This window comes from Cucurbita pepo, chromosome 10 (assembly GCF_057944985.1).
Source record: "Cucurbita pepo subsp. pepo isolate OVF chromosome 10, ASM5794498v1, whole genome shotgun sequence".
Taxonomy (NCBI): Eukaryota; Viridiplantae; Streptophyta; class Magnoliopsida; order Cucurbitales; family Cucurbitaceae; genus Cucurbita; species Cucurbita pepo.
Window position 1 is genome coordinate 18060365 of NC_141807.1, and position 72089 is coordinate 18132453.

General features: G+C 37.2%; 4 protein-coding genes across 4 annotated transcripts; 2 read left to right on the top strand and 2 right to left on the bottom strand.

Annotated features, from left to right (window-relative positions):
* Positions 1 to 1720: 1720 nt before the first annotated feature.
* LOC147790934 (protein neprosin-like) lies at positions 1721 to 4141 on the bottom strand. Its single transcript, XM_087127833.1, has 7 exons — positions 3937 to 4141; positions 3784 to 3870; positions 3509 to 3712; positions 2642 to 2806; positions 2517 to 2570; positions 2293 to 2439; positions 1721 to 2209 (listed from the first exon to the last, which is right to left on the bottom strand). Exons 1-7 carry the CDS (start codon positions 4138 to 4140, stop codon positions 1832 to 1834), a joined length of 1239 nt encoding a protein of 412 aa, XP_086983959.1. The 5' UTR covers position 4141; the 3' UTR covers positions 1721 to 1831.
* Positions 4142 to 18019: 13878 nt separating this feature from the next.
* Positions 18020 to 30330, top strand: LOC111778736 (MDIS1-interacting receptor like kinase 2-like). Its single transcript, XM_087127875.1, has 7 exons — positions 18020 to 18089; positions 27752 to 28123; positions 28179 to 28395; positions 28645 to 28697; positions 28866 to 29744; positions 29832 to 30183; positions 30297 to 30330. Exons 1-7 carry the CDS (start codon positions 18020 to 18022, stop codon positions 30328 to 30330), a joined length of 1977 nt encoding a protein of 658 aa, XP_086984001.1.
* Positions 30331 to 36050: 5720 nt separating this feature from the next.
* On the bottom strand, positions 36051 to 36695 carry LOC111778735 (uncharacterized). Its single transcript, XM_023658708.2, has one exon. The coding sequence runs from the start codon at positions 36693 to 36695 to the stop codon at positions 36051 to 36053; it is 645 nt and encodes a 214-aa protein (XP_023514476.2).
* Positions 36696 to 50149: 13454 nt separating this feature from the next.
* On the top strand, positions 50150 to 61676 carry LOC147790935 (uncharacterized). Its single transcript, XM_087127876.1, is given in 4 exon segments — positions 50150 to 54730; positions 60370 to 60928; positions 60931 to 61206; positions 61294 to 61676. Coding segments are annotated over 4 exon segments (5799 nt in total).
* The last annotated feature ends 10413 nt before the right edge of the window (positions 61677 to 72089 follow it).

Genomic DNA, 72089 nt, shown 5'->3' on the forward strand with positions numbered 1-72089 from the left:
AAATCAATTTGAAATGAGCATAATTTGGGAATTAGTCCCTAGACCGCTCTAGTATTTTCATTATTGGAACCATTTTTAGAAATAAAATTGATGAAAATGAGAATATCATTAGAAATAAAGCTAGGGTTTGTAGCTCAAGGTTAATGTCACGAAGAAGTTATAGACTATGAAGAAACTTTTGCACCGGTTACTAGATTAGAAGCTATTAGAATGTTACTTGCTTTTAATTCTTACGAAAATTTTATATTGTTTCAAATGGATTTGAGAAGTGCATTCTTAAATGGTTATATTACGGAGGAAGTTTACGTAGAACAACCTCCCGGATTTGAAATTTTTGATTTTCCACCTGATGTATGTAAGTTTTAAAAGACTCTTGATGGCTTAAAACAAGCTCCGACTTGGTATGATAGACTTACTAATATTCTAATTGGGAATGATTAAAAATTGGTAAACTGGACATAGTCTTTCTATTAAAATTAAAGAAAATGATATGCTATTAGTGCAAATACACGTAGATGATATTATATTTGGCTCTACTAATCCTTCTTTATATGGAGAAAGTTTGAGATGAGTACGACGGGGATCTTAGTTTCTTTCTTGGACTTCAAATCAAACAACTCAAAATGGTATCTTCATAAATCAAGAGAAATACATTAAGGATTTACTAAAAAGGTTCAAGTTCAATGAAGGTAAGATTCAAAAACTCCAATGAGCACATCCACTGAGCTTGACAAGGATGAAAAAGGTAAATGGGTGGACATTAAATCTTATAGAGGTATGATTGAATCTTTCCTTTACTTGACCGCTAGTAGACCGATATTATGTTTAGTGTATGTTTTTGTGCTAGGTTTCAATCTTATCCCAAGGAATCTCATTTACCTGCAATTAAAATAATATTTAAATATTTGCTTGAGACTATTAATTTAGGATGGTAGTATCCGAGTTGAATTTAAATTGGTAAGATATTCTGATACAGATTTCACTACAAGTTTACCTGATCGTAAAATTACCCGTGGAAATTGCCAAGCAAAATATATTACAGTTGCTAGTGGTTGTTCTCAAATTCTTTGGATGAAACAAACTCTTTGTGATTTTGGATTCAAATCTGATAGTGTGCCAATATTTTGTGATAACACCGTGCTATTAAAATTTAAAGTCTTCAGGTTATGGAGCCTGCTACTTATTTATAGCCTAGTCAACGGTTATACATAGTAAAACTATATCCGGTACACCAATATATGGTAATAGCTATATATATATATATAATAGATGGTTAAATGTGGTAAAACACATATAATAAACTGAAGCATGTATATATCCTAGCTTTGAAAATGTACTCTTCTCCGTCTTTGAAAATGTAGTCTTCTTTATTGTACATACTAAAAAATTTAAATCCATTAGCCAGAGTTCTCCTCCCATTCTCTCTCTCCTATTTCTTTTTGTTCATCTAGATGGGTGTGTGGGTTGTTTGTGATCCTAACAATTTTCTCTTTTATTCTGTATTTAAATGGGATTTTATCTCGAACTTGTTAGCTATTAAGGTCTTCACACTCTCTCCCATCTTCAGCTTATTTTCACTCTCTCCCCCATCAACCTATTTTCACACTTTTATTGTGCTCATTTGGAAGACGTCTCCACAAGTTAAATGTTGAGTTTTAATAAATACGAGAGCCATAGTCCAATCTGTATTTCTTTCATAAAAAATTTACAATACAATGGTCTCACTTCTTCTCACATTTTAGTGATCTAAATTTGAAAGGACCAAAAATAAAAATAAAAATAAAAATAAAAATAAAAACCCCAAATTGACCCCTCAAGAAAATTAAATTAATTAAGGGCACTTCACATTTCTTCCCGGCCCTCCGTAGTAAAAATAATTTCCCCAAACTCTATTAATCCGAGGTTGAATATTATAGCAATTTGGATGATCTGCCACAACCTTCAAATTGGACAATGGAATCAAACTATTATCCCAATTCATAACCTTCAGATTTCGAAAATAAGAAGCTTTTTGGAATCCTTCGCCTGCGAAATGCCCGCTCCCCATTTCTGTCGCCGTGTGAAATCCCCACGCCCTCGAATTCACCACCTCTCCGCCAAACTGTATCGTCGTTGCGTGGCTTTGAAGGTGAGTGAACAAAAACGCCGGCCAGTACCCGACCATCTCACCCGACCCGAATTCCAACCACCAATTCCCATTCTTCGGATCCTTTGAACAACCACAGACAACAACCCCCAATTAAAATTGGACTCACAATCTTCAAGAAAAGGCATGAAATTGAAATGGGTTACCTTCCGAACCAGTAAACTAATATCGAATTGGGCGCCATTGTAGGAGGAAGTTGGAGCAATTGCAGCTCCAATGGCGATTCTACGGTTGGTTTGAACGAAGCCTGGACAGAGTAAATTGTAGCAGCCTGTTGCTTGATATGCGTCGGCCTGTTCATCCAAAAAGTTACGGTCATTTCATTTTCAATCTGATTTTGTTGCTAATTTTTATGTTTTAATATTCTTACTGTCCAATAAGTGAACAATCTTGGATTGTTGTCTCCATACAGCTCTGGGTCAACCTGTAGAGAAAAGTTAGGCATATAATTGAAATTTGTATGGACTAGAAGATTGATTCGGTTTAAAAAGTTGCCTGCCACCCAGCTTCAATGGTATTGAGATCACGTGGGAATGAACCGGAGACGAGCCACATTTGTGAGAGGCTGAACTCATTCCGATAGCTGACCCGCGGCTTCCATACGTTCATGCTTGCCTGGGCTCCGTAGTACTGTCCTCCACTTACCAACCCCACTGCATACTGGCACCAACAAAATTTACATTCATTTCAATCTTGGTTTCTCCAAAATCTTAACATTCATAAGGGATGACACAGATTTTGGAGAAAAAAGACGTGAGATCCCACATCTGCTAGGAAGGAGAACATCGGTTAGGGAGAAGAACGAAACACCTTTACGGGTAGAACGAAACACCTTTTACAAGATTGTGGAAACCTCTTACAAGCTGAGACTTTTTTAAAATCTTGAGAGAAGCCCGAAAGGTTAAAGCCCAAAGAGGATAATATCGGCTAGCAGTGGGCTTGGGCTGTTTGGTATCAGAGCCAGACACCGGGCGATGTGCCAGCAAGGAGATTGAGAGCCAAAGTGGGTGGACAAAGGCGGTAGGACGCGGGGCCCCGAAGGGGCTAGATTGGGAGGCCCCACTTTGATTGGAGAAGGAAATGATTGCAAGAGTGTGGATTGTGAGATCCCTCATTCGTTGGGATGAAAACGAAACACTCTTTATCAAGGTGTTTAAGCCTCTCACTAATAGACTTGCACCCGAAAGGGAAAAGCCAAAAGAGAACAGGCCCCGAGAGGGTGGATTGTGAGATCCCCACATTGGTTGAGAGAAGAACGAAACACCCTTTTTATAAGAGTGTTAAACTTCTTCCCGGAAAAGGAAAAGCCGAAAGAGAACGATATCGACTAGCTAGCTGAGTTGAATTTGGTTAAAGACTAACCTCATGGCCTTTGCCGAGAGAGTCTCTTCTTACTTTTCTTCCAAATCTCTGAACTGAACTCGCTCTCAACATATCCTTTTCCGTCGTTCTTCTAATCGGAACTGTCCCCTCTGGGCAGAATTCTCCAGACATGCTCCATAATTGGAACATTTCTGTCTCCACCCCACCGGAATGGCTCTGGTTAGACGGTCTCTCCGGCAGATCCTGAAACAACATTTCCACAATTAAAAACAAAACCCATTTCGAAAATTTAGCCACTGATCCCTTGAACTTACCAATGGCTTCTTTCCTTTGAGCAATGGATGATCAAAAGCTAGCTGCAGATGAGTTTCAACACAATCTATAAAGTCACCATCCGGACTCTGCAACCAAATAAAAGCATAACCGTCAAGCTCCAACACAGAGGAGATTAAACAAGAGTTACAGACCTGAATGGTTTTGACAGGGAACTTGTTGATTTGGTTAAGATCAGCTTGAATAAGCTTCAATTTCTTCAACTGATTCTCCGACCAGAACACCGCTGTATGGTTATTGGGATGGATGTTTTTGTCGGGACGACAAATGGATGAAACGACAAGAAGGGAAAAAACAAGAAAAGGAAGAAGAGGAGGGTAGAAAGTTTTAGAATCCATATTTAATAAAAAAAAAAAAAAAAAAAAAAAACATGGGTTGTTGTCTTTTGTGTTTGTATTTCTTCTTTCTTCATATAATATATATATATATATTATGGGATAAAGAACAGAACAATGGGAATTAACTCTTTCATTCTTTTTGTGGCTTAAAGTCTGGTCCTCTCATCTTGGAGCTGTTTCAACAAAAAAACAAAAAGAAAAAAACAAAAAATGATTTTAGCAATTTTAAGTTTGTAATTCAAAATTAAATTTAAAATTGGAATTGAATAGGTTATGGTTCATTCTTTTTGTAGTTTTTGTCTGCTGCCAATATATTTATGAAATTGTTTAGTTGAATTATTATTGAAGTCTGGAAATACTTTAATTACATTAAAAATTATTCTTGTTACCTATACAAAGACAATGTCTTTAGTATGAATGCAAACATGAAATGGATCCCTAAATTTGTGAAAATAATAGTTTAGGACAAAAACATGTATGGTATCAAAAAGCCAATTTTGAATATTTTTTTTAGGTTTGTTTGAAAGCCTCCAGTGGGGTTTTAAGTTTGTTGTTTTATAATTTATGAATCACTTCGGTGTTGTTATGTTTCATAATTTATTGAGGCGGGAGAATATGCTCTTGAGTAAATTTCAAGTATGAAATTTATGATGATATATTAAAATTCATTGATATTATTATTTGGACATATGTATTACTTTAGTTTTTATGAATTTCGTACCATCTTTATTGAAATCATCATAAAAAATGGGAGCTTTTTGGCCTTTGGCCCCTAATCTAATTAATTGATGTTTTGATGATAACAAACCTACTTAATTGGCCTATAATCTAATTAATTATGTTTTGATGATAACAAACCTTTACTTAATTATTAACAACTTATCAATATTTTGAATGGTATATAGTGTAAGGTTAAAAATAACGATTTCAACCCCTTTTTCAATTACTCAAATCAAAGACAAAACGAAAGAGTTGCAGTCGAAACAAGATATCTGGCGTGATGATGTGACAATAAAATTAACATCATGGACCAATCAAAGTATGTTAGAAGAGTATCAAATGACGGAATTTCTAATTACTTTTAAGAAATAAAAATAAAATTATTTATACATCCTATACATTTGAATTATAAAAATAAAGAGAATTCAAATTCAAATTGATTTTTATTATTTTTATATTACATTATATTATTATATTTTAAAAAAATAAAAAATAAAAAAAATAATTTTGTAATATCTACTCCATTCCTCTTCCAACAATAAATATAAAAATATTTTAATAGTTCATCTTTCTTTTTCTTTTTTAATGGTATATATTAATTCATATTTTTGCCTTTTTTTTTTTTTTTTTTTTTTTTGTAAACTCATCCTCTTCTCGGTCTTTTAACACAGAACTTCCATAGTTTCTTTATTAAAGTCTTCAGGTGGCTCTCTCCAACCAATTTTATTTCTTTTGATTTTATTGTTGAGTGATCAAATTATAAATCTATTATTGTTTTTAGAGAGTTGTGGTGTGTTATTACAAAATTCAAATACTTGTACTGGTTTGATCCTGAGCAGTGGAAATGATTGAGTTTACTCGTACTATTTTGATCCTGAACAGTGGAAATTGTTGAGTTTGCTCTCTTAAAAAGTGTTGTGTAGCGCTCTTATTCGAGGAAAGAGTCAAGAAAGGTGTATTCAAATTCTCAAAAGGCGCTTAGGGAGTGGAGTAGGTCGAGTTTGACTAACCCACTAAAAAACTAGGGTGTTATATTTTCTACTCTTTCCTATCTTATCTTGAAATTTATATGTTCTAAGTAATTATCATCTTCTTTTTTTTTTTTTTTTTTTTATCCCAATTGAATTTTTTTTTTATATCCATTATTTGTATAAAAGGTGGGGCGAGTGGTTATTTGGAAGGGACAGGAGATGAATATGAGAAATATAATTTGTCTCGACCTCGTTTACCTATTAAAGATTTTTCATTCCTTCTTTTATTCTTTGTTTAAATGAGATTTCATCTCGACCCTTTTCAACTATTAAGGTCTTTTCACTCTCTTCTCACTCTCATTCTGCCCCGTTCTAACTATCAAGATGTGATTTTATCTCGACATAATTTAGTTATTAGGTCTTTTCACATTCTCATTCCGCCTTGTTACACCTATAGAGTCTTTTCATTTCTGTTAGGTTATGGAGTCTCCTACTTATTTATAGCCTAGTCAACGGTTATACATATTAAAGCTATATCCGGTAAAGCTATATATATAGATGGTAAATAGCTATATATAGTAGATGTTAAATCAGGTAAAGTAGAATAAACTGAAACATATATACATCCCCTTAGTTGTAACTTTGAAAATGTACTTTCTATTCTGTCTATTCTCTCTCATACATACTTCATCAATACAAATCCTTTAGCCAGAGTTCTCCTTGCATTCTCTCTCTCCTATTTCTTTGTGTTCATCTAGATCGAGTGTGTGAGTTGTTGTGCGATCCTAACAACTGGATTCAGGTGCATCGTTCCATTCGTGTCCAAGTAAGGAATTGTTTCGAAATTTCAAATCAGGAAATTTCGGGAAGGTGTAAACTTGCCGACAACAAAACCTTGGAGATTGAAGGGAAGGGAGTTGTCCCATACAAACTCCAGCAGGAATCAGTGGACATTATAAGATGTCAGACACATTCCAGGTCTCAAGAAGAACCTGATCTTTATTGGTCAGTTGGATAGCATAGGTTATGCAGTAGAGTTTGGAAAGAGTTCGTGGAAGATTGTGAAGGGTGCCAAGGTTGTTGCACGTGACACAAAATATGGAACCTTATACACTACTGCAGAGTGCATAAACATGGTTGCTGCTGCTGAGAGTACTTCCAATTGAAGTTTATGGCACAATAGACTGGGACACATGATTGTCAAATGAAGGAAGACGCTGACTGCGAAAGGAGCTTAAGATGGCTTAGAATATGTTGATATGAGTCTTTGTGAGAGCTGTGTTATGGGCAAACAGAAACGAGTTAGTTTCATAAAGGCTGCTAGAGAACCGAAGAAAGTGCGATTGAAAATGGTCCATACAGACGTTTGGGAACCATCTCTAGTTTTATCACTTGGTGGATCAAGGTTCAATGTCACCTTTATCAATGACTTCAGCAAGAAGGTATGAGTTTACTTTCTGAAACACAAGTCAGATGTGTTTGCCACCTTCAAGAAGTGGAAAGCTGAAGTTGAAAATCAGACTGGCTTGAAGATCAAATGCCTGAGGTCTGACAGTGGAGGAGAATACAACCAATCAGAGTTTAAAACATTCTTTGCAGCTGAAGGAGTTAGATTAATAAGAACAATTCCTAGTAAGGCAAAACAAAATGGTATTCCAGAAATGATGAACAGAACATTGAATGAGCGAGCAAGAAGCATGAGGATTCATTCTGGACTACTAAAGACATTTTGGGCTGATGCTGTGAACACAACAGCATATTTGATTAATAGAGGGCAGTTCGTACCCTTGAAGTTCAAATTGCCAGAAGAACTATGGACAGGAAAAGAACTCAAGTACTCTCACTTGAGAACTTTTGATTGTACTGCGTATGTTCACGTTGATCCAAAGAAGAGAGACAAGCTTGATGCTAAGGCTGTGAAATGCTACTTCATAGGCTATGGCTCTGACATGTTCGGGTACAGGTTTTGGGATGGCAAGAATAGGAAATTTCTAAGACATTGCGATGTGACCTTTGATGAAAATGTCCTGTACAAGGACAAAGAGAAGATAAACTCTATGACTACGAAGCAAGTGGGAGTTGAGCTTGAGTTGCAGGAAAACTCACCCAGTGATGTTATAGCAGAAGCTCAAGAAACTCTTGATTCTGTTGCTGAAGAGCAAGTGACACCTGAGCAGGTGTTGAGGAGATCATTTAGAACTATTAGAGCACCATATAGATACTCACCCTCATTACATTATTTGTTGCTGATTGACGAAGGAGAACCAGAGTCCTTTGATGAGGCCCTACAAGTGGAAGATTCAACCAAGTGGGAGCAAGCCATGAATGATGAGATGAGCTCACTTGAAAAGAATAATACGTGGGTGCTGACTGAGTTATCTGCTGTTGAACAAATGGGTGTTCAAAATCAAGGCTGAACCAGATGGCAAAAGGAGGTTAGGGCTCGGTTAGAAGTTAAAGGATATTCACAAAGAAAAGGCATTGATTATGCTGAGATCTTTTCTCCTGTTGTGAAATTAACTACTATCTGAATTCTGCTGGGTATTGTTGCATCGGAGAATTTTCACCTTGAGCAAATGGATGTAACAACGACGTTTTTACATGGAGATTTAGATGAGAAAATCTATATGCAACAACCAGAAGGATTTGCAGCTCCAGGCAAGGAGCACATGGTGTGTAAGCTCATAAGAGCTTGTATGGACTGATACAAGCACCGAGACAATTGTACAAGAAGTTTGACTCCTTCATGTGCAAGAGTGGTTTCCAAAGGAGTGAAAAGGATCTGTATTGTTACCTCAAGAAATACACTGATTCTTATGTGTTTCTACTCCTGTATGTGGATGATATACTGATTGTTGGATCAAGTATGAGAGAGATAAACCACTTGAAGGCAAGCTTGCCTTCATTTTCCTGGGAGGTCCACCACATGGACGTGAAATCCGCGTTCCTGAACAGAGAGCTGAAGGAGACCGTCTATGTCCGAAAACCATCGGGCTTCCTGGACAAAGACAACCCTGAAAAGGTATTGCACCTGCACAAGGCACTCTATGGGCTTCGGCAAGCACCACGAGCCTGGAACGCGAAGCTCGATAGTCAACTGTCACTAAAGTTCAAGCGCTGTGCCTCTGAGCATGGTGTCACAACCTTACTATGAAGAGAGTAGGTTGTGACCCTCACGCCATGACAAGCAAAGGGGCGTCCCTCAAGAGACGCCCATCCGGCCATATGCGGGCCAACGTAGAAGAATGCCATGATGCGATCGAGGAGGACGATGCATCATCCAACACACCACCACGCAAAGTGGGTATTGAAGACATGTTGAGACACAAGCATAATAGAGACATCAGCATAGACATGAAGGACAAGATAGGCTTGTTGAAGGGCCGGGTAGGGCCCCGGGCCTTAACCTCAAAAGTCGAGGTTCCGGAAAGAATTTGGTCATGCGGTTCGGGAGTTAAGTCCGTCCATATGAAATATGAATGCTCGCCAAGTTTGGTGTCGATCGGACATCGGACGGACAATGCACGACACCGTATGACACCTCACGAAAATCATGTCTACTCCTGGTAGAATGGAAATGGCTCAAAATGTACTATAGGGGGTACCATGGTGTTAGCTCTCCACCACCCCTGGGCCCTGTGGCCTAAGTGAGCTACCCTGTGGCACATACGTGTGTCACAGTGTGGGCGAGCGTGCCGAGACGAGTGTCTCGGGCGACTTCCTTTGAAATGGATTTTTGAAGGACAGTACCGGACGGCACGGGTGTGCCGGTATTGCGCCCTAGCCCGCGTGTTGGAGGTTGCTACATACACCCGCTATCCGGTACGGTATCCGTAAATGACTCGGCATGGGCACGGGAGGGCCTATGCCTCGATAGAACCCGGATGGATGGATGTTCGGGAAGCCCCGATGAGATGAACGACACGCGGGCCCATTCTCGATGGCACGACTAAATGAGTTATGATGGCCGACGACATACCGAGACCCGGGATGGCGTCAAGACATATGGACCCCGTCGATGGGGATCGAGATGGCAAGATGAGATGCGACGTTGTATTGAGAGACCTTGGCCCGAGTAGAGGCAAGGTCGAGCCGAATGAGTTGGCCTAGCGTAGAGGCAAGTCGGATGTGTCGCAGACGATTGAACATACACGCACGGGCGGCGTGTGTGGTTGGACAAGCTTGGATTCCGCACAAGCGATGTTCGATTGGCGAAGACAAACCTCGCCTAAGGTCCGACGAAGCCACAAAGCCGGGGCGAAAAATATATATGGGGCTTAATTCCCCTTAAGGCTGGTCGTGAGCGTGTATAGATCACGACGCCGCACGGTCAAGAAAGTAGGACCGTGACAATTGGTATCAGAGCCACACTTTGTGCGTCTAGTCGGGCAAGACAGTCAAGAGAAATGAACCCAAGAGTTGATCGAAGACCTTGCAAGTGTGTCAAGAGTGCCGAAGTGGGCAGGACAGTTGCCGGTCAGAATTATAATCAGTTGGGGGTTGAAGCCAAGACTACCTGAAATTTATTAGTGTCGTGTGTCGACACCTCAATATGGGTAGATCTACCCGTCAAGCAAGACCAAGCTCACCTGACGAGAGCTTGCAGTTCCGAAGGGAGACAGGGCAGCTGAAATAGAAAGCACCATGACGGTGCATTCCAAAAGAACCATTCACATTAGAGGAATAGTGTCAGTGGTTACAAGCAGAGAAGCCGAGAGTCAAGAAAAAGACAAGCGTCGGCCGAGTGCAAAAACCGTATACAATGTAAGTCCTTATGGGGGGACGACCTTGCTGCAAAGAGGCAGCCGAGTTCGAGCGGGGGAGAGCAACATCAATAAGTCTCTCACCCCGTAAAGGTGTTCGGACATACGAGCACACGTGTATTCCTTGAGTCACCACCTTATGCCTAGGGTGGATGACTCCACCAACAGATGTCAAGACCAGTATCCGCTCGAGAAGTGAGCAACAAGCTGGAAGTTCACGCACAACAGTAGTCACACGATGTGACAAAATACAAAGAGTTGGCCGAAAGTTAGCGCCAACAACTGAAGAGACTGTCATAGAGTTGACTTTGCTCAATAGGAGAAGTGGTCGCAACCAAAGAGTGTTGCGGCCGGGCTTGCGAGCCCCACCCCAAGGGGTGAATCAATTCACAGGAGAAGTGGTCGCGACCAAAGAGCGTTGCGATTGGGCTTGCGAGCCCCATCCTGAGGGGTGCACTAGTTCACAGGAGAAGTGGTCGCGATCAAAGAGTGTCACGACTGGGCTTGCGAGCCCCACCCCGAGGGGTGCACTAGTTTATGTGATCCGAAGAGGATACACACACTGGGGCCAAGTTGGCCAAAATAGGGCAAAAGTGCCCTTTGAAGTCCATACTTGTCTGGTGAGTGTCTGCAAAGAGAGTCAGCCTCACCCACAACTATGGCAAACGCTGAAGAGTCACGTCTACGTTGCGAGTCTCGGTGGCCGAGTCCAAGATGGGCGAACAACAGAAATAGGTCCGAATGGGGATAGCCGTAGATAAAGGAACAAGCCTAAGTGAGGACAAGTTCACCCAACAACTGACCAAGTCAAGAGTCAGAACGTGGTGCCACCTGACGAAAGAGAAGTCAGAAGCATCCACTCGAACTTGTCCCAAGTTGGCATAAGACGTCAGCAGGGAGAGCATTATGACAAAAAGATCGTCAGGTGCTCAACAATAGAAGATTTTTCTGAAGCACAACCAAATCCAGCGAGTCAAGTCGCCAACAGACAAAGAGTCGGATCGTCATCGGGACGATGCCGAGATTGAGTGGGGGAGAATTTCACAATAGGTGGGGCGAACGCGCCCGAGAAAGTCATCGAGGACGATGACTAGATTAAGTAGGGGAGAATGTCACAATCTGCAATATGATTGTGACCCGAGTAAGTCATCGAGGACGATGACTAAGTTAAGTGGGGGAGAATGTCACAACCTTACTATGAAGAGAGTAGGTTGTGACCCTCACGCCATGACAAGCAAAGGGGCGTCCCTCAAGAGACGCCCATCCGGCCATATGCGGGCCAACGTAGAAGAATGCCATGATGCGATCGAGGAGGACGATGCATCATCCAACACACCACCACGCAAAGTGGGTATTGAAGACATGTTGAGACACAAGCATAACAGAGACATCAGCATAGACATGAAGGACAAGATAGGCTTGTTGAAGGGCCGGGTAGGGCCCCGGGCCTTAACCTCAAAAGTCGAGGTTCCGGAAAGAATTTGGTCATGCGGTTCGGGAGTTAAGTCCGTCCATATGAAATATGAATGCTCGCCAAGTTTGGTGTCGATCGGACATCGGACGGACAATGCACGACACCGTATGACACCTCACGAAAATCATGTCTACTCCTGGTAGAATGGAAATGGCTCAAAATGTACTATAGGGGGTACCATGGTGTTAGCTCTCCACCACCCCTGGGCCCTGTGGCCTAAGTGAGCTACCCTGTGGCACATACGTGTGTCACAGTGTGGGCGAGCGTGCCGAGACGAGTGTCTCGGGCGACTTCCTTTGAAATGGATTTTTGAAGGACAGTACCGGACGGCACGGGTGTGCCGGTATTGCGCCCTAGCCCGCGTGTTGGAGGTTGCTACATACACCCGCTATCCGGTACGGTATCCGTAAATGACTCGGCATGGGCACGGGAGGGCCTATGCCTCGATAGAACCCGGATGGATGGATGTTCGGGAAGCCCCGATGAGATGAACGACACGCGGGCCCATTCTCGATGGCACGACTAAATGAGTTATGATGGCCGACGACATACCGAGACCCGGGATGGCGTCAAGACATATGGACCCCGTCGATGGGGATCGAGATGGCAAGATGAGATGCGACGTTGTATTGAGAGACCTTGGCCCGAGTAGAGGCAAGGTCGAGCCGAATGAGTTGGCCTAGCGTAGAGGCAAGTCGGATGTGTCGCAGACGATTGAACATACACGCACGGGCGGCGTGTGTGGTTGGACAAGCTTGGATTCCGCACAAGCGATGTTTGATTGGCGAAGACAAACCTCGCCTAAGGTCCGACGAAGCCACAAAGCCGGGGCGAAAAATATATATGGGGCTTAATTCCCCTTAAGGCTGGTCGTGAGCGTGTATAGATCCCGACGCCGCACGGTCAAGAAAGTAGGACCGTGACACATGGCATGTACACGCACGGCCACGACGAGCAACGAATGATAATGGGAGTGTACGTCAACGACCTCATAATCACTAGAGGCGACATAGAAGCCTTAAAAGATTTAAGAGGGAGATGTTAAAGAACTTCAAGATGAGCAATCTCAGCGTTCTCAGCTAATACTGTTAGGATCGCACAACAACGCACACACTCGATCTAGATGAACACAAAGAAAAGGATAGAGAAAATTGCAGGGAGAACTCTGGCTAAAAGGATTTTTTTATTGATGATTTCAGGTATGTACAACAAGAGAGAGTACAGAGAATAGAAAGTACGTTTTCAAAGCTCTACCGGACCAGATATATATATAGTATAGTTTACTATATATAGCTTTACCAAATTTAGACATCTACTATATATAGCTATTTACCATATATAGTTTTACCGGATATAGCTTTACCATATATAGCTTTACTATATATAGCTTTACCAAATATAGCTTTACCGGATATAACCGTTGACCAAGCTAAATAAGTATCAGGCTCCATAGCCTAACAATTCTCCCACTTGGAGACTGATCTAGTCAACCAAGAATTTCACTCTCAAACGACCATGAGCATCTTCACTGCACCATACCAATTGACGTTTTGCACAACCTCACTATTCCAACATCAACACATTTTGTCAACATGTTTGCTGGATTCTTTACACCCTCTATCTTCTCAAAACACATCACCATCTTCAACCAACCTCCGAGTGAAATGGTATCGCCTTCTGTGTTTTGAATGATAGATTGGGTTCCTCGCCAACAGCATGAATCTCAGGAGTTTCTTGAGTATCTGCTACATCACTATGTGAATCTTTTAGCAACTCAACCTCAACTCCCACTTGCTTCGCCTCTGATTTCTCAGCAAGAGTCTCAGGAGTTTCTTGAGTATCCGCTACAACATCACTCTGTGAATCTTTGAGCAACTCAACATCAACTCCCACTTGCTTCACCTCTGGTTTCTCAGCAAGAGTCTCAGGAGTTTCATGAGTATCCGCTATAACATCACTCTGTGAATCTTTGAGAAACTCAACATCAACTCCCACTTGCTTCACCTCTGGTTTCTCAGCAAGAGTCTCAGGAGTTTCATGAGTATCTACTACAACATCACTATGTGAATCTTTGAGCAACTCAACATCAACTCCCACTTGCTTCACCTCTAGTGTTTCAGCAAGAGTCTTCCGGCCCATGCAACCTCCTCTGGAGTTTCAGCGACGCTTCCAGCTCACGCAACCTCCTCTAGAGTTTCAGCGACGCTTCCGGCCGACACAACCCCCTCTGGAGCTTCAGCGACGCTTCCGGCCGACGCAACCCCCTCTGGAGTTTCAGCAACGCTTTCGGTCGACGCAACCCCCTCTGGAGCTTCAGCGACGCTTCCGGACGACGCAACCCCTTCTCCGGGGTTTCAGCAATGCTAACGATCGAGGGAGCTCCCTCCGGTACTTTTCTTCAATTCTCTAACAGTCTTTGTGAAGCTAACTCGTTTCTGTTTGCTCGTAACGCAGTTCTCATAAGAACTCGTAACAATCTCTGCATCAAATACACCTTGTTCATAGCCAACGATTTTTCGTACATATTCGACAGCGTCTTCAACAGACCTGACGTTGTCTTCTCCTTGATAATGTTGAACGCCACGTTTCTGGATAGCGTCAACCGGATCAGCCCCAAGGCTTGTCGATCCTTGAGCTTCCACTGTTCCGTGGTCATGGTATCCGGCTTCACCCCCAACAGAGGTTCGTGAAGATCTTTCTGGTATAGATAATCTTCAATCTCCATCTTCTAGAAACCAAAATCGGATCCATCGAACTTCTCAATTCCAATCTTTGAACTTTCGATCTTCACAGATCATGGTGAATTTCGCCTAGCTCTGACTTCCGCCTGGCTCTGATACCAGTTGTTAGGATCGCACAACAACGCACACGCTCGATCTAGATGAACATAAAGAAAAGGATAGAGAAAATTGCAAGGAGAACTCTGGCTAAAAGGATTTTTTTATTGATGATTTCAGGTATGTACAACAAGAGAGAGTACAGAGAATAGAAAGTACATTTTCAAAGCTCTACCGGACCAGATATATATATAGCTTTACCAGATTTAGCCATCTACTATATATAGCTATTTACCATATATAGCTTTACCGGATATAGCTTTACCATATATAGCTTTACCGGATATAGCTTTACCATATATAGCTTTACTATATATAGCTTTACCAAATATAGCTTTACCGGATATAACCGTTGACCAAGCCATAAATAAGTATCAGGCTCCATAGCCTAACAAATACCTCGCATCGAAGTGCAATAGAGTACTACCGGCATCACCATCTGCCAAAGTGCGTATGCGAAGAAGTTGCTGAACACAACTAGACTTGCGGACAGTAACCCTACAAGGAAACCAGTGGAGGCTCGACTGCAGCTAAAGAAGGCTGGCACTATGACGGCAGTCGATACCACCAATTACCACAGCATTGTCAGGATGTAGAAAATAAATTTGCTCTGATACCAATTTGTTGAAATTAAAAGCCGCTCCGATACAAACTTGTAGAAAATAGATGCTCACTCTAAAACTAACTCGTTTAGATAACTCTCATGAAACTGTGAAGGGGTGTCGAGAGGGGAGAGACAAGGAGACAAAGAAATTCTCAAGAGCCTTTTTCTATTTCACAGAACTTTTAACTCTTTTTCTTTTTCTCTTTCGCTCCTTTTTTCTCTCTCTCATCTAAGTTTACGCTTCTTCCTTATTTTTTTCTCTCTCTCATTTAAGTTTATTTTCAACAAAACTCCCCTAGAATGATTGCACCTACGCCGTTTTCGTTTTCTCGATCTCAGTCGTAGTTTCTTCAATTTTCTTTTCTTTTCCTCGAGTGGCAAAATAGGGTTGTCCTTCTCTGATGAGACTTCATTTGGATCTTCTCGAGAACAGCCCATCTGAGATTCCAACTCTTCATTTCTCCAGTTCTCAGCCACGCTAGACTCAAATGTCATAGCTTCGTTCACTTTACTCAATTCCCTTCGTAAGTCCATAGCAACCTTTACAGCTAGCATTCTTGTTTTCTCCAGTTTAGTTTTATCAAGAGTGAGTTTCTCAATTGTGTATCGTAAGTTCACTGTCTCCTATTGGACTTGATTCAGGTTCACGTCGAGTGAGTTTCTCTGTTGAGTCAGTATCTCTATATCTTTATTCTCCCTCACTAGCTCGTCCACTAGACCCTCAATCTCCATTAACAGGTCATTCTCTTTCTTCACACCTTCTTCAACTTTCTTTGCAAGTTCAGAGATTACCTGCCCATTCTCTTCCTTCTCCTATTTGAGATAGACGAAACTCTCATTCAGCTCAACAATTTCCTTCTCTAACCTTTCAACTTTTGTTTCCAGCTCTTTCTTTTCTTCTTCAATTTTCATCCTTTTTCTTCTTTCTTCCTTGAATTTCCTCTCCGGCCATTGGAGCTCTCTCTCTTTGAGCTCAAGCTCTCCACTTGTTGCGTCATCCAAGGCCAGGTTGATGGTTTCTTCCACCTTTTCTTCGGCTTGACAATCTCTCGCATAGTGACCCATTATACCACAATTGTAACATCTGTCGGAATTACAATCATTCGCGTAATGACCATATTTTTGACATTTATAGCACTGAATGTTTGATCGGCCACCTCTTCCTCGACTGCATTCTCTTCCACGCCAATTTGCTTGGCTCGATAGTCTCTTCTCATTATAGATTTCTTCGTAACTGTTACTTTGACCACCTCGACCATTCTCGCGACTTCCACGACCTCTACCTCAAAAATTTTGTTAGTACTTTTCCATCTTTTATCAATGCCTTCGTCTGAAGCGCTTGATTGAGTGGCTCCTCCTTCTTTTTCTTATGTTGCTCATGTGCCTCGAGAGAACTGGCGATCTCATCGACTCAAACTTCGTCAGGTCCTTCGACTCTTCTATGGCACATACAACATTCTCGATGTTGTCTGTTAACGACCTCAAAATTTGCTCTACAATCCGCGTCTCGGGTAACATTTCTCCATTTCGATTTAGCCGATTCACCACGGTCTGTACACGTGTAATGTAGTAAAATACATTTTCTGACTCCTTCATCTTCATGCTCTCCAACTCGCCACGCAGAGTCTGGAGACGCACCTGCTTGACTCGGTCGGTTCCTTTGAACACCTTTTCTAGAGTGTTCCATGCTTCTTTTGAAGTAGTTGTCCTTCCAATCTTCTCAAAGCCTGACTCATCAACAGCCCAGAACAACATGTATAATGCTGCCTTATCCTTTGATCATACTTCCTTTAGTGCCTTGTTTTGCGCTGCCGTATAACCCGTGGTATCCTTTGGTTCTTCGAAACCTTCTTCGACCACCTCCCATGCGTCTTGCGAACCAAGAAGAGCTTTCATTTGGATGCTCCAATTCTCGTAGTTCGTCTTCATCAATCGTGGTAGTGGCATTTATCCCATCATGTTGCCATCGGCTCTGATACCCATTTGTAGAAAATAAATATGCTCTGATACAAATTTGTTGAAATTAAAAGCCACTTTGATACCAACTTGTAGAAAATAGACGTTCACTCTGAAACTAACTCGTTTAGATAACTCTCACGAAACTATAAAGGGGGGTCGAGAGGGGAGAGACAAGGAGACAGAAATTCTCAAAAGCCTTTTTCTATTACACATAACTTTAACTCTTTCTTCTTTTCTTGTTTTGCTCCTTTTTGCTCTCTCTTGTTCTCTACTTGTTCTCTACTGTTACATTGATAAGTAAAAAGGCATATTTATAAGTTTTCCTAACACTAAAAATGATCATAACTATCCCACGTTTTCTTCTCTCGTTTTCTCACCCATAAGCTCTCCTTTCCCAGAATAGATTTGGCTTTTGACTGAATTTAAAACCAAAAAATAATAACGGCTTTTTCTCTCTCTCATTTAAGTGTACGCTTCTTTCTTTCTTTTTTTTTTTCTTTGTAAACACACGCCTTGACCTTGCTTATTCCATTGAATACGTGAGTAGATTCATGGAAGCACCTAAAGAGGAGCATCTTGTGGTTGTCAAGCGCATCCTGCGCTATGTTGCTGGAACCAGAGGCTAGGATGTGAGATACTGCGCAGGGAGAGAAAAGGAGAAGCTTGAGCTGGTCGGCTACAGTGATAGTGACATGGTCGATGACGTGTTGATCGTAAGAGCACCAGCGGGATGATTTACTTCCTCTCAAGCGGTGCGATCTGCTAGCAATCAACAAAACAAAAAGTAGTTTCTTTGTCTTCAACGGCGGCAACACAGGGGGTTTGGCTTGCACGACTAATGGAAGAACTCATCGGAAGAGAAGGCAATCCACCAATGCTATACGTGGACAACAAAGCTACGATCTCCCTGATCAAAAATCAAGTTTCGCACGACAGGAGCAAGCACATAGAAATCAGATTCCACCACATCGAGAATGTGCAAATTGGGGACTCATCAAGATCGATTTCATCCGAACAGAGGAACAGCTTGGAGACATTTTCACCAAGTCCCTGACGCGGGTTAAATTTGAAGAACTACGCTCAAAGATTGGAGTTCAAATAATAAGGTAGATATACACCGCTTTTAAGAGGAGATTGTTAGATAAAAGCTATGATTTTCCCTATTTAGATTATTCACACATTTTCTTAAACTTAGTTAGTTATTTTTTGGTTTTTCAATATCTTAATTAACACTCCCCATATAATGGAAGAGCTCATTTTTTGCTGGCCATTTTTGGCAACTTTGGGCGCAAGATTTGTGCCATTACTGGTAATTTTAGGATAGGTTAGCTATTTAAATATGTCAACTGAATGAAAATATCTATCCATCGTGTCTTCAGCGCAAATATTCTCTCTCCCTTTGTTTTCCGTTATTTCTTCTTCGAAGAGTTTTCCTTCGGTCGTTTTTACTCCGTTGACAATTTCCTCTCGATTGCCAGAAGTCAACACCACCCAGATTCTCTTCTCCCTTCCAAGAAAGGCTCCTTGCGTCATGAGCTTGACCGGAATAGAGCCCGATAGTTTTCAGTGAGTTTTCTAACGTTTCATTCTTCCTCCTCTCTCTAGGTTCTCTCTACCTATTTCTCTCTCATTTTTATTTTCTTTTTCATAACTTTTGCTACGGTTCCATTTGTGCCTTTGATGGCTGGAGGGACAAAATTACCTATTTTCCCCTCTGTTGACTTTAACCCCTTTATTTATTTATTTTTTAATTTTTCTTCGGGTGCTACACTATATCATCGTTTGAAATTATTTAAAATGAATGTTTCTACACTTAATAGTCATGTCGTGGATCTGTTAGTAACTTTATTAAAGTAGAATAACAGGGTCATTACTAAAAGTGTCCCAAACAATGATTGTTTCCTCTTCCTTTTTGTTAGTGTGTCCCTCCTACCTCACGGCTACATCAATTTCAAGATTTTTAACTTAGTTTTGTGATTTTTCTATTTTCTCTATTCTAAAAACTCATACATTTATAATGAATTCCGGAGGGGTTTAGAAGGGTCTTGAGTTTTGAGGTGTTTCCTTAGGCGTTTCTTAAGTTCTATTTGATTTATGTTCCAAACTTGCTCCAGTTAACTTTAACTTTTGAACATGCCTTCTTGTCCTTAGGAATAGGCCTTATAAGAAGTAGCAAATCATTTGGAGCACGTATAGACCTTGAATTATCATAAGTAGTTCTAGGGGCATTTTGATCATTTTACCACTAATTCTTGGTTTTACTACTTAATGAGTTTCAATGGCTTTCAAACATCGCATCATCATTGAACATCATAACATAAGATCTACTACAAAATTTTATAGCATTCGGAGGTCATCTAGGTCATGAACCAAAGGTAAATTACCTTAAGGGTATTATGGTCATTTTACACCATTCTTGGTTTACCTACTTATCATTATCCAATGACCACTAAATTTAATATATAACCTCAACATGCTATAATATGCTCACTAATAAAATTTGATAGGCAGTAGAGTTCATTCAGTGGGTTAATTATATGTTCCTTAAACTCCGAGCAATTTGATCGGTTTAGGACCTTAACTCACGGTTCTTTGAGTTTTTCTTTCATACAACTTTAAATCATACTTGTTTTAGAGTTCATATGGAAATTCAAGCAATTTCTACAAGTGTTTCTTAAAAAAAGTCCAAGGTGGCTACTTACATCATTGTCGATGTTCGAGACCTCCGTTCTTGAGCTTCCGGTATCCAAATTTCTTCAAATTTTCCTCCACAAACTCCTTATTGCGTCTAGTTTCTTGAACCATAAACATTTTCATAAGAACCGATCTGGGAGGGGGTTAAAATTAAGAAAAACTAAAAGAAAGTCGCATTTTGGGTTGCCATGGCCGGTTTAGTGAACCAGCCATGTCATCGTCTTCTTCCTCTCGACAGGAAGAAGACGGGGGCATTTATATGCGCCACCATCAGAAAACGTGGTTCTCCAACTTTGATCATGCCGTTTCTTTGCTCCACAGTTGAAGCACACATTAGTTCCTGCCAAGCATTCTCGCTTATGTATCCTTTCGCACTTAGGGGATAAGGGTCTATCTTCATCCTATACTTGGCGGTTGCTGCTTTGCATATGAGGTCTTTTGTTTCTTTGGAGCATCTTTGTGAAGCCCTATCTTGCGTCCTATTTGCTCTAATTTCTTGTTCTTTTGGTTGTGCATGTCTAGCAAAGTGGCTGTCTTTAGTGTAGTTGCATAGTCACTTGAGGCATGAACCGTTACTAATCATATTATATCCTCTCTTAGGCCCCTTATAAAATTGAGAGTCCTTTTCTTCTCTGTGTCTACTAACTCCGAGACAAACCTGGATAATATAGTGAACTTCAAGTCATATTCTTCTACAGTCCTCTCCCCTGGATTAAGGCTTAACAAGGCTTCTTGGTGTTTGTACATGGCCGTTGTGGAAAAGAATGCATCCTTAAAACAACTTTAAGGGATAATTTCATCTTCAACACTTACCATCTTGGAAGCTGACTTCCACAAAAAAATGCGCCTCTTCTTTAAGCATGTATGTGGTGTAATGGACCTTGAACTCTTCAGAGCAGTTTAAATTTAGGAGGGCAGTCTCTAAGGCTTTGAGCCATGCCTTCCCTTTTTACTTGATCAACCTAGTCCCCATCAAATGTAGGTGGGTCAAACTTTCTAAAGTCTTTGATATAGCGGGATTCTTATGTAGTCCCTTGGAAACTTCTAGGGGTTCCACTCCTTGGGTTGCCGTAAGAGCCTATACTATCTGACCAGCCTGTATTTTTAGGGTTGATTTCATGAAAAACCGTAGTGTTTCAAAGGTGAACGTGAAGGTGGAATGTCCTAGAGGCGTAGTCTGACTTAGGTTAGGCTCTTGTTGTGTTTCTATTTCTACGTTCTGGGCTTGAGTCATTCCTACTTCACGGGCTCCTTCTGTGGAATTCTTTGAAGCAATCCTTCGACTTCCTCACCTAGTTGGGGTCCTCTTCTTGGGTGGCATGATCTTAGTACTGAAAGAACACTCAAGGTTACTTACTTATCCTTGGGATCTTCTCGTTATCTTAAAGTCTAATCTTAAATAGTAACCCTATGATCATGCACCTAATAACTTAAAGTTCTATGCATACTTAAAGTTAAGAGTATTAAGGCATACTTACCTAGCCTTGGTTGGGCGTCCTCTTGAGCTGGGCCATAGAGAAACCTTGGGCTCTGATACCACTCTATAAGGACCGGGATGACTCGATGACTCCAAAAAGACTTGTAATTTTTTTAAAAAATAAAACAAACCAAATTTAAAATATAACATACATTATATTTATATTATAACAAAATAAAGTTTATACAAAGTATTCAAAACACAACACAACAGTTAAAACATAAAATACGGTACGACACAAAACATTTTAAAACAAAAAGGGTGAAGGATGATGGGCGAGGTTTGTCTATGGCACCTACTCCAAAGTCCGCTCCCGACCTCAACCAGCTCCTTATTACCTGAAAAAAAAATGGAAAATAAGGAATGAGTACAAAGACTCAGTAAGTAGCCTACTTGTAGACGGTTAATTGTGTCCTTGATATGCTAAGGTACCACACTCTTTCTTGTCTTGTTCTGGTTCTTGTTGTAAGTACTTAGGCTCTCTAGTTCTTGTTCGTGACTTATGGTGTCTTATCATGGTCTATCTCGAGGACCTTGGTCCTTAGATTCTGAAGCCTTGGTTCTGATCTAAGAGCCTTAATACTATGATTCTTGGTTCTTGTCCTTAGAACTGGGATCTTGATCCATGTTCTAGTTCTTAACCATTCTCGTGTTCTTGGTGCTTTCTTGGAACTTTTTATGTTCTTGGACCGTTCTTCAAGACACTCCCTTTAAGATTTATGGTACTAGTCATAAACATGACAACCTGTGTTCGTGGTTTCATGCGTTCCAAGAGACACAAACGACGTAGTTTGAAAACCTACATCCAAGGCTTCATACGATCCAAGCGATGTAGTCTGAAAACCTATGCTTAAGGCTTCATGCGTTCTTAGCGGGATAGTCTGAAAACCAAAATCTGAAGCTTCTTATGTTTCAACCGATGTAGTCTAATCTCGCATCTAGGGCGTGCCCTGTGATTCAGCCTGAATACCTAAGCTCATGGCTTTATGTGTTCCAAGCAGCGTAGTCTACGTTGTGAACATGTTGTACCATGAGAGGTCTTAGGAGGTTTTTGATTCTTGACTAAGGAAACTTACTCTCCTCTTGTTACGTTGTGGCCCTATATTACTCCCCATGATAGACCATAAAGGCCACATGATCGATACATACATGAACATGGCATAGACTATAAAGATCACGTGATTGGTGCATGCATGAACTTGGCATCCTGCAAATCTTTTGATACCCATAACATGGTGTAGGGCATCTCATTTAGGTGAGGGAAACATGTTGCCAAACATGATATCCTGGTAAGAAAACATGGTGTAGGGCATCCTACCTAGAAGAGGAAAACAAGGGCCTTTAAAAGCACCGCGTGGTGGGAGGTCATGGGTCACAATTGGACATGCTTAGAGTATTACCTAGCATTCTTGAGTGGACATGCTTAAGAGTATTACTAGCATTCTTGAGTTTTTGGGTCTGGAGACTTTGATCCCTCATCCTTGAGTGGTACCTAGCATTCTTCTTGCATTGGTAGTTGTAGAGCTTGTTTGGTATTGTTCTTGGTTCTCAATCTTGCAAGTTTCTACGATTCATAATTCCTTGAAGAATAAGTTGTAACATGTCTTCGTAATCATATGAACCCATCATAAAAACTAGCCTGAGTTATTCTAGAAAGTCATAGATTCATAATGAATTTCTTAATGGTTCTAGAAGAGTCTTGAATCTTGAGGTGTTTCCTTAGGCGCTTCTTAACTTCTATTTGGTTTAGGATCCAAACTTGCTCCAGTCAACTTGATCTCTTGAACATACCTTCTGGTACTAGGGGAATTTTGGTACTTTTACCCTAATTCTTTGTTTTACTACTTAATGAGTTTCAATGGCTTTCAAATCTCACAACATCACTTAACATTATAACATAAGTTATACTACAAAATTTCATAGCATTTCGAGGTCATCTAGACTATGAACCGAAGGTAAATTACCTTAAGGGTATTGTGGTCATTTTACACCATTTCTTGGTTTATCTACTCATCCTTATCCAATGACCACCAAATTTCATATATAACCTCAGCATGCTATAATATACTTACCATTAAATTTTCATAGGAAATGGAGTTCATTTAGTGGTTTAATTTAATGTTCCTTAAACTCTCAGCAATTTGATCGGTTTAGGGTTTTAACTCGTAGTTCTTTGAGTTTTTCTTTCATATAAACTTAATTCATACTTGGTTTAGGGTTTAATGAAAATTCAAGTGATTATATTTTAAATGATAGATCCCACCATGTTGCATGTGACTACATTTCACGACCCCAATAGTGGGTCACTTATTTAGTATTTCTTAAAATACTCATGTCATGTCATGTGCTAATTTTAGATTTTAGGTAAAGACAAGGCACCCTTAAATGGATTTCAGCCACATGGTGACAAAGGCATGGAACGAGTGTTAGGATAGATGCATTTATGCTTATATTGTAGCTCCTAGATTATATTAAGGCATTGTGTTATTCTTCTCTTTATCTATTTAAATTTTTGTTTAGTATTAAAGATTTTATTTTCAAACTACTTTAAGCTCATGACATCATTTATGAACTACTTTAAATGAAGTATTCCCACTTTAGAGTCATATCATGCCTGTCGTAGTGACTCTATTTCAGTTGAAACATAAGGTCGTTGCATCAATGTTATGCCAAATTTGACTATCGTGCAATGCACTCTCACTCATCTATATTCTTCCGACATTCGATCTTCATGCCTTATACCTCAATAAAAGCATCGAGATTTGGCAGATGGTAAACTCAATCTTCCTTTGATTTTTATTTTGGTTTCGATTTGTTTGAGCTCAATTTTAATTCCATGGAGTTCATTTTTCCACATAGTCGTAGGAATTTTGTGGTTGTCCCATCATTACCTAGCAAGGAGAAGAATTTTCGTGACGGAGAGAGAAGGAGAACCAATGGTGAATTGCATAACACGTTTAGAAATCGTATAATGAACCGCTAGGAAAAACACACATTGAACGTTGGATGTGCGTTGAGTGTGGCCAGTCGTCAAACTACTTCAAAAAGACTGGGTGGTTCAATTCACTTAAACCAATTAGTCCAGTTCAATTAGATCCGCTTAGCTTAAAGTTTCCTCGTGGTTATTTTATTAGGTTAGCTTATCCTTATTTTAAGCAAAAATTATATTGGATGGAGTTAAGTTTGGGTGTTTTGCTAGAAATTTTGAAGTAATTGATAATCTAAGAAGGTTTGGAGCATTGCAACCTATTTTCTCAAAGATTTGAGGTCGGAAACTTTTCTATTGGATATCTATGTTGTGTATTTATGTATTTGTTTTGTAAATACGACAAGATCTTAATTAAGAATGACTTTATTTATTTCATAAATGAATCTCTTTATTTTTATTAGTAGGACGGCTTGAATTTTCAACATAAAGTAAGAATTATTTTGAAAAGAAATGAAAAATAAGTAAATAATCGATCATCTATGCAATAAGAACATATTCAAACCAACAATATTCAGACACGCTGGGACGTGATTGAGTATAATTTTAAAATGGTTTGATTTTATTTTTTAAAACACAATTTTTTATCAACAAAATTAATTTTAAATTATTTAATATATATCTTATAGTAATAACTATTGATTGTTGAGTAGGTTTTCTTTTTTAAAAGAAACAAACTTATTCTTTTACCATTTACATGACAAAGGATAATAATGTGATATAAATACAATAAAAAAAATTCACTTTTAAAAACAAAACAAAAGTATTTAAATTTACAAATCTAAATTAAATTTTGAATATATTGGGCGAGGTAAAAAAACATTTACAATATTAGAACAATTAAAACACGAGTATGGTTCTTATGTCAACAACTCATTTAAAAAAAAAAAAACAAAAAAAACAAGAGTACAAACATTAAATAGGTTACTTGTAAGTTCTTAATCTTGCTTTTGTAGTAGGTTAAGGTGACATACTCACTCTTTTTTATCATGTTCTTGCTCTTGACTTTAGAACTTAGGTTTTTAGGTTCTTGAGTCTTTAGTTTTTATCAGGATGATTTTGTCCAAGGACTTTGGTTTTGAGTTCTAAAATCTTAACCTTGATTCTCATATAAGGGTCTGAGTTCTAAGGTTTTGGATTTTTATTCTTAAGAACTTGGATCTTGATACAGGTTCTAGTTCTTATTCTTGGTTCTTGTTCTGTTTCTCTAAGACACTTCCTCTAAGATTTATGGTACGAGACATGAACTTGACAATCGATGTCCAGCGCTTCATTTGTTTCAAACGACATAGTTTTAACTTCCGTCCAAGGCTTCATGCGTCTCAAACAAAGTAGTCTGAACATACATCTTGAGCTTCACGTGTTCCCTACGATAGAGTCTAAAACCCACACCCAAGGAAGGAGAAGAATTGTCGTGATGGAGAGAGAGAAGGAGAACCAAGGGTGACTTGCATAACCTCCTTTAGAAATCGTATAATGAACCGTTAGGAGAAGCACGCACTGAACGTTGAATGTGCGTTAAGTGTTTCTAGTCATCAAAGTACTTCAGTAAGAATGACAGTTCACTTAAACTAATTAGTCCAATTCAATTGGATCGGTCTAGCTTAAAGTTTTCTCATGGTTATTTTATTAGGTTAGATTATCTTTCCTTGTTTTGAATAAAATTACGTTAGATGGGGCTAATTTTAGATGTTTTGGTAGAAGTTTTAAAGTAAATGGTAATCTAAGAAAATTGGAAGCATTGGCAATCGTACTATTTTAAGAAACTTTTCTATTGGGTCATTACCATTCTTAATAATTTTGAATGGTTTGATATGTGTTCATGTATTTATTTGGTAAATGTGACCTAGTTGATTTTATTTAAAAATGACTTTATTTATTTCATAAATGAATTTTTTTTGATGGGACATGTTTCAATTTTCAACCAAAAGTAAAAAATTATTTAAAAAGAAATGGAAAACGAGTAAACCATTTATCATCTATCCAAGGTTCAAACTAACAACGTGATAAGTATAATTTTAAAACGTTTTAATTTTATATTTTATTATACCATTTTTACCTCATAAAAAGTAATTTTAAATTATTTAATGTATATTTTAGAATAATTTTGAAATTATTTTTAAGTGTAGAGTGAAGATTTTCCTTTTAAAAACAAACATAGTTATTCTTTTTACATTTTTTTTCACCTTATTTTACACCAAACCTTTGATTATATAAAAAAATATCTTAGTCAAATATTGATATGTCTTATATGGATTTCGGCGACGTTGTGACAAAGGCCATGGAATTAGTATTAGAATAGCTGCATTTATGTTTATTTTGTAGCCCGTAGCTTATATCAGGGCATTGTGTTATTCTTCTCTTTTTCTTATCTAATTTTTCGTTTAGTATTAAAGATTTTCTTTTAAAACGGCTTAAGCCCATGACATCATTTATGAATTACTTTAAATGAATTATTCCACACTTTACAGCCATGTCATGCATGTTGTAGCGACTCTATTTTAGTTAAAACATAAGGTCGTTACATCTATGTCGTGCTAAATTTGACTGTCGTGCAATACACTCTCATTCATCTATGTTCTTCCGATATTCGATCTTCGTGCCTCATGTTGAGGATTGTTGGGATGGAGCCCCACATTGGTTAATTTAGGGAATGATCATGGGGTTATAAGCAAGAAATAATATCTTCATTATAAAGTCTTTTGAGGAAGCCCAAAGCATAGATAGGAATGCATACAATAGCATACAATTGTGGGAATCTGTGATTCCTAACATGGTATCAAAGTCATATCTTGCATTATTGCATATAGGAATGCATAAAAATCTATCTATCTATTTCTCTTAAATTACAAAAATTAATATTCAAGTTCCATTTATGGATAGATCAATTTTACCTAGACCATCTAACTCAAAAAGCTCGAGTTTTTATTTAGTTGAAAATTTTAAAGATTTCTCTTCAATCTACCTCATGCTATTTAATTGAAAAAGGACATTCCAACTATATATTCTACTTTCAACTCATTAAATATTTGAATTCTTACAACTCGTGTCTCTTTTCTAACTTCTTACTTGATTCAATTCTTACATGTTCAAATGCATCAACACTGTTCTCGTTTCAACACGAAGCTGATGCTCTTCTCAAAACTGGTTGGTGGATTAATCAGAATATCTCACTTCGTTGTAAATGGAATGACATAGTTTGTGATACTTCCGGAAGTATTACCGAGATTCATGTAAGTATGCCATTGCCCAAAGGGTCTACTCTACACAACTTGAATTTCTCATCTTTACCTAACTTGAGAGTTCTTTATCTCTTTAATTCTAGTCTTCAAGGGGGAATTCCACTTCAAATATCTCATCTTTCCAAACTCACCTCTTTATTTTTATTTTTTAATAACCTTACTGGTGAGCTTCCTTTGGAATTAGGAAATTTGACAAATTTATTAGAGCTTAATCTCAGTAACAATATGTTCACAGGTACAATCCCTTCAACCATAGGTCATTTGACCAATTTAAAGACTCTAGATCTTTGGTACAATCCCTTCAACCATAGGTCATTTGACCAATTTAAAGACTCTAGATCTTTCCCACAACCAATTAGATGGATTTATTCCATCCGAAATAGGGAATATGAAGAGCTTGATAGTGTTGTATTTAAACAATAACTCGATCATTGGTCCAATTCCATCCACGATTGGAAATTTAAGTAATCTTTCTGATCTCGCGATGAGACGTAACAAGCTTAATGGCCCACTCCCTTCCACGTTTTGGTATTTAACTTCGTTGATTTATTTAGATCTTTCCTCCAACTACTTTAATGATTCAATTTCTCTAAAAATCCAGAATTTAAAAGGTTTGGAAATTCTTGAACTCCACCACAATGCATTCACGGGCACAATCCTTTTCTCTGTTGTCCATCTTACAAATTTAACGATCATAAATCTATCATCAAATAGATTCACTGAGTCCATCCCCCTACAAATAGGACATTTAGAGGGATTGTTTCATTTGAATGTTAGTTACAACATGATTAGTGGCACAATTCCTAGGACTTTTGTGGATCTACTTCATGGTAATTATTATACTAACTATAGAATATTACATAAATATGGAATTACACTCGAGATTGACTTTAGTCATAACTTCATTAACGGTGAACTCCCCCTTTCGTCACTTGAGAATCATTTAAGGCCTACGAGTATTGACTTTAGCTACAATAGTCTTATTGGCAAAATTTCAGATTCCTTCATTTTATTTAGAAATATCAATTTATCATATAACAAGCTTGAAGGCAAGGTTTCTGATCAAATTCTACATCGTTTTGATGTAAGTGTTGTATTGGGTAATCAAAATCTCTGTGGCAGTATTCTCCCGCTTCACCCCTGTGATTCACAAAATCATGGAATTTTCAAAATGTTGTTGATTCTGCTTCCTTCAATTTTCTTGTTCCTTCTCGGTTTCGTTTGCTTAGCTCTTGTTCGTTCCCGAAAAAGGAAAAGTGTCGTCCATGTGATTAATTCAAATACGCATGGAAATGTGTTCTGCATATGGGATTATGATGGCAAGATTGCGTACGACGATATTATTGAATCAACTGAAGACTTCGATATTAAATATTGCATTGGCACCGGTGGGTATGGAAGTGTTTATAGAGCAAGGCTTCCAAACGGTAAGGTCGTAGCTCTAAAGAAACTCCACACCCGTGAAGCCCAAGAGACAACTCTTTTCAGAAGTTTCCGAAATGAAGTTGATATGTTGAAAGAGATAAGGCACAAGAACATCATTAAACTCCATGGATATTGCCTCCATAAGCGTTCCATGTTTCTCATTTATGAATACATGGAGAGGGGAAGCCTATTTTGGGTGTTGAGTAACGACAAAGAAGCAGTGGAATTGGATTGGAAGAAAAGATTGAACGTCATACGAAGAGTTTCACATGCTTTGTCATACATACATCATGATTGCATTACATCAATCATTCATCGTGATGTTACAACGAGTAATATACTTTTGGACTCAAATTTAGAAGCTTTTCTATCTGATGGTATCTCAAGATTATTTGATCTTGAGTCCTCTTATCATACCACTGTCGGTGGCACTTGTGGATATATAGCTCCAGGTGAGCATATATTATAGTAACGATCAATGAATTCTTAATTTATATTTTTAAATCATTATTTTTTATTCTTTCTCTTTTGATATTCAGAATTAGCATACTCCATGGTCATTACAGAAAAATGTGACGTCTACAGCTTTGGAGTGGTGGCATTGGAAGTAATAATGGGAAAGCATCCCGGAGAATTATTGACTTACCTGTGGTCTAAATCTACTCCACATATATTCATCAATGATTTGTTAGACTCACGACTCAAATCTCCTCTACTACAAATTGGAGTGGCACAAAGTATACTTCTCACATTAACATTGTCATTTGCATGTCTCCATCCAAATCCAAAATCTCGACCTACAATGCAACATTTGACTCGAGAATTCAATATCCAGAGGCCCTATCAGGATGAACTCGTATTTAACGAGATTACAATTGAACAACTTTTAAGGCAAGAGATATTTTTGTGTACATCAGATTTAGAAATTATTAATTTAGATTATGCATTTTCTCTTCATTTATGTGTATGTGTTGCAATAACTTTGAACCTATTGTATGGATCAGAATACAAGGAAACTTAAAGGATCATGCTGAGTAACTTTGATGAAGGAATCGAGAGCAAAAACATGAGTTATCTTAAAGCTCTGTGAAAAATTATATTTTACATTTTATTTGTTTTACTTTACAAAATAATTTCCCCTCCTTTTAGAGTCATAAAGTTACCTAATTTATATAAGCCTAGAGCTTGTCACGAGGTAGCAACCTGATTTCTTAAAAATCAATTACTAACTTTTTAGTTTTTCTTGAGTATCGGTAGTTTTCTAATTACTTAAAAACCATGGATTATCTTAAATCGTGAGGTAGCATCTTGATTGCTTAAAAATCAAAGATAAACCCCAAGCATAACATAAAATTATAACACATCAGGGTCATGGTACTTAAGAACTTTAAGGTTTTAAAAGAATTCATTGGAGTGCATAATTTTTTAGGTTATTTGATAGGAGCATTCTAGTCCTTCTCATAATAACATGCATTTCCTTATGATGTAATTTCTTAAAAATTCTAGAAGGATCTTGAATCTTGGTTTAAGGTTATGACGTAATTTTTTAAAAATTCTAGAAAGATCCTGAATCTTGGTTAAGGGTTATTAGGAGTAACTTTATCCTTTCCCATAATTCTTGACTTATAACAGTAACATGTTATATAACTTTTGTAAACTGATATAGTCCTTAAGATCATAATTAAATCTGTTATAACATTGAGAAATCCTTATGTTCTTGAATACTTCTTAAGGTCTATTAGAGGTATTTTGGTCCTTTACCACATTTTCCTAGTTTAGGTTCAAACTCTTCTAAATATGATGAAACCTTGGTTAGACCTTCCTTAAATCCTTAAATTATTTGGAGGACATTTGAGTCTTGGAATAGGTTAAAGATCTGTGTAAGGGCATTTTAGTCATTTAAACTTTTAATTCTTTTGTTTAGTGTCTAAACGTGCTCCAATGACTTTAAAGCTTTACATGATCTTTAAAGACTATGAAATAAGATCTCTTATAAAGTTTTATCATATCTGGAGATCATTTGAGTCATGAACTGGAGATAGTTTACCGAGAGTCATCATGGTTATTTTGCATTGTTACTTAGTTTAGATATTTATCCTTATCCAATGACCACCAAATTTCATATATAAGCTTAACATGTTATATTATGCCTAGTATTAAAATTTCATGGGCAATGACGTTCATCTAGTAGATTATTTTAATGTTACTTGATTCATAAGCAAAACGTTTGGTTTAGGGCCTAATTCATGGTCCTTGGGTCATTTCTTCTATATTCCTTTAAATCATACTCCTTTGTAAGGTTGATGTTGAATTCCAAGCAATTCCTACCGGTATTTCTTAAGAAAAAAAAATCAAGATGGCTACTTACCTCATCGTTGACATTTGGATCCTCGATTCTCAAGCTTTCGACATCCAAATGACTTCAAATTTTCTTTGCTAGATCTATCTTTGAGTCTAGTTTCTGGAAGTATCTCGTTGCACATGAAACACATAAATATATGAGATCCCTATGACTTTTAATCACAGTATATAATAAAAAACAGTTTGTTCTTCCTTTCATTCATGTCAAAATACACATTGTTCGAACTACTACACATATGTCAAAATACAGTTTCCTTTCATTCATGTCTAGTTTCTATGGGCCATGTGTAGGGAAGTACTACACATTCAATTTGTTCGGACTGGAGATCATCTCTATGATGGTTTTAAATGATAGGTCCCTAATCATGAGTTGAATGTGTGTGCATTTCTCTGACCCCAATAGTAGGGTCACTTATCGAGTAATTCTTAAAATACTCAAGTCGTGTATTACTTCTATTTTTCGAGTAAAGACAAGACACTCCTACAAGACTGACGACAACACACTAAGTAAAAACCATGACACATGCATAAGATAACCGTATTTAAATTCTTAGACCTTAGGTTAGTATAGGGCGTTATTACTCTTAATATTTGTTTGTTTTATTTTGTTTGTGCTGCTTTAAAGATCTTTTATAAACATGTAAGTCCATGACATTGTTGTATGAAGATGGTTTTTTCAAGGATTATTTCTGCATAAGAAGTTATGTTACAAAGATAGTAGCAACAATTTTAGGTTAGTAAAAATCTAGGCTCGTTACACGAATTAACCTGGTTTCTTCACCAAACTTGTAGATTTTAATCCATCTACCCATATATATTTTTCTTACAACTTTTTCTTTCAACTATAGATTGAAATAAATTCCTCTAAATATCTTCAAACACTAAAAACATCCCATATTCTTGACATTCACCTGCCATCCACTCAACTCTACATTCTTCATGAATCTTGGGTGAAATAACTCCCAAAAAAAAACATATTTAAAAATCAAAATCTAATTAAAAAAAAATGCGATTTCTACCGGTATTTCTTAACAAAAATTTCAAGGTACATACCTCATTGTCGACGTTCTAGATCTTCGTTCCTGAGCTTCCGATATCCGAATTACAAAAAAAATTTCTTCCACAGACTTCTTATTGTATCTAGTTTCTAGAACTATAAGATTTTTCATGAGAACCAGTCGGGGTTAAAATTGAGAAAAAATGAGAGAATATCAAAATTTAGGTTGACATGGCCGGTTCACTTGAACTAGCCACGTCATCGTCTTCTTCCTCTAGAAAGGGAGAAGACGACGAAACGTATATTGCTGCTGCCTAAAACTCATCCTCTACAACCACATTTACCATGTTTTCCCCTCGATTTCTTCATGAAACTTACAGATAGTGTTATAAGGAAGAGCTAATGATTGGTTTCATACCTTCTCGTGGATTGTAGCTTAAGATATTCACCATCAAAGTTCATCCAAAATCAGTTTTCTCGCCAAAGCTAAAACATGGGATTCTTGATTAGGTAGTCGATTTTAGGGGTTTTCAAGGCTCGATTTCTTCATGAAACCTCTTCCATATCCTTTTCTCAAGCTAAAGAAATTGAGTTGGAGGAATGTCTTTGAGTGTGAAACATTAATTTCCAAAAATCGTTCTCGGTCTGCAACTCACCTGAAACACTAGATTTTCATTCTCTTGGGTAGCTTGTTCTACGAGGTTTTATTTCTTGATTTCTTCATTAAAGTTACTCAAATTCCTCCTCTAAAGTTAAAAGAATCCTTAATTTGAAGGAAAAGACACCGTAGATAGGGATTCGACACTTACCCCCAATTTGAGTCCGAAACTCGTTTCCTTCAATTGGGCACGTTCCTGAGGTTATTTCTCTTTGTAGTCTTCTATGGAAACATTCCTTGGAGCTGTAGAAATTGATTGAGATCATTCTTGTTCAATGAATTATCAGGTATTCTCGAATTGGATTTTCGAGTTTTCTTGAAGCTTTTTAATGGCAGATTGGATTTTGGGAATAGTTTCTAGGCACTTTCGGCCCTTGATTTCTTCACAGAATTTGTGGGTAATCTTCTTTAGAAACTATAGGAACAAGTTTGAAGGTAAATGGTGGAGAATTTCTCTTGAATTTGGAAGAAATTTGAGAGTAGGAGACACAAAATCTAAACGCTTATTGCCTACGATTGGGAGCTCGACCTTGCTCAATTCTTGTTCCAAACTATTGCCTCAAATTCAGAATTTATAGGGCAAGCTTCCACTGACTTTGACACCTCCACTATAGCGGTGATTTGGAGATTAAATTTTCTGGATAATCCGTTGGAAATATCTTCTCGGATCAGAGCCTTACCGACTTTGGTTTTGATTTCTAGCCGTTGGATGTGATGCATGTTACGACTTTGGTTTTGATTTCTAGCCGCTATATCCGTCCAATTTTTGAGGAGATCCAATGGATAAGATTTGAGATTCGACAGATTTTGTGCGGATGGTCACTATAGGGATTTGTTTTTTAAGCAGAATGGCACTTTTGTAATTATCCATAATTTCAGGGGTATTTTGATAATTTCCCACTTTGTGAATATTTTTATTATTATTATTCTTGAAAAATCCATAATTTTTCTAAACATTCTTCGTCATTTTTTTTATCTTGAAATTTACCCTAGATATGGAATTAAAAATCCCAAAAGTTTCTTAGAAATTGTAAAAACGACATTTTAATCATTTTTGCTTATGTTTTCATTCCTAATCCTTCTCGAAAGGCCTAAGCCCTTCAAATTCCCTCTTAGGGTATAAAAATGTCTTTCTCAGGATCAGGAATTTGAAGGGCTTAGGCCTTTGGAGAAAATAAGACCAGACGTCTCAGTTTTTATATATTTTCTTCCGATCTTTTTGTATTTTGAACCAAAAACACTTATTTTACATAATGTATATATATATATATATATTACTTTGGTAGGTTTATTGTTTTGTTTTAATTCCTTTAGTCTCCCTAGTTTTAAAAGTAAAAAATTTTACGGTATTTTTTATAACTACTCCCTGTCTATCCAAGTCATGATACGTGATTAAAATAGCTCAAAAATCGAGTCGTGATAGTTCATCTATGTTCTATCAAACTTGACCATCGTGCAATACACTTTCATTCTATCACAGCCCAAAATTTGAATGTCGAAATCAAGGGCTAGACCAATCGACTATGCAATGAAATCATTTAAAACCAGATAGACAAAAAGAATTACAAAAAAAAAAAAAAAATAGCAATTATGTAGAAAGTTTAAAATCAAAACAAAGTGTTCTAAGTAGCATATGAGTTTTCATGAAAAGTAGGTAAATGGTTTACAAAACAATGTATGATAGATCTAAACAAGAATATGCATAGACACCTAGGTGCCTTGGGACACTCCTCTATGTCATTAAGATTCAGCACGCATTCCGGCCTCGATGCATGACATCACTCACCTGAAAAAAAGAGTAAAAAGGATTGAGTATAAAAATACTCAGTAAGTAGCCTACTTGTAGGCTCTTCTCGCATCCTTATCCGGGTAGGTTTCCACGGTCTCATCTCAGGTTTCTAAGGAGAGCGATCTAAGCTACAACCCTCTTTTCTGCATCTTAGGAGGCTTGCCCATCTCATGCAGTGGAATGATTAGTGTACTGTGGTGAGGCACGACCTCACAAGTAAATCTAAGGGGATCCTATGGTTGGATCTAAATACGTAACTCTCTCTGAACATCATCCATGGAGGTTAGCTGACAACCCTCACACGGGACCATACATCCACTAAAATCGAGGGTTGCGATCCCTTGAGTGCCGGTCAGCTACTAAGTCATCCTACGTACGTCCCCCGCTCAGGGACGGGTTTCTACGGCTCAGGAGTCCTGTTCAGAAGACCTTCTTAGCTATCACCACTAGGTCGGGGAACTTGTCACACTTACCTGTCTGGATCTGCCTGGCTCAACGATCTTAGTACTGAAGCTCTATCTCGACGGTACGGTATCGGAGCAAAGAGGGAAGTGGAGGTTCTGGTGACACTATCCACATTGCTCAACTCTAGCGGGCTACCTGAAGTTACCATGGTGTCTTACTAGTCTTTCAAGGGCAGGCTCTTGGTGTTTTAGACCTGGATTCATTCATCTCTAAGATTCTCGTGCAGGATCTCACAAACATGTCGTGGTTTGGAATTCTAGGTTCTGAACCCGCTGGTAATCGTTTCGCGGGTCTAAGTAGTGCTTTGGATATCAGTGTTGTTCCTATTTTGAGGTCAATAACAAAGTCTACCTCTCGATTTGGTGGCAGCCCCGGAAGCTCTTCTGGAAAAACATCCTCAAATTCTCAAACCACAGGTACAGAGGATACTGTCAAACTAGACTTGCTAACTTTCGTTACACTAGCCAAAATTGCCCAGGCTCCTAATACTACAATTTTCTAGCCTTCAACGAATTGATGACCCTAGGGGTACTTCTGGATATATCCCCTTTGAATTCAAAGCTCTCTCCTATCAAGGGCCTAAAGATTATCTTTCTCGCTTCGCAATCGATGAGGGCACGATTCTCGCCCAACCAATCAATCCCTAATATCACACCAAAGTGTTGCATACACAAAACAATCAGGGATGCTACAAGTTTTTGCCGTGCAACTGTCACACTACCACCTCTAACGCTATGGGTAGCAGTCAGATACTTATTTGCAGGTGTAGACATAGTAACAGAGAATTCTAGGGGTTCTAATTCTAAGTCTAGAGATTTCACAAACCCCTTAGAAATAAAAGGGTGGGTAGCACCAGAATCAAATAATGTAAATGCTAGGTGACCAAAGATAAGTAGTGTACCTGCCACCACTATGTCAGTCTCTTCTGCTTTCCTAGCCGTGGTAGCGTGGGCCACAGCTCGGGCCTGCTGTGGGGCTCCATGGCCTCTCAAATTCTGTCCCATTGGTCTGTTTGCCTCATAGTTTCTCTTATAAGGACAGTCTGTTATGTGATGGCCTGACTTGCCACAACCAAAACAACCTCCTGTTCCAGCAAAACACTCTCCCTCGTGATATCTCCTACAATTAGGCATTCAAGTCTGTTCTACTCTGGGGCTCTACCTCGAACCTCAAATCGTCTTAGGGATTGTCTGTCAGGTCTGGAGAAATTCCCGTTAGACCTTTTTTGTTGGCTAGAGGAATTCTGAGTGGTCAATATTGGCATATTCTACTTTGCCATCTGTCGTGGCATATCCATCAGTGTTGCCCCTCTCAGGGCTACAACATAATTTGATGATGCTTGTGCCATAACTGAACCCTGAATTTCTATCTGGAGACCAGCAACAAAACGATCAATTTTCATCTTCTCATTATTGACATACTCAAGGTAGAACCTTACTAGTTTATTAAACTCAAGATTGTATTCCTCAACGGTTCTGTCCGTCTATTTCAGTTCTACGAATGCTGTCTGACACTTAGTCGGGCGACTACTGGATAATATTTATACAGGTATGCTTTCTTGAACTGATTCCAGGAAATATAACCTCCCTCTGGTGTAATAATCCTTTGTGCACCTTTCCACCAAAAATGGGCTTCACCCTTCAACATGTAAGTCCCACCGTGGACTTGATATTCTCGTGGACATTTCATGTAAATAAAGGCTGTCTCTACAGCCTCCAACTAGGTCTCAGTTGCAACTGGGTCCATCTTACCCCCATAAAAAATGGGCGGTTTATACCTTTGAAAGTCCTTCAAATAGCGGGACTCCATAGTCATACCCGGATCTCTCGTCCCTTGCACTGCGTCCTGATTTGCCACCAATGTTTGTATTAATTGAGCCATCTCTGCCTGAGTTTCCATGGTGGTTGTCATGAATGTCCGAAACTCATCCCGTGAACTAGTCTTGTTGACTGAGCAGGCACCACAGGAATCGGTGCTAGCGCTAGTGAAGCTTCTTAAAGTACCTAATCCTGAGTTTCATGAAAAGTATGTAAATGGTTTACAAAAGAATGTATGATAGATCTAGACAAGAATATGCATAGACTCCTAGACGCCCCAGGACACTCCTCTGTGACATTAAGATTCAGCACTCATTCCCGCCTCGAACCATGGCATCACTCACCTGAAAAAAAAAAAAAAAAAAAAAAGAGTAGAAAGGAATGAGTATAAAAATACTCAGTAAGCAGCCTACTTGTAGGCTCTTCTCGTATCCTTATCTTGGTAGGTATCCACGGTCTCATCTCGGGTTTCTAAGAAGAGTGATCTAAGCAGCAACCCTCTTTTCTGTATCTTAGGAGGCTTGCCCATCTCATGCAGTGGAATGATTAGTGTCCTGAGGTGAGGCGCAACCTCACACGTAAATCTGAGGGGATCGTATGGTTGGATCTGAATACGTAACTCTCTCTAAACATCATCCATGGAGGTTAGTTGACAACCCTCACACGAGACCATACATCCACTAAAATCGAGGGTTGCGATCCCTTGACTGCCGGTCAGCTACTAAGTCATCCTACGTGGTTCCACGTCCCTTGCTCAGGGACGGGTTTCTACGGCCCAAGAGTCCTGTTCAGAAGACCTCTTTAGCTATCACCATTAGGTCGGGGCACCTGTCACACTTCCCTGTCTGGATCTACCTGGCTTAACAATCTTAGTACCAGAGCTTTGTCTCGACAGTTCGATATCGAAGCAGAGAGAGAAGTTACCGTGGCAATCTGGTGACGCTATCCACACTGCTCTGCTCAACTCTATTGGGCTATCTAAAGTTACCGTGGTGTCTTACTAATCTTTCTAGGACGGACTCTTGGTGGCTTAGACCTGGATTCATTCATCTCTAAGATTCTCGTGCAGGATCTCCCAAACCTGTCGTGGTTTGGAATTCTTGATTTTGAATCCGCTTGTAATCATTTCGCGGGTCTAAATACATCTCTAAGATCCTCATGCATGCATACATTATCAGAATCTCAATCTAAACAGATTACATAATTATTCATATCTAGAAGCCATAGATTTCCTTATTTATTTCATTTTCGCGGTTTCCTTACTCATATCCTAGGTTTGGTTAGCTAAGTTTATGGGTATGATAGCATACATGCTTATCCCAAGCGGTTCCTACAAGTACTGCTCGTGGGAATCCAAATGGCTAATTACTTGGTTGACACGTGTCTAACCAAGCTCGAGTTTTCATGACAGAAAGGATTCAAAAAATTTTGAAATTTCATTGAATTTTCTTGACATGTCCTAATTCACATAATAATAGGGTAAGTATCGAAATCGGGATGAAAAATGTGCAAACGGAGATCGAATGGAAGGAAAAACAGTGACTCGCGCACTTTGGGGTATTCCTACTCATAGCTTCTATGCGCGCGTGGACATGCGCGGCTTCTCGAGTAGTCGCGGGTCAGAGGCGCCAGGTCAGAGTGGTTCACGGGCAGAGTGGTTCGTCAGTTCCGGTCGCGTACGGTTAAGGGTTGGGTCGGACGGATTCGCGTGCCTGATGCATGTCCGCTGTCGGGTGAGGACGCGTCTCACTAGTCAATGACTGCCACGTGTCGATCGCCGGTTCTGTCGTCTCCTCCGTACGCTGGCTGACGCGTGGCAACGTCTCTTCCCTCTCTCTTGTGTGTTTCCATTTTTCCAGATGTTAGCGTCTTTCGCGTTTTCAATCTATTTTCTTTCGATTTTTTTATCTTTCAATGTGTAATTTGATTCAACAAATTTTCTTCATAAACATTGTAAATCTCATATTCTACTCCTTCAAAATAATTTTCTTATATTTCTCTGATAATCACAAACCTTAATATTCGAGTTCGAATTAAAAAAAAAAACATGAATTCTTACCGAAAATCATGTTTTCTTGAAACTCCTTGAAACTCCAGTTTGAATGTAAATTTCTCTAAAAATCCAAAATTTAAAAAACTTGGAAACTCTTCAAATACAGCCCAATGCATTCAGTGGCCCAATCTCTTTCTCAATTGTCTATCTTACAAATTTATCTATCAGAGACCTATCCTCAAATAGATCCAATGGATCTCCACTGCAAATAGGACATTTAAAGAAATTGGTTCATTTGAATTTTAGTAACAACATGCTTAATGGGCCAATTTCTAGGACTTTTGTGGATCTATTCCTCAGTAATCATTCTATTGACTATCATTGGGAATGGGTATACATTGATGATCGACTTTAGTCATAAAATATTGATGGTGAATTTCCCCCTTTGTCACGTGATCATATTAGACCTAAAAGCATCGACTTTAACTACAATAATCTCATTGGCAAAATTTTAGATTCCATTTCAGATTCCTTCCTTTTATTTAGAAATATCAATTTATCGTACAACAAGCTGAAAGGCAATGTTTCTAACCAAATTCTACATCGTTTTGATGTAAGTGTTGTTTTGGGCAATCAAAAGCTTTGGGGTAGTATTCCCCCACTTCACCCCTGTGATTCACCGAATCATGGAATTTTCAAAATGATGATGGTTATGCTTCCCTCAATTTTCTTGTTCGTTCTCTGTTTTTCTTGCTTCATTCTTGTTTGTTCTCGATCAAAGAAGAGGGTCACACATGAGATAAAGTTAAATAAGCATGGAAATGTGTTTTGCCTATGGAATTATGATGGCAAGATTGCCTATGAAGAAATTATAGAAGCAACACAAGACTTGGATATTAAATATTGCATTGGCACTAGTGGGTATGGAAGTGTTTATAGAGCAAGGCCTCCAAACGGTAAGGTCGTAGCTCTAAAGAAACTCCACACCCGTGAAGCACAAGAGACAACTCTTTTCAAAAGTTTCTAAAATGAAGTCGATATGTTGAAAGTGAAAAGGCACAAGAATATTATTAAACTTCATGGATATTGTCTCCCTAAGTTTCACATGCTATGTCATACATAGATCATGATTGCATTACTCCAATCATTCATCGAGACGCTACAACTAGTAATATACTTTTGGACTCAAATCTAGAAGATTTTCTATTTGATTTTGGTATCTCAAGATTACTTGATCTTAAATCATCTTATCATACCACTGTTGGCAGAACTTGTGGATATATAGCTCCCGGTGAGAACATATTATAGTAATGATTAATAATCCAGAATTAGCATACACCGTGGTCATAACAGAAAAATGTGATGTCTACAGCTTTGGAGTGGTGGCATTGGAAGTAATAATAGGAAAGCATCATGGAGAATTATTAACATACTTGTGGTCAAAATCTTCTCCACATATATTCATCAATTATTTTTTAGACTCACAACTAAATCTCCTTTACTCCAAATTGGAGTGGCACAAAGTATACTTCTCACATTAACATCGGTTTTTGCATGTCTCCACCCAAATCCAAAAGACCGACCTACAATGCAACATTTGACTCGAGAATTCAACATTCAAAGGCCCTATCAGGTTGAAATCGTATTTAACGAGATTACAATTGAACAACTTTTAAGGCAAGAAATATATCACGTACCTAAGATTTAGAAATTATTAATTTAGACTATGCATATTCTTGTGTTCATTACGTGTTGTAGTAATTTTAAAGCTATTGTTTGGATCCCAACACAAAAACATCTAAAATAAAAATATAAGGACATCTAAAATAAAAGAATTTGAATGACACGACATGAATGATAATGTCTATATTTATATCCTAACTTTTCCATCGTGACATAATAAAACACATTTATTTTCTATGTTCTTCGACCTATTTTTTCAGAAAAAATCATAACTATGCATAAAAATCTACCTATTTTTTTTTAAAAATTACAAAAATTAATATTCGAATTCCATGTATGGATAGATCAATTTTCCACCTTAAAACTGCATGTAATAGTATACATAAACCGTCTAAGTAAAAAAAAAAAAAAAATTAGAGTTGTTATTAAAGAAAGAAGTTAAATATAGATTTGGAAGGGTTGCCTTTGATATCATAATACAATTAAATGATTTTTTCCATAATCTAAGATTTCATATAAATAATAGATATTTCCTAATTTTCTATCCTATCTTATGCACATTCTCTCTTCAATCCACATCCCACTGTTTAATTGAAAAGGAAATATCAAGCGCTCAAAGTTTCATCCGTCCCAAGCGACGTAGTCTGAACATACATCTAGGGCTTCATGTGTTCCTTGCGATATAGTCTAAAACCCACACCCAAAGGAGGAGAAGAAATGTCGTGATGGAGAGAGAAGGAGAACCAATGGTGAATTGCATAATCGCCTTTAGAAATCGTATAATGAACCACTAGGAGAAGCACACATTGAACACGAGATATGCTTTAGGTGTTGCTGATCATCAAACTACTTCAGTAAGACTGGCTTGTTCAGTTCACTTAAACCAACTAGTCCAATTCAATTGGATCCATCTAACTTAAAGTTTCAAAAATGGTTATTTTATTAGGTTCGATTATCCTTCCTTGTTTTAAATAAAATTATATTGAATAAAATTATATAGAATGTTTTTTCATTAGAATTTTTCAAACATAAAAAAATAATTATTTTAAAAAGAAATAGAAACAAATTAACAAATTATCTAATTGGATAAGAACATGTTCAAACCAATAAAATTGGTGAATGCTCGAATATTCATATCTTATCCTATTTAGTAAGAACATATTCTCTCATTTTTATATCTCTATAAAAGACCAAATCATTTTAAGAATAGATTAAGTGTTATTTTAAAATGAATAAAATATTTTTTGAGATGGTTAAAGAAAGTCTATTTTCTTTTACATATTTTTATCCTATTTAGTAAAAATTTAAGGGCGTCATTAGATTATTTATATTTTTTTATTGAAAATTGTTTTAACAAATCAATAATTTCAATGAATAAATAAGCTGCTACAATTTTTGGACAATCCTAGAATTTTTTTAAGTTGGTTGCATCCATTTTTATTTACCTTCATGTCTGGTTTATTGGTAAAATATTTATGTTTAGACAATTTTAAAGTGGGAGATTCGAGCTATTCACCATTGCAATTTGAATATAATTAAAATTAATTGTGTAGTTTAAGAGAGACAGATAACTAAGCATTGATATATGCAATAATGCAAGAGAATGGTCCGGATCTCTCTAACAAAATGGGTCCAAAAAAATAAAAAAATAAATGTGTTTTACTAAGTCATGACCTGAAGGTTTGCTCCCAAAGATAGAGACATTACATTGGAAGACAATGAATATCCAAACTTACACAAGTCAGACTTAGTAAAACACATTTATTTTCAATTTTTTTAGAACAATTTATTAGAAAAGTAGTCTATTCATTTCTCTTAAATTGCAAACTTTAATATTCAAATCTTATTTATGAATAGATCAATATTTAACCTTAAGACTACAGTTCATCAAGAAAGCTCCGATTTTTATTTAACTCAAAATTAAAGATTTTTTTTTTCCTAATCTAATATTTCATATTAATAGTAAATATTTCCTAATTTTCTATCTTGTCTTACAAGCATTCTCTCTTCAAGCCACATCGGGCTATTTAATTGAAAAACAACAATTCAACTATAAATCTACTTTCAAGTCATTAAATATTTGAAAGAAAATTCGACCCAAACCTCACGTCTAATTTATATAATACAAAAATCAAAACCAATAAAAAAAATAATAATGCTAAGGATATGTTTTTGAGATTAGCAGTTTCTGTCTCTTCGTATGATTGGGTTAAACTCGTTTAAAATGGCATTTCCACTAAATCAATACTCATGGCAATTTCTCTTTATCTTCTTGTTCTCATTCTCGTTTTCGATGATGATGATGAGAGACTAACAAAAGCGACTAACTAGGAGATCTAGAGAACTTCAAATATTTCAAGGACCGGAGGTACAACCAAGAACTAAGAAAGTAGAATCAGAAAACCTAGGATTTAGCCTAAGAAGAGACTATACGGGAGAAGGAATCCCCAAAAGAGAATAAAATATTGAATGTATGAACAACTAGCAAGACTTAATAACAAAATATAAACTACCAGCAAGCTACTTACTAAGTATATTTTATATACTCATTTCTACTCCTTCAACTTTCTTTTCAGGTGGAGTTTGACGTAGCAGTCGACGTGGAGGCACACGTGGGTTGTTGGCTATAGAAAGTACCATCACATTTCAGTCTAGAGTTCCTTTATACTTACATTTAAATACTATATTTCATGTATTTTAAATGGTCGATCTTGTAGGGGTGCATTTAGTGGTCTTTTCTTGTTTTTTTATAAAAGTAAAAGTTTTCATTATTATTTTAATCAAATTTCAAAGTGCATGCACGTTTTTAAATGTTATAAATTTCACACATTTTTTTTCTTATTTCTACGTCAGTGAGTAACAGTTCATAACTCGAGTCCCTAAAAAAGTGGGTCGTTACAGATATGCTTTTATATGCCAGTTATGTTATGTTATGCTATATGATACACCAAATTATGTTATGGTATAAATGAAATGCTATGGTATGTAGCAATAATATGCTAAAATATGCTATGACATCATACTATGATATGTCATGATATGTTTTGAAATAAGGAAATCTACGGTGCAAGCCTCTCTATGTCATGTCATGAAGGCTATGCTATGTATGAAATAATTTATAAGAATTATGAAGGTATAATTATCGAATTTAACATGTCATGAAAGAATGGAGATTTGCCTTACATCATTTATTATGCCTTGATGGAAAGTATGGGGACCTTATGCATAATTATGTGTTCACGTGTATCAAGATACTTCCCCATCATGATGAGTACTAACGCGTACATTATGAGAAAGATTATAATGTTTATGTTCGCTATAATTATACGACGTCCACTATTCCCTCGGGGTGTCTGGCAACAGCCCGCAAGCAAGTGCTAGCCTGACCAACAAGTTCAGGGAGTGTGCAAACTCGTCTGGTGGGTCCATGTTCGCATGTATGGATCATGTATAAAGAAGTACTACACATCCAATACAAATATGTTAAAACCAATAATATTCATGGACGTTGAATCTCTATATCTTGTCCAACATATTCTCTCACTTTTACATTCGGTAAGTCTCGTTAGAAAAAGACCAAATTAATTAAAGAATGGGTTAAGTGTTATTTCGAAACGGTTAAAATGATATTTGTGGTGTTTAAAATCAATCTCTCTAAATAATTTTAATGTTTTCATCTTACATCCTTATTGTAAGATGAATAATTTTAAGTTATTATTCATCTTATATTCTTTTTACATTTTTCTTTGCTATTTATTAAACCTTATTTTACCGACACTTGATATTATAGAAAAACATATACATTTTAGTCTGATATATGTCTCAATTTATGTCATAAATGAATTTTTTTTTTTTCTTCAAGGACAATGTTTGAATTTTAAACATAAAAAAATAATTATTTTAAAAATAAATAATAAAAAAAAAGCTAACAAATTATCTTATTCGATACAAACATGTTCAAACCAATAATATTGGTGAATACTGAAATACTCATATCTTGTCGAACACGTTCTCTCACTTTTAATATCTAATTAAAAAAAGACCAAATCATTTTAAGAATAGATTAAGTATTATTTCAAAATGAATAAAAACATATTATTTTAAAATGGTTAAAGAAAGTCTATTTTCCTTACCAATTTAGTGAGATGTCATTAGATTATTTATTTTTATTTATTTCTTGAAAATGGTTTAAGAAATCATTAATTTCAATAGATAAATAAATCGTTAGAATTTCTGAACATCTAGAATTTTTTTTATTTGGTGGCATCAATTATCTTTCACCTTAGCATCTGTTTTATTGGTTAAATATTTGGGTTGGTACAATTTTAAAGTGGGAGATCAAGCTTTTCTATCTGATTTTGGTATCTCGAGATTACTTGAGATTACTTCATCTTGAATCATCCTATCATACCACTATTGGTAGCATTTGTGGATATATATCTCCCGGTGAGCCCATATTAGAGTAATGATCAATGAATTGTTATTTTATTTCTTAAAATCATTACTTTTAATTCTTGTTCTTTTCTAATTCAGAATTAGCATACACCATGGTCATAACAGAAAAATGTGACGTCTACACCTTTAGAGTTGTGGCATTAGAAGTAATAATGGGAAAGCATCCTGTAGAACTAACTTACTTGTGGTTTAAGTCTACTCCACGTATACTCATCAATGATTTGTTAGACTCACAACTCAAATATCCTTTACTCCAAATTGGATTGGCACAAAGTATACTTCTCACATTAACATTGGCCTTTGCATCTGTCATTCCAAATCCAAAAGCCCGGCCTACGATGCAATAATTGACTCGAGAATTCAATATTCAGAGGCCCTATTAAGTTGAACTCGTATTTAACGAAATTACAATTGAACAATTTTTATGGCAAGAGATATTCTATAATAATTTAAACGGTAATTTCTCTTCATTTATGTGTATGTGATACAATAACTTTGAAGGGATTGTATGGATCCCAACACAGGGATACCTCAATCCTATTTCAAGAAATAAAGGAACTTAGCTAATAAAATTCCACAACATTTCAAATACTAGACCTTGACAGACTATATCGTGTAGAATTTGAGGGTAAGTGTCGAATTCCTATCTACTGTCCATTTTCTTTCAAATTGAGAATTCCTTTAGCTTTAGAGGATCATGTTGAGTAACTTTGATGAAGGAATCGAGAGCTAAAACATGTGTAATGTTAAAGCTTCGTGAAAAATTATATTTGTTTTACTTCACAAAAAAGTTTCCCGTCTTTTTAGAGTCATAGATTCACCCGGTCCTTACAAACCTAGAGCTTGTCATGAAATAGCAACCTGATTGCTTAGAAGCAAGTACTAACCTTTGAGTTCTTCTTGAGTAAGGGTAGCCTTCTAATTGCTTAAAAATCAAGAATGAACCCCAAGCATAACATAAACTTATAACACCTCTGTCATGGTACTTAATAACCTTCAAGGTCTTAAAAGAATTCAATCGAGTGCATAATTCTTGAAGTTAGATAGGAGCATTCTAGTCCATTTTTATACATCTTGAACATTTCATAATAACATGCATAGTATCATAAGGTTATAACGTATCTCTTAAAGATTATAGAAGAATCTTGAATCTTGATTAGGAGTCATTGGGTGTAACTTTGTCTTTTCCCATAATTCTTAACTTATCCCCTTAATATGTTCTATAACCTTTGTGATCTGGTATAGTCCTTCTCAAGATCATAGTTAAGTCTCTTATAACTTCGAGAAATTCTTAAGTCTCTTATAACTTCGAGAAATTCTTATGGTCTTGCTTCGAGAAATTCTTATGGTCTTGAAAACTTTTGACGAGAAATTCTTATGGTCTTGAAAACTTTTGAAGGTCCTTATTAGAGGTATTTTGGTCTTTTTATCACATTTTCTGGGTTTAGGTTCTTAAACTCTTCCAAACATGATGAATCTTGGTGTAAACCTTTATGTTATTTGGGTTCTTAAACTCTTCCAAACACGATGAAACTTGGTGTAAACCTTTATGTTATTTGGGTTCTTAAACTCTTCCAAACACGATGAAACTTGGTGTAAACCTTTATGTTAGTTGGAGGGGGTTTGAGTCTTGAAATATCTTAAAGATCTCTTGTAACGGCCCAGATCTACTACTAGTAGATATTGTCCTCTTTGGGCTTTCCTTTTCAGGCTTCACTCAAGGCTTTAAAACACGTCTACTAAGAGAAGGTTTCCACACCCTTATAAATGGTGGTTTGTTCTCCTCCCCCAGCCAATGTGGGACATCACAAATGTAACTATTTAGATTTTTCATTTTTGCTTTATTTGGTTAAGATTTTATTTTTATTTTTATAAATGACAAGATATTATGTTATCCGCAGAAAAAGGTGCAATTTTCAACAAGGAAGTTATTACCTTAATCGAAATTGTAACAGTTCGAGTTTCTGGAATAAAATCAAATCAAATAAAAATAAAATAAATAACTAAATATAATCTCCCCGGAAATCGAAGGATTTCCTGTGAGACTTTTATTACTTAATAGAAACATTCTTATTTCTCCAAGTTTCCTTATCCTAAAACCCTAGAATGCCTTATTCGGAAATGTCTTGAGATTATTTTTATATTCCTATGTCCAACCTTTTACATACCTTGAAAACGATCTTCTCTTCAAACTTTCTTTCGGAACGTTGGGGTTGCTCTTCGGAGGAAGAATCGAGTGAAAGTAACGTATTGATGTCGGGATCATTGTGTCAAAGAAGGTTGACCATCGAAAATCGGTGTTGAGGACGTTGTGGGATTGTCGGCGCGTCACCGGAATTGGGGAGGCGGAAACTAGGGTTTCGTCGCTTGTCGAGTAAGGAATGCAAGGTTTTTGGAATCGGGTCGAGCTGCAGACGCACGCCCAACAGCTTCGGCAGCTTCGCACGCGTACATAGTGCGGCTTGGCTCGCACATGTACAAAATCGACTCGGTTCCGTCAATTCCCGCAGCTCGGCTTGGCGGCTTAGTTGGTCAGCTCGGCAGCTCAGCTTATTGGCTCAGTATCTCTATAATATATCGATTCCAAGGCTTTCAGCCCTTCCGAAACCGCTTCTGCCCTTAGTTTTACCATTCGAGGTCAGTATGATTCCTAACCGTTAAAGACAGATTGGGTCGGGAGTTTATTTTGATGAATAACATGAGATGTAGCTAGGGTTTATGAAAGGTTCCTAAGTTTTTATTTGGTTATTATAGGACGTATTTAACCGTTGGGACTAACTTGTTGTGAGTGACTTCAACCAAGGCCATCGAGGTAAGTGACCTTACTGTTGAAGTTAGTTTACTACGTGTTGTATGATGGTGCGTGCCCTATGGCCCCTGCATGCACCATGTTTTCTTATGTGACGTGACTATATGATGTATGAATTATGTGACTGTCTATGCTATAAAACGTAATGGGTTATGTTGACTGTTTATGTTATGTGAAATTATGAATGATATGTTAGTAATATATGCCATGAAAATGTTGATCGATGCCATGGATACACGTAGTATTATCAAGTCATGTCATGAGATGTTTATGCAACTGGATGTACTTCCATGTTATGTAATATGTCCTATAATGTAAGTCAGGTGAGATGCCACGTAATGTAAAAAACGTATATGCGATGTTAGCAATGCTTATGTAATGCCATGTTAGATATGTTAAGGGACCTCATGCATATATGTATGTCACGTGCATCGGGATTCTTCCCCTTTATGATACGAAGGAATGAATTACGATATTTATGTTCGCCATGATATCATGTGGGCCCTTTTCTGTTCTGTGGTGTCCGACGACATGTAACACGTTGTGCTCGACCAAGCCAGGCCCAAGGGGTATGTATACAAGCCCGCCTAGTGGGTCCATGTACGCGTACATGGGCCGTGTGTAAAGGAGTACCACACATCCAACCCTACCTAGAATAGGAAAGCGCCCAAGGCCATGTAAAGTTTACGAAAAGTTAGGTCCCATTCCTATGTTGCATGTGTTTGCATTCCTAACCCCAACAGTGGGTTGACTTATTGAGTATTTTACGCATTCCTAACCCAACAGTGGGGTGACTTACTGAGTATTTCATAAAATACTCAAGCCACGTGCTAACTACATTTTTCAGGTAAAGGCAAGGCACCAATGTACAGTTGACGGCGTGCTACCTACATTTTTTCAGGTAAAGACAAGACGCCAATGTACGGTTGACGGCGGAGCTAAGGACACCATGGAAGTTGGAGTGGGGATATTTTTAGGAGTTTACGTTTATTTGACTGTTTCAAGTTAAAGCATTGAATATTGTTATTTAGATTTATTTTGAATTCAGTTACTAAAGGTTTTATTTTCAAAGATAGGTTTGTTTTGGATTTATGAATCTTCGTGAAGGACTTTGTTGTGTTTTTCCAAGGTTATTTATGATGAACTTCCGCGTAATGAATTATGTATGCATGGGTGACGTCACTAATTAGGTTTAGAAAATTAGGGGCGTTACAACAATCCACCACCCTTCGGGGCCCAGTGTCCTCGCTGGCACTCTTTCTTTCCTCCAATCGATGTAGAACCACCCCCAAATCTACCCCCCTTTGGGGCCCAGTGTCACGGTCATGCCTGTCCAGGGCCTGTTGCCCATGGCCGCATGCCCATGACAAGCCAAACCCTTGTCATGTCTTTTCATTCTAGTGTTTTTCCCTTTGTAATTCTAGAGCGTATGACACCTCAAGAAAATCATGTCTAGGCCTGCCAGAACTAAAATGGCCCAGAATGTACTATAGGGGGATATGACTAGTTGTCAACTTCTCCCTACCCAAGGTTATATATGCTAAGCCGTTGTTATCTTTCTCTTGCTTGCTTATATAACGTCTCTTTCTAAAATCTCTCTTTCAAAAATCTCCCTCTCTCCTCGTTTTCTAAAACCTTCTTTTAAAACCGAGGCTAGAGGCTCGACCGTACGTCGCTTGGCCGTAGGCGACGCAAGAACAAATTGGCTGAACTCACTTGTCGCTGGAAAGTGAGTGCCGCACAATCGCTAGTCCGCTGCCTTCGAAAGTGCGATTGTGTCAAGTGGTATCAGAGCTTTGTTAGCTCCGTAACGTCATACAGACCGAGATCATGTCGACGACAAAGTCGACACCCAAAGCACAAGCCGATCGGCTTACGCTAATAGAGGAGGAAATGCTGTTCCTCAAGGAAGTCCCTGACACCCTCCGTTTCCTAGAAACGCGGGTGACCGAACTGAGTGAGAAAGTCGTCCAAGTCGACGCAATGGGCAACCGCCTAGACGGGTTGCCAATCGCAGAACTGTTGTTTCGAGTGACCTCGCTCGAAGAAAGAGTTGCTCCTACGAGCAGCCCAAAACCGTCTGATAGTCCGGATAGCTCTGTCGCACACAAAGAGGGACGTGGCGAAGAGTTCGACGTACTACAAAACACAATGATGAGTTTGTTCAATGGATTGGCTGATGAATTCAGATCAACAGTCGACGACCTCCAAGAAAGGATGGCCGCCATGAGCACTCGAATTGAAGTTACCATGAAAGCCGTGGAAGGTGTCACGGCTGGACAAACTAATGCAGGATCCAACAAACTAAGGTTCCCAGACCCTAGAGCCTTCAAAGGGAATCGGGACGCCAAAGAGTTGGAGAACTTCATCTTTGACGTCGAACAGTACTTTAAAGCCACAACGGCTTGTACTGACGACAAGAAGGTGACTGTAGCTGCGATGTATCTCGTAGACGACGCCAAACTATGGTGGCGTACGAAGGTGCAAGACATCGAGGATGGATTGTGCACCATCGACTCATGGGAGGACCTCAAGAGAGAGTTGAGGGAACAATTCCTCCCCGAAAACGCAGGACACATAGCAATGGAGAAAATAGTAGCCCTGAAACACACTGGAAACATACGGGACTACGTCAGACAATTCTCAACCCTGATGCTGGATATCAGGGGTACAGCAGAGAAGGACAAGGTGTTCTTCTTTATAAATGGTCTACAACCGTGGGCCAAAACAAAGATACATGAGAACAGGGTCCAAACCCTAGCTGCCGCAATGGCCTGCGCCGAGAGACTCGTGGACTGTGGGAACGAAGCAGGATCCCAAAGAAGAGCGACACCAGCCCCAAACAATGGGGGCAAACCCTACCGACCACCAGGCCATCGAAATGGAAGCCCCAACAGATCGAATGGATGGACGAATAGACCCCCTCAGAACAATCAAGCGGGGACATCTCGAGGGCCTTACCACCAAAAGAACCACCCGACGACGCCTTTGCAATGCATGCTATGTAAAGGCCCCCACAAGGTATCCTACTGTCCTCATCGGGCCTCTCTCACTGCACTCCAAGTGTCCATTCAAGAGAGCAATGAGGCAAGGGTCGAGACTTTGCTAGACAAGAAAGAAGATCACGACAATCCCCGAATGGGCGCGCTTAAATTCTTGTCAGCCCTCCAACGGAAAGTTGAACCGAAGGAGATAATAGAGAAAGGGCTTATGTTCGTAGATGCCACCATAAACTCTCGACTGAGCAAGAGCACTCTGATAGACTCTGGAGCAACCCACAACTTCATTGCTGATCAAGAAGCCAGAAGATTGGGACTCACCATAGGAAAAGACCCGGGGAAAATGAAAGCTGTCAACTCCGAGGCCTTGCCTATCGTGGGAGTTTCCAAAGGAGTCCCCTTCAAAATAGGGGATTGGACTGGAGAGCTAGACCTTGTCGTGGTTCGCATGGACGACTTCGATGTGGTACTTGGGATGGAGTTCCTCCTAGAACACAAGGTCATCCCTATGCCATTGGCAAAATGCTTGGTGGTCACCGACCGTAACCCCACAGTAATACCTGCAAGCATCAAGCAACCAGGTAATCTTCGGATGATCTCGGCCATGCAACTGAAAAGGGGACTCGCACGAGAGGAACCTACCTTCATGGCCATACCACTGATAGAAGAGGCAACCACCGAGGAGACTATCCCAGAGGAAATCAAGGATGTATTAGACAGCTATACCGACATAATGCCAGAGAGTCTGCCACAAACACTACCACCTCGTCGAGGCATTGACCACGAAATCGAACTCCTCCCCGGGGTTAAACCGCCCGCAAAGAATGCATACCGGATGGCTCCGCCCGAGCTAGCCGAATTGAGAAAACAACTAGACGAGTTGTTGAAGGCGGGATTCATTCGCCCGGCAAAGGCCCCTTATGGAGCCCCCGTACTGTTCCAGAAGAAGAAGGACGGGACGTTGCGTCTATGCATAGACTATAGAGCCTTAAACAAGGTGACAGTACGCAACAAATATCCTCTGCCGATAATATCCGACTTGTTCGACCAACTTCACGGGGCCAAGTACTTCACGAAATTGGACTTACGATCGGGATATTATCAAGTACGTATTGCCGAAGGGGACGAACCCAAGACGACGTGCGTAACAAGATATGAGGCCTTCGAATTCCTAGTAATGCCCTTTGGCTTGACAAACGCCCCAGCTACGTTCTGCACGTTAATGAACCAGGTTTTCTACGAATACCTGGATCAGTTCGTCATAGTATACCTCGACGACATTGTTGTTTACAGCACAACCCTCGAGGAACACAAAGTGCACTTGAAGTTAGTGTTTGACAAGCTCCGACAGAACCAGCTGTATGTGAAGAAGGAGAAATGTGCGTTCGCACAAACATGCATCCACTTCCTTGGACATGTCGTCAGATGTGGGCAAATCAGTATGGATAGCGACAAGATAAAAGCTATCCAAGAATGGAAGGTTCCTACTTCCGTATCTGAGTTGAGGTCCTTCTTAGGACTAGCCAACTACTATAGGTGGTTCGTCGAAGGGTTTTCAGGACGAGCCGCCCCATTGACAGAGCTGTTGAAGAAAGACCACCCTTGGTCGTGGTCGAATGATTGTCAAATGGCCTTTGAAAATCTGAAAACAACCATGACGAAGGGTCCTGTCCTCGGGTTGGTTGACGTCACAAAGCCATTTGAAGTAGAAACCGATGCTTCCGACTTTGCTCTCGGTGGGGTCCTTATTCAAGAAGGCCACCCCATCGCTTACGAAAGTCGAAAGCTCAATGATGCCGAACGAAGATACACTGTCTCCGAGAAAGAAATGCTGGCTGTAGTCCATTGCCTTCGAGTCTGGAGACAGTATCTCTTAGGATCGCAGTTCGTAGTGAAGACGGATAACAGCGCCACTTGCCACTTCTTTGATCAACCAAAATTAACAGCAAAACAAGCCCGGTGGCAGGAGTCGTTGGCTGAATTCGACTTCAAGTTCGAACACAAAGCGGGAAAGAGTAATCAAGCAGCCGACGCGCTGAGTCGGAAGGGCGAACATGCGGCCCTGTGCATGTTAGCTCATATTCATTCAAGTAAGATCGACGGATCGATGCGCGACATCATCAAAGAACATTTACACAAAGACCCATCGGCCAAAGCCGTTGTCGAACTAGCTAAGGCTGGAAAGACACGGCAGTTTTGGGTTGAGGGGGACCTCCTGATAACCAAAGGAAACAGATTATACGTCCCAAGAACGGGGGAACTGAGGAAGAAGCTCATTCAAGAATGTCACGACACCTTATGGGCCGGACACCCGGGATGGCAGAGAACATACGCCCTAATAAAGAAGGGGTACTTCTGGCCAAACATGCGAGACGACATCATGCAATATACCAAGACGTGCCTCATCTGCCAACAGGATAAGGTCGAGAAAGCCAAAGTCTCTGGACTCTTGGAACCTCTACCTGTGCCAACAAGACCCTGGGAAAGTGTATCTCTGGACTTCATAACACACCTCCCAAAGGTCGGGGAATATGACGCCATCTTGGTCATTGTGGACCGGTTCTCAAAATATGCGACGTTCATCCCCACTCCCAAATTATGTTCGGCGGAACTCACAGCCCAACTGTTTTTCAAACACGTTGTAAAGTTATGGGGCATTCCGTCGAGTATCATCAGTGATAGGGATGGCAGATTCATTGGGACATTCTGGACTGAGTTATTCGCTTTCTTGGGAACAACCCTGAACATCTCCTCGAGTTATCACCCTCAAACCGATGGACAGACAGAACGGTTCAACTGCTTGCTCGAAGAATACTTACGTCACTTCGTCGACGCTCGCCAAAAGAACTGGATACAATTGTTAGATGTCGCCCAATTTTGCTTCAATTGTCAAAGAAGCTCGTCTACAGGGAAGAGTCCCTTTGAAATTGTAAGTGGACGACAACCGGCCTTACCCCATATTATTGATCATTCTTATGCAGGAAAAAACCCTCAAGCTCACAACTTTACAAGAGAATGGAAGCAGACGACAGATATAGCCCGAGCATATCTAGAGAAGGCTTCCAAGCATATGAAGAAATGGGCGGACAAGAAGCGTCGCCCCCTTCATTTCCGTGCAGGAGATCAAGTCCTTATCAAGCTGAGACCTGAACAGATCAGATTTCGTAGCCGAAAGGACCAGAGATTAGTTCGTAAATACGAAGGCCCGGTTGAAGTCCTTAAAAAGATTGGGGCTACCTCCTACCGAGTTGCACTCCCCGCATGGATGAAAATTCACCCCGTCATTCATGTGAGTAACTTGAAGCCCTATCACCCTGATCCAGACGACGACCATCGAAATACAACCACAAGACCGAGCATCGATCTGAAACAAAAAGAACCAAAGGAAGTGGAAGAGATCCTAGCCGACAGGGTTAGGAAGATAGGAAGACCTGTACGGACGATTCGTGAATTCCTTGTCAAATGGAAGAATCTCCCTACAGAGGAAACAAGCTGGGAACGCGCCGAAGATCTGAACTCCGCCGCCACCCACATCGCAAGGTATGAAAGTAGTCGGTTGACAGGGACGTCAACCAATTAGGTGGGGGAGGATGTCACGGTCATGCCTGTCCAGGGCCTGTTGCCCATGGCCGCATGCCCATGACAAGCCAAACCCTTGTCATGTCTTTTCATTCTAGTGTTTTTCCCTTTGTAATTCTAGAGCGTATGACACCTCAAGAAAATCATGTCTAGGCCTGCCAGAACTAAAATGGCCCAGAATGTACTATAGGGGGATATGACTAGTTGTCAACTTCTCCCTACCCAAGGTTATATATGCTAAGCCGTTGTTATCTTTCTCTTGCTTGCTTATATAACGTCTCTTTCTAAAATCTCTCTTTCAAAAATCTCCCTCTCTCCTCGTTTTCTAAAACCTTCTTTTAAAACCGAGGCTAGAGGCTCGACCGTACGTCGCTTGGCCGTAGGCGACGCAAGAACAAATTGGCTGAACTCACTTGTCGCTGGAAAGTGAGTGCCGCACAATCGCTAGTCCGCTGCCTTCGAAAGTGCGATTGTGTCACCCAGCATCCTTACTGACACACCGCGGGTTTGAATGCATGGGTGACGTCACTAATTAGGTTTAGAAAATTAGGGGCGTTACAACAATCCACCCCCCTTCGGGGCCCAGTGTCCTCGCTGGCACTCTTTCCTTTCTCCAATCGATGTGGGACTGTCCCCAAATCCACCCCCCTTTCGGTGTCCTCGCTACACTCTTTCCTTTCTCCAATCGATGTGGGCCGTTCCAAATCCACCCCCCTTTCAGGCCCAGCGTCCTTACTGACACACCGCGGGTTTGAGTCTTGAAATATCTTAAAGATCTCTTGTAACGGCCTAGATCCACCACTAGCAGATATTGTCCTCTTTGGGCTTCCCCTTCCGGGCTTCCCCTCAAGGCTTTAAAACGCATCTACTAAGGGAAGGTTTCCACACCCTTATAAATGGTGGTTTGTTCTCCTCCCCAGCCAATATGGGACATCACAATTCACCCCCCTTCGGGGCCCAACGACCTCTCTGGCACTCTTTCCTTCCTCTAATCGATGTGGACCGCCCCCAAATCCACCCTCCTTTGGGGCCCAGCATCCTTACTAACACACCATCTCGTGTCTACCCCCTTCTGGGAACAGGGAGAAGGCTGGCACATCATCCGGTGTCTGGCTCTGATACCATTTGGAAAATAACTATCCTATGCATGTTCCACTTTGATGTCCCACATTGGTTGGGAAGGAGAACAAACCACCATTTATAAGGGTGTGGAAACCTTCCCCTAGTAGTCGCATTTTAAAGCCTTGAGGGGAAGCCTGAAAGGGAAAGCCCAATGAGGACAATATCTGCTAACGGTGGATCTGGGCCGTTACATATCTAGGGTATTTAAGTTATTTAAACTTTTAGTTCTTGGTTTAGTGTCTAAACGTGCTTAGATGACTTTAAAACTTTACATGATCTTTAAAGATTATAAAATAATATCTCTTATAAACTTTCATCACATTAATATCTCTTATAAACTTTCATCACATTTGGAGATCATTTGGATCATGAAGGAGGTAGTTTACCATAGGGTCATTATAGTTATTTTGCTTAGTTGCTTAGTGTAGCTATTTATCCTTATCCAATGACCATCAAAGTTTATATATCACCTTAACATGTCATATTTTTCCTAGCATTAAAATTTCATGGACAACAAAATTCATTCATTAGATTATTTTAACGTTACTAAAATTCTAAGCAAAATGTTTGGGGAAAGGCCTAACTCACGGTCCTTGGGTCATTTATTCTATATTCCTTTAAATCATATTTAACCTAAGATTCATATTGAGTTCCAAGCAATTCCTATAAGTATTTCTTAAGAAAAATCTAAGATGGCTACTTACCTCATCGTTGACATTTGAGTCCTCAATTCTCAAGCTTTCGATATCCAAATGACTTCAAATATTCTTTGCTGGATCCATCTTTGAGTCTAGTTTCTGGAAGTATCTCGATGCACATGAAACACATAAATGAATGAGATCTTTATGGCTTTAAACCATAACATATAATAAAAAACAGTTTGTGCTTTGAGGATGGAATGAACTTTGTTGGTTGAGTGGAGTTACGGTAAACAAATCTATAAAGGAAGGACAATCGATCGCACTTGGCGCGGAACAGGCCGAGAAATCTGAGCAACTACTCCCCTAAGTGCTGATCACTAGCGGATCCAAGGCCCCGACAAGAAGTCAGTCAAACTGTGAGAACTAAAAGAATGTGTCATTCATGTCAAAATACGCATATGAGTTGTGTATGCATAATACTAGCCATGGCTTTCATCATACATCATCATCAATATAGTATATATCTATAACATGGTTTCACATGACATGGTGTATCATTTCACAACATTCATAGCATCGCATAATAGGACACCGCATAACATACATAACATAGCATCATAGGTCAGCACATCACATACATAGCATAACATCACATTCCTAGTTATGACACATGCAGGCATTTGTCATCTTACATCAGACAATTCTTCTAACCAACCAATAATAGAGTCACTTAGTTGTTTGGTCTTGTCCAAGTTCCTAAATATTCTTAAAGTTGGTCTGTAATTGTATTTCAACATCCAATTAAACCTATATGAACCCATGACACAATAATATAATACATTTACAAACTCTTAGTGAAAAGAACACTCCCAACTCTCAGCCAAAAGTATTGAATACCCTCTTCTCCACAAGATCGTTTTTGGATAGAGTAAGAGAACAAGGTCTAACCGTCTCCATTTCCACATCATGTGATTGTCCTACACTGCCCTCTATGTAACACACCAACATGAGTTTCGAGAATATAGATCTCAATGTTTAGACTCTTCGGTTCCTCTATCTCGATCACTCTCTATTTCTCTTCTCTATGTACAAGTGTGTTCTATGTGTTGAAGGAGTGAAGAGAGGGATTTAAATATGGGAGGTTGTGGGTGGTTTTCCTTGCGTGATCTCCAATGGATCGCGATCGAGCGAGATTTGAAAACTTTTTTTTCTTTTTTTTTTTTTTCCTTCCTTAAATAACTCCCGGTACAAAATGAATTATGTTTATTTAAGTGAAAAAAATTTACTTCCTATTTTACTTTGTCTATTTTGTTTTCAAGTCCGTCATAACCAATAAAAATCAGGTCGTGACAATAGATGACGACAAAGATAAATAGATCAAAGTCATGATCAAAATAGAGTTCATTTACCCATCTTAACGTGCACTTGTAGATCTTCATTATAGGGTTAAAAGTCCTAAGATAGAAATGAATTTACAAAAGAGGAGTATGTGTAGAAAAGAAAATACAGACCTTTAAAATAAGACTAGTAAGAGAAGTAAAATATGAGTAAACTTTCTCTGGTTGACACTCGAGAGCCTATTAGTATTGTCTAATTTTATTTTTGCATATATTTAATATGTCAAATTAATATTTTAAATTCTTTTCTAAAAAACAAAATCTTAAAGTATGTATCCACACAAACCATCCACATCAAAATAATTGCAAAAGAGGCTAAAGTTCTTTGAATCAAAGGTTTGATAGAAGTAATATTATTTTCAAAAAATTGTAATGACTTTGTGGAGACAAGAAAATTAAAAGGACTGAGTGGATTTGTCAAATATTTTATGCGGAAGACATATTATTTGTTGTGACATCTTAGTATTAACTTCCTTTTACACATGATGTGTTAACCAAATGTATTGACAAATTATTAAGATTTTGCTTAATGCTAAATAAAATCAAAATTAATTTTAATGTTTCTATTGCTTGAATTATATGTACACAACCTAACGGGTTTTAATCCATATATTGACAAACAATTTTCATCCATGTATATGTTCGTTAGTTAAAATATGTTCGAGATATTTTTACTCGTGCTCAGTTGCTCGATATAAAATCAGTCCACACCCGATGGTTGTTTCTCAACACCTAAATGTTGATGGTTCTCCGGTCTCTCATCCTACTCTCTCTATCGATCTTTTGTTGGTGTCATTTAGTCCTTGATAACATATAAGAAGAGATAATAAGAAGAGAAATTTAATTCTATATGAAAAGAAATATTAACTAACATAATAAAACATAAAAATTTAACATTTTATAAAACAAATTGCATTTGCCAACAAGAATAAATAAAAACAAAAAGCAACGAAAAGAAAATAGAAAATAATGATAGATAAGGATTTGATTGTGAGGTTTAAAAGGCATCTCCACCAAAGCAATACTCGATCTTTTCCTCTCTCTTACTTGGTCTCTGTGTGTTCTTCTCCCAATCCCAAAACCACCAAAACAATATGCCTAACTTCCCTTTCCCTTTGGTTTCTACTCTTTTCCTCTCCTCTTTTCTCCAACTTCTTGTCGGATTGAATTCTTACATATTCAAATGCATCGATACGGTTCTTATTTTAACAAGAAGCCGATGCTCTACTTCAAACTTGTTGGTAGGTTAATCGGCTAAACTTCAAACTGGTTGGTGGGTCAATCATAATATCTCACTTCGTTGTGAATGGAATGACATAACTTGTGATGATTTAGGAAATATTACAGGAATTCGTGTAAGTAGGTCATTGCCCACAGGGTCTACTCTACAAAACTTGAATTTCCCATCTTTACCTAACTTGATTTATCTTGATCTCTCTAATTCTAGTCTCCAAGGAGAATTACTCCCCAAATATCTCAACTCTCCAAACTCACCTCTTAGGAAATTTGACAAATTTATTATACCTTCATCTTCATAACAATATGTTCACTGGTACAATCCCTTCAACAATAGGTTGTTTGACCAATTTGAAATATCTACATCTTTCCCACAGTCAAATAGGCAGATTTATTCCATCTGAAATAGGGAATATAAAGAGCTTGACGTGGTTGTATTTATACAATAACATGATCATTGGTCCAATTCCATCCACAATTGGAAATTTAAGTAATCTATCTTACCCCACCATAAATCATAACAAGTTTAATGGCTCAATCCCTTCTCACCATGAATCATAACAAGTTTAATGGCTCAATCCCTTCTACCTTTTGGTATTTAACTCAGTTAATTTATTTAGATCTTTCCTACGACTACTTTAATGATTCAATTTTTCATAATTTAAGAGGTTTGGAAGCTCTAGAACTACACTACAATGCATTAAGTGGCCCAATCCTTTTCTATGTTGTCTATCTTACAAATTTATCATAGATCTATCATCAATCATCAAATAGATTTAATGGATCCATTCCCATGCAAATAGGACATTTAGAGAAATTAGTTGATTTGAATATTAGTTACAACATGATTAGTGGCCCAATTCCTAGGACTTTTGTGGATTACTCCATACTAATCCTTCTCTAAACAATATCTTCCTACAAAATTATGGAATTACATTGGAGGTTGACTTTAGTCATAAGTCAACCTTCGATGATGGTGAACATCCCCCTTTGTTACTTGATCATATTAGACCAACAAGTATGGACTTTAGCTATAATAGTCTCATTGGCAAAATATCAATTTATCCTACAATAAGCTTGAAGGCAAGGTTTCTGATCAAATTTTGCATCGTTTTGATGTAAATGTTGTTTTGGGTAATCAAAACCTTTGTGGCAGTATTCTCCTGCTTCACCCTTGTGATTCACAAAATCATGGAATTTTCAAAATGCTGATCATTCTGCTTCCCTCAATTTTCTTGTTCGTTCTCTGTTTTTCTTGCTTCACTCTTGTTCGTTCTCGATCAAAGAAGAGGGTCACCCATGAGACAAAGTCAAATAAGCATGGAAATGTGTTCTGCATATGGGATTATGATGGCAAGATTGCATATGACAATATTATAGAGGCAACAGAAGACTTCGATATTAAATATTGCATTGCCACTGGTGGGTATGGAAGTGTTTATAGAGCAAGGCTTCCAAACGGTAAGGTCATAGCTCTAAAGAAACTTCATACCTGTGAACCCCAAGAAACAACTCTTTTCAAAAGTTTCCAAAATGAAGTTGATATGCTGAAAGAGATAAGGCACAAGAACATCATTAAACTCCATGGATATTGCCTCCATAAACGTGGCATGTTTCTCATATATGAATACATGGAGAGGGAAGCCTATTTTGGGTGTTGAGTGACGACAAAGAAGTAGTGGAATTGGATTGGAAGAAAAGATTGAACGTCATACGAAGAGTTTCACATGCCTTGTCAGACATACATCATGATTGGATTACTCCAATCATTCATCGGGACGTTACAACCAGTAATATACTTTTGGACTCAAATTTAGAAGCTTTTTTATCTGATTTTGGTATCTCGAGACTACTTGATCTTGAGTCATCTTATCATTCCACTGTTGGCGGCACTTGTGGATATATAGCTCCAGGTGAGCACATACTATCGCAATGATCACTGAACTCTTAATTTATTTTCTTAAATTATTACATTTGATTCTTTTTCTTTTCAAATTCAGAATTAGTGTACACCGTGGTCATAACAGAAAAATGTGACGTCTACCGCTTTGGAGTGGTGGCATTGGAAGTAATAATGGGAAAGCATCCTGGAGAATTATCGACTTCCTTGTGATCAAAATCTACTCCATATATATTCATTAATGATTTGTTAGACTCACTGCTCAAATCTCCTTTACACCAAATTGGAGTGGCAATAAGTATACTTCTTATATTAACATTGGCCTTTGCATGTCTCCATCCAAATCCAAAAGCCCGACCTACAATGCAACATTTGACTCGAGAATTCAACATTCAAAGGCCCTATCAGGTTGAACTCGCATTTAACGAGATTACAATTGAACAACGTTTAAGGCAAGAGATATATCATGTATATAAGATTTAGAAATTATTAGTTTAGACTATTCATTTTCTCTTCATTTATGTGCATGTGCATGTGTTGCAGTAACTTCGACGGTATTGTATGGATCCCAACACAAGGACATCTAAAATAAAAGAATTTTAATTGGAGAAGCTAAACCTTGACGGACTATTCCATGGCTCCATAGTAAACACGGACAACCTTTTAGAATAGGGGTGTACATTCAACCCGACAACCCGGACTAACCCAACCCGAACTATAAGGGTTGAGTTGGATTGGATTAGCATTTTGGATAGGGTTGGGTTCATTTTTTAGAACCCGAACTGAATCGGTTCGGTTTCAAGTTCGAGAGCAAAACATTCGAGTTGACCTAAAAAAGAAAAATATATAAAATATATTAAAAAAAACTTTTGTTTGAATAGATTTGTTACAGCGGCACCTAGTTGAATTTATGAACACCTACACTTGGGTTTGACGTTAAGATATCTTATGATTTATACCTACGTTTAAGGTTCATAAATTTTATATATATATATATATATATATATATATATATATAAATATAATTTTAAAGCATATTCTAAATTCTAAGGTATTTATGGTTTATTTGTTGCAATATTATTATACCACAATTTATATATATATTTATTTTTTTAATAGTTTGAGAGTGGTAAAGTCACGAATAAATAAACATATTTTATTTTTAATTATATATATATATATATATATATATATTTATTTATTTATTTATTTTTAAATATCTTAAGATTTATATATACATTTAAGTTATTTTGGAGCAAGGTTCATAAATTATATATATATGTACAAATAATTTTAAAGTATATTCTAATTTCTAATGTATTTATTGTTTATTTATTGCAATATTATTATATCACAATTTATATATATTTTTATTTTTTTAATAGTTTAAGATGCGTAAAGCTACCAATAAATAAACATATTTCAATTAAAATAATTTTTATATACTTTTTATTTTTTATATATATTTATTGTTTATTTGTTGCAACATTATTATATCACAATTTATATATTTTTTTATTTTTCTAATAGTTTAAGAATGGTAAATTCACGAATAAATAATCATATTTCATTTTTAATTTCTTTGTTTAATTTCTTTTATATATATATATATATATATATATATATATATATATATATATATATATATTTAATAAGATTTATACCTACATTTAAGTTATTTTGGAATCGCGTTTAAGGTTCCTAAATTATATATTTATATATATATATATATAATTTTAAAGCCTATTCTAAATTTTAATGTATTTATTGTTTATTTATTGCAACATTATTATATCACAATTTATATATAGTTTTATGTTTTAATAGTTTAAGATTCGCAAGTCACAAATAAATAAACATATTTTAATTAAAATAATTTTTATATACTTTTTATTTTTTTTTGTATATACATATCTTTTAAGGTAATCATTTTGTTGTTTATTTAATTTTATGATCTTTTCTTATATTTATAGACATATTTCAATTAAAATATTTTTATATATTTTTTATTTTTGTTATATACCCTACGTTTAAAAGTAATCAATTTTTTTGTTTATTTAATTGTATGATCTATTCTTATATTTTGTTACTTTAACCAATTCTTAAGAAAAGTCGGTATTTAGTTGTCTTTCGTTTTATGACAATGTTGTCCTACGTTAATATGTTACAATTTTCGCTCGTTGTTTTTTATTGATTTTTTTTTTTTTTTTGAATAATTATAGATTGATTTGTGTTTGTTTGTGAACTTTTAATATATTTTACCTAAGATTGTATCCAAATAATTATAAATGGTAGATAAATAAAACTTAAAGAAAAAAAATTGAGGGTTGGGTTGGATTGTTTTTCGTTTGGTATTGTTTTTAGTTCTCAAATCTTGTAAGTTTCTAAGGTTCATAATTCCTTGAGCATAAATGGTAACATGCATTCATAATCATATGAACCCATCATAAAAACTAACATGAGTTATTCTATAAAGTCATAGATTCCTAATGAATTTCTTAATGGTTCTAGAAAGGTCTTAAATCTTGAGATGTTTACTTAAACGTTTCTTAAGTTCTATTTGGTTTAGGTTTCCAACTTGCTCCAGTCAACTTGAACTATTGAACATGCCTTCTTGTCCTTAGGAATAGACCTTATAAGAGGGAGGAAAATCAGGAGCACGTATGGACCTTGAATTATCATAAGTAGTTGTAGGGGCATTTTGGTCATTGTACCCCTAATTCATGATTTTACTACTTAACGAGTTCTAATGGCTTTCAAACATCACAACATCACTTAACATTATAACATAAATTCTAATACAAAATTTCATAGTATTTGGAGGTCATCTAGGTCATGGACGGAAGGTAAATTACCTTAAGGGTATTATGGTCATTTTACATCATTTCTTGGTTTACCTACTCATCCTTATCCAATCCCCACCAAATTTCATATATAACCTCGGCATGCTATAATATGTTCACCATTAAATTTTCATAGGTATCAAAGTTCATTTAGAGGTTTAATTTAATGTTCCTTAAACTCCAGGCAATTTGATGGGTTTAGGGCCTTAACTCACCGTTTTTTGAGTTTTTCTTTTACATAAACTTAATTCATACTTGGTTTAGAGTTCATATGGAATTCAAGAGATTATGTTTTAAATGATAGATCCTACCATGTTGCATGTGACTACATTTCACGACCCCAATAGTGGGGTCACTTATTTACTATATCTTAAAATACTCATGTCATGTGCTACTCTTACATTTTAGGTAAAGACAAGACACCCTTATATGAATTTCGATGACGTTGTGACAAAGGCCATGGAACCAGTATTAGGATAGCTGTATTTATGTTTATTTTGTAGCCCTTCGCTTATACAAGGGCATTGTGTTATTCTTCTCTTTATTTATTTAAATTTTCATTTAGTATTAAAGGTTTTATTTTCAAATGTTTTAAGTCCATGTTATTATTTATGAACTACTTTAAATGAAGTATTCACACTTTACAGTCATATTATGCATGTCGCAGCGACTCTATTTCAATTGAAACATAAGGTTGTTACATCTATGTTATGCCAAATTTGATTATCGTGCAATATACTCTCATTCATCTTTTTTCTTCTGATATTCGATCTTCATGCCTCATACCTCAATAAAAGCATCAAGTTTTGGCAGGTAGTAAACTCAATCATCCTTTGATTTTGATCTTGGTTTCGATTTGTTTGAACTCAATTTTAATTCTATGGAGTTGATTTTTCCACATTGTCATAGAAATCTTGTGATTGTCCCATCATGACTAAGGAAGGAGAAGAATTGTCGTGACGGAGAGAGAAGGAGAACCAATGGTGAATTGCATAACTGCCTTTAGAAATCGTATAATGAACCACTTTGAGAAGCACAAATTCAACGTTGGACGTGCGCTGGGTGTTGCTAGTCATCAAACTACTTCAGTAAGACTGGCTAGTTCAGTTCACACCAATTAGTTCAATTTAATTGGATCAGTCTACCTTAGAGTTTCCTTATAGTTATTTTATTAGGTTAGATTATCCTTCCTTACTTTAAAATAAAATAAATAAATGAATAATTACATTGGACGGAGTTAATTTTGGGTGTTTTGGTAGAAATTTTGAAGTAATGAGTATTCTAAGAAGGTTGAGAGCATTACATCCTATTATCTTAAGAAACTTTTCTATTAGATCATTACCGTTCTTAATAATTTTGAACCGTTAGATATATATTCATGTATATTCATGTATTTGTTTTGTAAATACGGCTAGCCTAAGTTAATTTTATGGGATGTTCAAACTAACAATGTTTTGATTTTATATATTATATTCAATTTTTACCTCATAAAAAATAATTTTAAATTAATTAAGGTATATTTTATGGTAATTTTGAAATTATTGATGGTTTTTATTTTTAAAAACAAACATATAAAAAGTTTATTCCTTTTACATTTTTCTTTCCTATTTATTAAACTTTATTTTACACGACACTAATTAAAAAAAAAAAAAAAAAAAAAAAAAAAATCTAATATTGATATATTGTCTTTATTTATGTCATAAATGAATCTCCTTTTTTCCTGTAAATTGAGACATTGTTTAAATTTTTAAATATAAAAATAATAATTATTTAAAAAAAAAATAGAAAATAAATATGTGTTTACTGTGTCAAGTGGGGAAGGTTTGCTGTCAAAGAAAGAAACATTATAGTGAAAGACAACCAGCTTTAATAAAAATATACGTAAATAGTCCAAGTCAAAAAGTTCGAGTTTTTATTTAATTGAAAATTTGGAAGTGTTGCGTTTAATATCATAATACAATTAAATGATTTTTTTCATAAATAAAAAAGCGGGTAGTTACACATGTACTTTTATATGTGATGTTATGTTATATCACGCTACGCTATATGATACACCAAAATATATTGTGGTATAAATGAAATGCTATGATACGTCATGATTTGCTATGATATGCCATAATATGTTATGAAATAAGGAAATCTATGATGCACAATCTCTCTATGTCATGTCATGGAAGCTATATTATATATGAAATAATGTATAAGAATTATGAACGTATAATTACCGGATTCAACATGTCGTGAAAGAATGGAGGTTTGTCTTGCATCATTTATTATGCCACGATGAAGAGTATGGGGACCTTATGGACATCATTTAGTATTCAAATGCGTTGATAATATTCCCACTTTAATAAGAAGTCGATACTCTTTTCAAAATTAGTTGGTGGATTAATTAAAATATCTCATATTGTTGTAAATGAAATGAAATAACATGTAATGCTTCACCGAGTATTATAAAGATTGAGGTATGAAGGTCATTGCCCAAAGGTTCTACTCTATAAAACTTGAATTTCTCATCTTTACCTAACTCGATGCTTCTTTATCTCTAGTGGTGAGGTTCCTTTTGTGGATCTACTCCATACTAATCCTTTTGCCCACTATGGGTTAATACATAATTATAATGATGTTGGAGATTGACTTTAGTCATTTGCATGTCTCTCCCCAAATCCAAAAGCCCAACTTATAAGGTAACATTTTGACTTTAGAATTCAATATTTAAAAAGATAAACTTGTATTTAACGAGATTGTAATTGAACAACTTATATGGCAAAAGATATACTATGTACATGAGATTTATGCATTTTCTTTTCATTTATGTGTTTGTGTTGCAGTGACTTTGAAGCTATTGTATGAATCTCAACACAAGGATACCTCAATTCTATTTCAAAATATAAAGGAATTTTCTTGATTAAAATGCTACAACATTTTGAATACTAGACCTCAACAAACTCTACCATTTCCGGTAGAATTTGGGGGTAAATGCGAATTCCTATCTATCGTCTATTTTCCTTCAAATTGAGAATTCCTTTAGCTTTAAAGGATCAAGTTGAGTAACTTTGATGAAGAAATTGAGAGCTAAACCATGGATTATATTTTTTGTAACGACCCGAAATTTTCTACTTAATTTAAGGTCGCTACTGTACACGTACCATAAACATTAAATGCAGAAGTCTTTATTTAAATTTCATAAAACATAACGTTTATCTTAAAACACAGCCATAGACTTACATGTTTCGAAAACATCTTTAAAACGACACAACAAAAAACCCAAAATAAAATAAATAAGCGTTTAAGTTTAAAACATCCTATTCTAGTCTAAGTCTAAGAAAATAAATACCACTATCCTATGCATGTGCCATAGTCTCGAGTTGCGATGCCGTTGTCAGCCGTACAGGAATTTCTTGTCTTAACCTGAAACATGTAGTAGCACATGGCTTGAGTATTTAAAGAAATACTCAGTAACTGACCCTATTATTGGGGTTAAATGCAACCATCACATGCAATGAGATGATGGGACCTATCTTTCATTCTGTTTTCCCTACGGTGCTGTCGTAACGAAAAATTTTGGACGTGTACCATATACTCTACACAAAGCCCATACGTGCGAGTATGGGCTCACCAGCTAGTTCGCACACCGCTGGGCCACTTTCCTTATTCGGTGGGCATACTCTGGGAGCCCCTTAGGCTGGACACCCACTAGAACTAGTAACCGTCACGGCAGCGCTGTGCAAAGCATAACGATCGTTGTCCTTCCATTGGATGTACGCGTCCGTACCCTCGTGATGGGATAGAGGTATCCCCCAAATGCATGAGCACACATAATGCATGAGGTCTCAAAACTTTTCCATTCCCATTATCCTTTAATACAACCCCGCTAGCATTATGTACATATCATATCATTTTTCATATCTTTTCAGATATCGTTCATCATTCATATCATATCGTTTCTCATTCTTCAGTTCTCAAATCATACATAATTCTAACGGGGTTATATTTTATGCCATTTATCGTAATTTCATGTCATTCATATCATGTTGTATACACACAATCTAAAAGACCTAACATAACGTTCTATGCTTTTAACATAACATTTCATCATATACACATCATACCATAACATATTGCACCCCAATGTATCATATCATAAACAAGTCATAATGTAACACTTCGTAGTCATATCGTTCTCTAACTTATCATAGCCTTAACGTTCTTATACCTATCACAGACATATCATTATGTGAACGTACCTTAGTCATATCATCACAAGAACTTAACCTAACGCTCTTGTTTTATCAATTTATCACAAACTTATCCCTTTCTACTCGTAACCTAACCGTATTCTTCCATCAATCTCTCTTATCTATATCACTCCGGTATGTAACCTAACCTTAACGTTTCATGAACATATTGTACTTCTATCGTTACATTTCGTTTTGTGCATCCTTCTTGTATCATATCTCAAACATATCCTTGAACGCATCGTACCGTAATTATTATCATACAATCCACATATTATAACATATTCATAACATATAGGAAGCATATCGATCCACAGAAAATTCACACATATCAATATATATGACACGTGCAGAACCACAGGGCACGTGTCAACATCAAATATAACCATGCCGATAGTAAAGTCACCTACCTGATTAGCTTAGGCTGATGTTCCGTTGTTATCCTTAGTGAAAGTTCATTGAAATCCAAGTCAATCTATGTGAGCCCATGACATCAGTTTCAAGTTTGAATATATAAAACTATTTCTCTAATTTATATTTAAATTATGATATTTCCACTAAATTTAATGGAGGTCCTTACCTATGATATTTCTGATTTTATTTTTTAAATTATGTTCAATAAATCTTTCCTCAATCTCCTCTCTTCCTAAGTGTATTTTAAGCCAGAGATATTATTGCCAATTTTATTAATCTATTCTTATTTTCAAATTTTCCCTCTTCATTTTTATTTCTTTTTTTTTTTTCTTTCTTTCTTTTCGGTTAACGATTTCCATCCTATTTTATTTTCTTTTTCTTATTTCCTTTGTCTTCCTTCTAATTTAGTTAACAATTATATTCTTAGCTTTTAATTTAACCTAATTCATTTGGTTATATTCTTTTTTTATGATTCATATAAAATTATAATCATTGCAAAGATTCAGACATCTAAAATATAATATAATTGGTTGTGGTTTCCTAAAACTCATACAAAATTCTTTTCATTTAATTTCTAATTCAAAATTAAATAATTGTAACTAAATTAATATTACTTAATAAAATAAAAGGAAGATTTAACATGCTACTACTCACCTCTTCAAATGACATATCTCCTCTAGGTAAACCTTTTATTTTTTATTTTTTTTTTTCTATTTGTTTTCGTAGGAAGGAAGAAATTCTGATATGATAAATCTGCAGTTGTTTCCAACAGGAATTCCTAATTTGTTGACAGATTTATTTGTAGAGAGTGAGTGGTGAGAGATTGAAGGAAGGAGGAGGGATCCGTTACCAAATGTTTTTTTTATTTTTATTAGTTATTTATTTATTATTTTATTATAATTATTATTACTACTGCTATTTTATTTTATTTTTCCTGGTTGTTACTTTTTTTTTACTTCGAAATTTTTTTTCCAGTCTTTTTAGAGTCATCTAGTCACCCGGTACTTATAAACCTAGAGCTTGTCATGAAATAGCAACCTAATTGATTAAAAATCAAGTATAAATCTTTGAGTTCTTCTTGAGTAAGGGTAGCCTTCTAATTACTTCAAAACCATGGGTTCTCTTAAACCTTATCTTGAGGTAGCATCTTGATTGCTTTAAAAATCAAGAATGAACTTAAGACGGTATCTTAATTTAGGGCAACAACCTGATTGCTTAAAAATCAAGGGGTAACCCCAAGCATAACATAAATTTATAACACACCTCTCATATGGTACTTCATAGCTTTCAAGGTCTTAAAAGGATTCATTCGAGTACATAATTTTATAGGTTATTTGATAGGAGCATTCTAGTCCTTTTTCGTATATCATGAACATTTTTTAATAAGATGCATAGAATCATAAGGTCATACGGTATCTCTTAAAGATTCTAGAAGGATGTTGAATCTTGATTAGGGGTCATTAAGGGTAACATTGTCCTTTCCATAATTCTTGACTTATACCCCTAATATGTTCTATAACTTTTTGTGATCTGATGTAGTCCTTTAACGGTCATAATTAAGTCTCTTATAACCTTAAGAAATCTTTATGGTCTTGAAAACTTCATAAGGTCCTTATAGGGGCTTTTTGGTCCTTTACCATATTTTCTTGGTTTAACTTCTTAAACTCTTCCAAACATGATGAAACCTTGGGTAAACCTTTATGTTTTTATAAATAGGCCTTCATTAAATCATCAAGTTATTTGGATGGTGTTTAAGTCTTGAAATATCTTCGAGATCTTTAGGGGCATTTTAGTCATTTAAACTTTTAATTCTTAGTTTTGAATCTAAAACTACTCCAATGACTTTAAAACTTTACCCCATGTTTAAAGACTATAAAATAAGATCTCTTATAAAATTTCATCACATTTGGAGATCATTTGGATCATGAACCGGAGGTAGTTTACTGTAGGGTCATTATGGTTATTTTGCATCGTTGCTTAGTTTAGCTATTTATCCTCAAACAATGACCACCAAATTTCATATATCATCTTAACGTGTCATATTTTGCTTAGTATTAAAATTTCATGGACAACGGAGTTCATTTAATAGATTATTTTAACATTATTTTATTCCTAAGCAAAACGTTTGGTTTAGGACCTAACTCATGGTCCTTGGGTCATTTCTTCTATATTCCTTTAAATCATACTTAACTTGAGGTTCATTATTGAATTCCAAACAATTCCTACGAATATGGATACTTACCTCATCATTGACATTCGAGTAGTCCTCGCTTCTCAAGCTTTCAACATCCAAATGACTTCAAATTTGCTTTGCTAGTTCCATCTGAGTCTAGTTTTAGGAAGTATCTCGATGCACCTGAAACACATAAATTCATGAGATCTCTATGGCTTTAATAGCATATAATAAAAATAAAAATAAATAGTTTGTTCTTTCTTTCATTCATGTAAAAATACGCATATGAGTCATGTATGCATAATACAAGCCATGGCTTTCATCATACAACATCATTCGTATAACATACATAGCATAGCATCATTGGTCAACACATAACATACATAGCATAACATAACATTCCTAGTTATGACACATGCACGAGTCATACATAACACCATTCTTCCAACCAACTAACAATAGAGTCACTTACTTGTTTAGCCTTGGTCAGAGTCCCTAAATATTCTTAAAGTTGGTTTGTGATTGTACTTCAACATCCAATTTAACCTATATGAACCTATGACACAATAATATGATATATTTACAAACTTGGTTTAGCGAAAAGAATACTCCCAACTCTTAGCTAAAAGTATTGAATACCCCCTTCTCCTGAAGATAGATTTTGGTAAGAGTAAGAGAACAAGGTCTTCCATCTCGATTTCCACATCATGTGATTGTCCTATACTGCCCTCATTGTAACACACCAACATGAGTTTCGAGAATACAAATCTCAATGTTTAGACTCTTTGGTTCCTCTATCTCGATCACTCTCTGTTTCTCATTCTCTCTCTACAAGTGTGTTCTATGTGTTGAAGGGGTGAAGCGAGGGATTTAATAGGGGAGGTTGTGGGTGGTTTTCCTTGGCGTGATCTCCGATGGATCGCGATCCGGCGAGATTTGATAACTTTTTTTTTCTTTTTTTCTTCCTTAAATAACTCCAGGTACAAAATGAATTATGTTTATTTAAGTGAAAATTTTACTTCATATTTTATTTTGTTTTTTCTGTTTTCAAGCCAGTCGCAACTTATAAAAATCAGGTCGTGATAATGGATGACGACAAAGATAAATAGATTAAAGTCATGATCAAGATAGAGTTCATTTAGCCCATCTCATTGTGGACTTGTAGATCTTCATTATAGAATTAAAAGTCATAAAATATGAATGAATTTACAAAAGATAACTATGGGAG

Bases quoted from the DNA above. Each gene is read 5' to 3' on its own strand.
- LOC147790934 (XM_087127833.1), bottom strand. From the start codon at position 4,140: ATGGATTCTAAAACTTTCTACCCTCCTCTTCTTCCTTTTCTTGTTTTT. The intron at 3,713-3,783 runs GTAAGTTCAAGG...ATGTTGTTTCAG, and splicing joins TCAAAGGAAAGAAGCCATTG to GATCTGCCGGAGAGACCGTC. The intron at 2,807-3,508 runs GTTAGTCTTTAA...TGTTGGTGCCAG, and splicing joins CTCTCGGCAAAGGCCATGAG to TATGCAGTGGGGTTGGTAAG.
- LOC111778736 (XM_087127875.1), top strand. From the start codon at position 18,020: ATGGAAGCACCTAAAGAGGAGCATCTTGTGGTTGTCAAGCGCATCCTG. The intron at 28,396-28,644 runs GTATTTAACTTC...TTTGAATGTTAG, and splicing joins CCACTCCCTTCCACGTTTTG to TTACAACATGATTAGTGGCA. The intron at 28,698-28,865 runs GTAATTATTATA...GCAAAATTTCAG, and splicing joins TTTTGTGGATCTACTTCATG to ATTCCTTCATTTTATTTAGA.
- LOC111778735 (XM_023658708.2), bottom strand. From the start codon at position 36,695: ATGCCTAATTGTAGGAGATATCACGAGGGAGAGTGTTTTGCTGGAACA.